Here is a 72,089-nt window from a genome sequence, read left to right on the forward strand (position 1 = left end):
TAAGTGGAAACATAGAAATGGAAGCAATATCAAAGTAAGAGCTATGGCAGATGGAGTAAGAGAGCAAGTGAGCGAGACATCATATGTGGGGACTCCAATAATTAGAATGTGAAACTAGCCTTCCCTTATTCGAATGTCATTGAAAGAATAAAGAATGAAGTGATGGTGATGGGTGCTCGCTACTTGGGGGAAGGGCAAGAAGCAAGCTTTTCGAGCGAGCATTTAAGCGAGCTTTTTTGGGAAACCTCCATTTCTTGTTCCACATATTCCACTTATTCATCCTATTCTCTTGTGCACATATCAAGCACCACTATTGCCCCTATTTCCACCACTATCTCCACCACCACCACCACCTCTACCCCTGCCTCCAACCACTGCCACTGTCACTACCACCTCCATCGCTTCCACCACTATCGTCCCCTCCCATGTTTCTCCCCCCATGTTAATTACCTCAAATACATGTCTCTCTCTCTCTCTATATATATATATCTCTCTCTATCCCCCATCTTCCACCAATCATTCTCTCTCTATTTTCTATCCTCCCTATCTCCCTAACACACACACACACACACACACACACACACACACACACACTCTCTCTCTCTCTCTCTCTCTCTCTCTCTCTCTCTCTCTCTCTCTCTCTCTCTCTCTCTCGATTGGAAACTTCTCGCTTCTCCCTCTCTTACACTCACCTTCTCTCTTGCTTTCTCTCTCTCCCCTTGTGTCGCTCACAAATACATATACATCCACACACACACACACACTCTCTCTCTCTCACTCTCTCTCCCTCTTTGTTATAAGATCTGAGATACATGCTTGACCTTCTTATATACTTAAAAGATATATGGTAAATATTATGCTGGTGCAGAGAGAGAATAGATGAGAGAAAAGAAAGATGTAGAGAGAAAGAGAGAGAGAGATAGAGAGATTGATAACAAACTAGGGATTGGAAGATGGGCCAGTCCCCCCCCCATGTGGAGCTATATTATTGACAAGGAGCAAGCTCCTCCAGTACACATAAACCAATTCTTAACTTGTAGATCTTGGAAACAAGATCACGATTCCTTGTACGGTATACAATTGGCTAACACTTGCAAACTTTGAAGTTGGCATCTTTTAATCCTTCTTGAGTCTCTCCTTCTCTCCTACACAATATGCGTAGGGCTCTCTTCTTGGTTCTTGATTTCAGCAAAGCTTCCGTAGCACTTGTACAACTCGAGGGTTGACAAGCTTGAACTTACACAGATCCTTGCACAGTATACAACCGGCGAGCACTTGCACAACTTAGAAGTTGGCTCCTTTGATATTCTTGATTTCTCTTCTTCTCTACTACACAATATGTGTAGAGCTCTCTTCTTGGTGCTTGATTTCAGCAGAGCTTCCACAACACTTTGTGAGACTCGAACTGCCTTCTCTCCTCCTCTTGCATGCATGTAAAGTGATGCTTCCTTCACATCCTCCACACCCAAGGAGAGCCTCCCTTTTATAGGCTCCAAGAGCTTCTCTTCTTGGAGAGAGACTTGAGTGCCAAGATTGGAAAGGTTGAACTTCATGCAAGATGTGGTTGTTCCAGGATCTACTCTGCAACACCAATTTTGGAATATCTCTCTGCGCGTTGCTCGAATGGAAAAATGTCCCACACAAAAGTTGTAGATCTCGACATTTTTAATAACCTTTTGTGGGCCGTTTTTGGAGATCGGCTTTCTATCATGCGATATTTTTAAAATGAAATTACCATGTCTATTTTAAGAAAAGTAGATTTTTAAACTCTATTCTTAACTTATGGTCCATGCAACCACCATGAGCCATAGATAAGGAGAGTTCATTAGATTGCCTTGGGCCTCAATCTTAAGATTGACTTCCATACAAAAGCTTGTGTCATCTTAGACCTTAGAAGAGAAAATCACTTCTCTCCTCACTTCTAGAGGATCATGTGTCACGTCTTTTTTAGTGAGAGAATTACCTCTCTCGTCTTTCTTTATGAAAGAATTACTTTTCTCCTTAATTCGTTAAGAGAGAAAATATCTTAAACCTTGACTTGTAAGGGAGAGGATGACCCCAAATGAATGCAATGCTCATTACACAAAAGTAAACATTCTCAGGCGTCCCTAGATGCACATATAAATACATATACACAATGCTAATGCACTTCCTCTTCTTAGAACTTAATCCATCTTCATTTATGTGTAACTCCTTGGTTCTTGTGTACACTCTTACACTTGGGAAACACTTCCTTCTCCCTTCATAACTTGTACTACTTGTACCAAATATCTCTGTCACAGTGCTCTGATCATCCCATTAAGTGATGCACTAGGAATATTGGTCTCTAAGTGGTCTCATGGCCATGCTTGATCATCATCAACACTTAAAGAAAAGTGAGTCATTAATTTAGTGACATAAATTTACTAAATAAAGAATGTGTAATAAGCAATCAATTTAGTAACACTCTTTCCTTTACTCCTCTCTCTCTCTCTCTCTCTCTCTCCCCCCTTCCCCCCTCTCTCTCTCTCTCAAATATAGCAAGTAAATAAAGCAAATAATGAATATTAGATTAGAGAGTATTAGACCAAATAAGCAACTGCTCTCTTTCTCCCCCCCCCCCCCCCCCCCACACACACACACACACACTCTCTCTCTCTCTCTCAATTAGCAACTTTTCACTTTCTCCTTCTCCTACACTCACCCTCTCTCTCACCCCCCTCTCTCTCTCTCTCTCTCCCTTGTGCGCTCACAAAGCATACACACACACACACACACACACACACTCTCTCTCTCTCTCTCTCTCTCTCTCTCTCTCTCTCTCTCTAAATTAGCAACTTCTCTCTCTCTCCCCCTCTTAATTTTGCAAGGGTCATCCATTCATTTTTCACAACCCTCTTATTATTACAAGGGTCAAGGGTTTGCATGAGATAAATTATCTTAGACACTTTTAATTGTTAATATCAAGATGAAAAGAATATCACATTGTTATCCCACATGCACATATATATTCATGTACCTCTCACTTTTATGTGCATGATTTGATATTATATCATTATATATCACTTCACACATAAGCAAAACTACATTGCACATGTTTTCGCTACTTTCAATCGAGCATTAATGTATGGACTTATTACAATAGGATAGGGTATCAAATAGTTTGTTACACTCACTGCAATAAAGTGTGATATCTATTGTTTTTCACTTTGTTCGAATAGTTAATATTGAGACAATAATATTACCTCATTGTTACTCAATCCATTGTGCACATATACATTCACATGCATGCATGTTTCTACACTCCACCCTTCCCTAGATATTCTGCATGTGCTTTGTTTACACATCTTGTAGTATTGCAGTTGAGTAAATGCCTATACACAATCTCCACTTGCACATTTCTCTCTCTTTCTCCTCTTCCCTCTCATCCTTGTTTTATTACGCTTGTAAATAAAAAGAATCTAATAATTATGAAATTACATATTCATCATGCACATCAAATATCAATCGAGTTCCATTGCTTGGAAGCATGCACTCTAGAAGGATAGTGCCCATGGGGTTTCCCTCAAATGGGGGTGGGCATATAAAGGCATTGGGTGGGTTCATCTGCATCTCCTCCATACTATGATCCACAAATAGTGTTGCTGTTGGGTTGAAGTATGGCCAATCAATGTCGTCAAAACATTTCATGAAAAGGGGCTTCGTGTAACTCCTTCCGACAAAAGTTGTTGTGGGAGTTGCTTTGCACTTGTCCATATTGGAATACAAAGGTTGGTACTTGATTTGACGACTTCACACATTCACTTCTAACCAATTGGAGTAGCTCACTTAAGTTGTCTTCCTTCATGGAGCTCCAGATGGCAATGCCAAACAATGTAGATGTTTCCTTCAAAAACCTGGCAAGCTTGCGCTGTAAAATCACCCAATACTTGCCCACTTCTAGGGGCTTCACTAGTAACGATCCCTTTTGCTTTGGCCATCTATGTAGAAGCATCCCATTCATATCGAACGCGATTAATTTTTGGATTGTGGGAGGTAGCTGTACATGCACACGTGGAAGGGTGAGCACCCATGTATTGGTATGACAAAAAAGAACACACCATTACAACCAGATATTGTACAAGTTTATGTAAACATGTTATCTTTGCTCTTAGATATCTTCCATCTTTGGCGAAGCAATACAGACATGCAATCTGTCTATTGGAATTTAGCACTACTGATGCAAAGTCACCACATCCCGCATTGCAATCTAAAATGGTGTCCCCTTCTTTTGTGTACGCTTGCAAGAATGAGCTCCAAAAAGCCCTGCCATGTTGCATGCCACCAACAGTACTTGGTAGTCATATAACAGATCAGGAATCTAATAAATAGTTATAAAACATCTCTACAGTAGTTTAACAACATTGGATCTCATATCGACCTCTCATTGGGGATCCTGATGTATCTCGCATCCACTCATTCGCAGTAATGTCGTCTTTTGTGAACTCTGGAGGGATGACTCCATTGTAAGCTATATCTAACTCCATTGTAAGCGATATCTAAATGCATGTATGCTAGAATATATTAGCACATGTACTTGCATTTAAAGCTTGAAATAAAATTTTAGTAATTGTACTCACTAAATGGAGCCAACAAGTGTGATACATAAACAATATCCAGCATGACCATATCATGACTTTAAAACTCTCACCTCTCTACCTCCAATGACATATACAGGCGTCTCGCAAAATGAACAACCTATGCCATGCATAAGGCCCAACACTTCTGCCCTAACTCTATCCATCGATGTCCATCCTCCATAACCTGCTTGACAAGCTCTACCATGGAGTGTGTTGTGGCAAGGAAAAGTAACATCCCTGCGTCCTTGAGAACACGATCAGCCAAATACATGGTATTGACTAACTTTGCTTCACTATGGGAGTTCCATGACAAAATTCCATCCCCCAATCCATGCATAACACTATCTTCAGGGAGACGAACCACCATGATATCGCATGCTGTGTTTGTGGTTTCTTCGGTGGTTTCTTCGTCAACCTCGACCATCTTGTTTTGGTTGACCTCCTCCAATGCCTCTAACAATTGAGAGAATGCCTCACTTGGTTGATCATTTTGCAATGCATGTCCGATCTCGAATGGGTCACACAAGATAGTATGCCACTCCACCTTCGCCATCATAGCGGCATGGGAGATAACAACTTGCAAGGGGTCCATGGGGCTTTCAATGTTGTGGACCTCTGCACAATGACTCCTCGATTAGTAACATATTCTTCTTACTGAATGTTAATGATAGATAATATTTTTCTTACATGTTTGTTAACTTGCACGTGTGGTTGAAACATCTTGCACCATTGTAGCTTCATGGGAGATGATGTCTTGCAAGGGGACTTCCATATGACTTTCAGTATGGCTCTCTGCACGATAAATTCATAATTAACAACATATTTTTTGTTCAAAATGTTATTGTAGTATTATTGAGACACGTTAGTTCACTAGTATCTGTTGTGGCTTGCACATCCTCCAGTATTATAGGTTGAAAATAAAAAATTGTATCCCCCTCTACAAAAATATAGACCATTCTTATTGACATTGTATTGTGGGAAAAAAAAACCGCGAGTCACGCTTGTTTACTGGTAGCTGCCACATCCCCTAGCACGATTAGTCCATGTTCTTGTATTCTTTCCTTCCCTACATAGGGACACACATCACTATTAACATCATATTTTAAAGCTATGACATAATCTAATCATGACATGTGTGGAATTCACGAGCATTGTTTCTTTACCTCTTTGCACACATGCCACATCCGATGTGACCTCAAATCCAAGACACTCAGTTCTTCCACCCTCTGCATGTTAAAAAATATTCTTGATATTACTTTATTGACGAACAAGAATTACATGCCTTCACATCATGAGTTTTGATAATCTTGGTGCTCTATAATACATGTATGTGTGTCAATTCGATGCGATGCCTCACTGCTTCTTGTCATTGTCGTGCATCTCTCTATAGCCGTGTGTAAGGTAACACTCTCCACGACAAGATCTAGAAGAACTTGTATCCTTCTATCCATATGCCGATGTCGCGGACCTCCTCGATGATGCCTTCCATTGCAATATGCTCTTCAATGGTATCAACGAAGGGGCCTACATAGTTTGGTGGTTACGATTCATATTTAAGGAAATATTTTCATTGGAGGGACACAAGAGATGTCTTGGCTATAGTACTTTAAAACATAAAAAATTTTAGGTGTGGAGAAACCAAATTAAGTGGTGATGAGGGCCTCTCTTCAATGATATTGGATGTGCGGTTTCTCTTCTGTTTTCTTTTAACAGTAACCACACTACTAGTATCAGTTTCATGTGAACCCATCATAGTCTCTTCATTAGGAGACAACAAAGTGAAATATACTCCTAAGAATGCAACTCATTTCACTTACCATGCCTCTGGATCCTTGTGTCTCTTGTGTTTGTTTTTTCCTTGAGTATTTTTGGTATAAACTTTTCTTATTGGAGGGGTATTCACCTTCTGGATAGTTGAGGAAAATAGGGCATCTTTGATATACCTCCTCGTCCCACTCTTGCTCTATCTAGTAATCTTCATACATGCATTGATCCTCCTACATGTTTGCCCAATCCTCACACTCTTCTCGCAGAGCTCCTCTCCATCTATCCATACATGAACCTGACTTGCAAAGTCACCATTACAATTCTGGAATGGATTGGCAAGATAGCACCGCAGACATGCTACTAAAGAAGGATATTGTGAAATACCTGTACAGAAGCCTCCATGCTACCAACTTCGTTGAATTTTGTGACTCTATATCTTTGTTTGGCTTGAAATCATGGAAGACAATGCGAAATATTTGCTCTCTATGTTTTCTCTTTATCTCCTGGTGGGTGTATTGGAAGAGCAAATCGTGTTCCACTCGAATGTTATAGTAGTCCTCCCAACTCAAAAGCAATCTCTTTCCATCGTCTTGTAACATAGCCCAAAAGGTTTCTTATCTTACCCAACTTTGAAACGGTGCATTTCCATTTACTCGAATCAAAGTTATGTCGTTTAATACCAAATCATCAAACTTATGATGCACATAATTTAGACGAACAAGAATAACCTACGTTCAGGCATGCCCATCAATGTTCAAATTTTCATGTTAGAACTCTCCATGGCCTTCGATACACCCCTCGTCTCAGAGCTCCACTCTAAGCATGAGATAGTTTTGCATTGATAAAAACATTACTACTTTGGACCAATGTAGTTTGAGTACATATAAATGGTAGGTACAAAGAGGTAGCAACTTATTGATATCACTTCTCTCTGAGGCTGGTGGTGCACAGATCGGACATTGTATACGTGCGTAGTGAGTACTGGAAGGTCCCCAAGAATAAAAAAACTCTACTTTTGCACAAAGAACAAGGAATAAATCTTGCACGACATGAAGCAAGAGACTAATTGGGTACAATTTTCCCCCATGCCTTGTGTGAGAGCTCCATAAAGCATGTATTTGATATATTATTCATCTCCAAGCTCAAAAAAATAGCCCAATTTACAATTAGCATTCTTTAGCTTTTGTATTTGCTTTTGTTCCACTAAAGAATTAAAGCTATTGGGCACCCAAGGAGTCCGGCGATACCCAAATACAATGTCCAATTCAAATATTTAAATTGTGCACCCATGCGCATACAAAAATAATAAATAAATGTCAAGCGCTTCAATAAATAAGCACGTCAAAATATTGGTGCCATACCTAAGATGCACGCCCATCAAAAATGATAATAATTTGAATACACGCTATCCTCCAGTGCTTCCCAACGCCAACGCTACCTGCTCTACACATCAACTGAAGCATTCACAATTGTTAGAAAATAATAAAATTAAACCAACAAAAGTGAATACCTAGCAGTCTTCAACTACAAAATAAATAAATTGGTTAGAACTCAATCCTAACCTTAATTTATTACGAGTGCACACTCTAAACTCATAAATTTCTATTAATTTAAATACGTATTTTGCGGAATCACCCACTTGCACATTAAATCAACAAGACACTCGAAAAGGATAGGCGTCCCCACATCAACTTTTCGCACAAGGAATCCACCTTGTGTATGAGCCCCGGAAATAAATAAAATTTTACAGAATCCACTGCAAAACCTCGGAATCCACCGTGGAATATGCCTCCTGGCATCATACCCCCGGGGTGGGATATCAATTGTCCTCAATTGCTATTAGCTCAATGTGGAGCCAGCAGTGTGGGGCAAGCACTTAGGTCTCGAGCGTGCATCCATTGGGCCTCTTCAACAGAATGATTTTTAAACTTAACTAAATATCTAGAATATCTATGGCCAGTTCTAGTGGTCATAAAGTTAGTATCTAGAATAGTTTCAGGCTTAAGGATTTAAGTTTCTTCTTCTAGCAAAGGAGGGTTTTCATATACAGGGTGTACAGGTAATTGTCCTCTAAAAGGTCGTAATAAACTGATATGAAAAGTGTTGTGGATTTTCCAGTGTTGTGGTAATTCTAGTTTAAATGCATTGTTATTGATTTTGTGAATGATCTTGAAAGGTCCATAAAATCTAGGCGCTAATTTTACAATAGGGTGTTTGTCAACACTTTGTAATCTTCGTTTTTCAATTCGTAACCAAACATAGTTATCAGCTTTGAAACTCATAGCTTTTCTTTTCTTGTTGGCTTGTTTTGTGTATGATTGTTGGGCTTTGGCAATCATATCTTTAGCTTCATAAAAAATAGTAGCATGCATGTTAGCAATATCATCAATAGCTTGAACTTTGTTTGACAATGATGTAACAGGTGTAGGCAATCTATATCCATAAATAATTTAAAATGGTGCTTTCTATGTAGCTGTATGTGGTGTATTATTATATGCAAACTGAAGTAAATGTAAATATGTATCCCATGTTTGTGGTTTTGAAATTGTGTATGCACGCAAAAGATCTAAAATGGTACTGTTAGTAGCTTCTATTTGGCCATTTGTTTCAATATGAAATGCAGATGAAAAATCAATCTTTGTTCCTAAATTAGCAAACAAAGTAATCCAAAAATTATTGCAGAATTTAGAATCACGATTAGAAATAATAACTTTTGGCAGACCATGACTAGTGAAAATAGTTTTCAAGAACAATTGAGCAGCTTGAGATACAGTTAATGTTTTCTTGCATGCAATGAAATATGCTTGTTTGCTGAACCTATCAACAATAGTCCAAATCATGTCATGATTAGCTTTAGTAATACGTAAACCAGTGATAAAATCCATTGAAATCTGTTTCCACGGTCGTTCTGGAATTGGTAAAGGCATTAATAAACCATATTGTTTACCATGGTGTCTTTTAACTCTTTGACAAATTAAGCATTCAGATACAAAGTTAGATACATCAGTTTCCATGTGTGGCCAATAAAAATCTGCAATCAGTGTACGCAAGGTAGATATAATTCCTCTATGACCTTGGTATGGGGGACAATGAATTTCATGCAAAACAAATGATCGAAATGGAATAGTCACACATAATATTTTTTCATAAAACATAAATCTATCAGTGTAAGACAATGAATCAATAGGAATCCAATTATTTGCAACTAGTTTATTCCAATCAACTTGAAACGTAGGGTCTTGGTCATAAGTGTCTTTCATAGGCAGAAGAGAGTCAAAAGATATCACAGAAATATTATGAATAGTCTATTTTCTACTTAAAGCATCGGCAACAACATCCTCTTTTCCGGGTTGGTATTGTATGAGTGGATGAAAACTTTGAATAAAGGAAGCCCATTTAATGTGTGGGTCAAATATTTGTGGTTGACTAAGGAGATGTCTAATGCTTTGTTGGTTAGTTTTGATCATGAATTCAGATCTCATTAAATAATGTTTCCATTGACGTAAAGCTTGTACTACAGCTAGCAATTCCTTATCATAGGTAGAATACTTAAGTTCAGAGGGTTTAAGTTTGTAGCTAGAGTAGGCTATGGGATGAGAATCTTACATAAGGACTGCTCCTATTCCGGATGCACTAGCATCAGTAACTACTAAGAAAAATGGTCTATTGAAGTCAAGTAATTGCAATACAGGAGCATGAGTTAAAGCATGTTTCAGTAAATCAAAGGACTTTTGTTGATTGTCAGACCAATGATACACAATGCCTTTCTTTAATAGTTTTGTCAAAGGTAATGCAAGCAATGAGAAATATCTCACAAGTTTTATGTAAAAGCTAGCAAGACCTAAGAAAGAACGTAATTTATGCACATTTTTGGGTATCGACCAATTCAAAATTGCTTCTATCTTTTTAGGGTCAACTTTAATATATTTACATGAAACAATATGTCCTAGATATTCAATTTCTGTTTGGAAAAATTCACTCTTTTTTGGATTGGCATATAATTGATTTTCTTTTAATAGTTTAAAAACCAAAGATAAATGTTCATAATGCTCGTTCTCATTCTTACTAAAAACCAATATGTCATAAAAGAAAACAATGACACAATGTTGATGCTTCAAAAATATGCGATTCATCATACGATTGAATGTGGTTGGTGCATTAGTTAAACCAAAAGGCATAACCAGGAATTCATAGTGTCCAAATTGTGTTTTAAATGCAATTTTGAATATATCAGATGTGTCTAATCTTACTTGGTGGTATCCAGATTTAAGATCTATCTTGCTAAATATGGCAGATCCTTGTAGCTTGTCCATAAGATCATCTACCCTAGGAATCGGATATCTATTCTTAAGAATAATTTTATTTAGGGCACGATAATCAATGCACATGTGATACGTATTGTTTTTCTTCTTCACTAATAAGATAGGTGCACCAAATGGAGAACTACTAGGTCGTTACCAGTTCTTCAATTTGGGCTTGAATTTCTTTCTATTCAATTTGGTTATGTCTATATGGTGCTTTATATGGTAGTTGTGATCCAGGAATTAGGTCTATCTTGTGATCTTCAGGACGTACAGGTGGTAATCCATGTGGTAAGTCAGCAGCAAAACAATCTTGAAATTGTGAAAGAAATTGTGCGTGCCTAGGATGCATCTGATTTTCTTTAGCTTTGATTTCATTCACCCATATTAAATAGGATTTGCTACTTTTTCGTAATGCACGTTTGGCTTGAGCATGACTAAGCAATGAAAACTTGTTGAAAGTGTGCATACCATGCAATGTGATTTGTTTCCTTTTAGAATGAATTTTCATTGAATAAGTAGAATAATCTATATCAAGATTATAATGATGTTGCCAAGGCATTCCTAAGATAATGTCACTAGACTGCAAAGGCACAACTAAGAAATTCTTTGTTCAGTATAATCACCAATTTTAATTTCTAAATCATGCACCTCTTGTGTTCCATTATATATAGTGCCTAAGAATGTATCCTTGATGCGATAATGTGTAGAAACAATATGTAAATTCAATTATTTGACAAATTTTGCAGAAATAAAGTTGTGTGTGCTCCCATCATCATGTAAAATAATCTTTTCTTTACCATGCATAAGACATTTCATCGTTAATAAAGAATGGGGATTTGGCATACCTGGTAAAGTATCTAAAGTAGTACCAATGTCGTCATCGTCTTCCGTGAAATCTGGCATCCCTTCATGTTCTTCATCTTCTGTCACTCCCAAATAATTGATATGAACAATTGGCTTTTTGGATTGACAATTGGTCGCTAAAATGTCCAGGTTGATGACATTTGTAGCAAACTATGGGTTTGGCATTAGATACATTATTGGTAATAGTAGGAAGTTTAGGAATGTTGAAATTTGGCTGGAGAGATGGTTTAGGGTTTGGATTTGTGTTTGATGGTAAAGCAGGTGGTCGTGTCCCAGATTTACAGAATGAAGATGGAAGGAAATGACTTTAATTGAATCTTCGAAAATTTGAATTGAATTGTTTTGAACCAAAGTTACCATTAGTTTGAAATTGTTGTGGTCACTTCTCTCGTCCTCGAATTTTGTCTTCAGTATCATGGGCCAAGAAAATTGCATATTCAAGAGTCATTGGCTTGAACATGTTGACCTCTGCATAAAAATGTCCAAGTAAGCCAGACATAAACTTGCGTTTATGGGTTGCCTCAGATACGTCTTCAAGCATTCGTAGTTGCAATAAAGCGTTCCAAAAACGCTCGGTATATTGTGAAATAGGCTCACGATTTCTTTGTTGGCAGAAGATCCCATTGTTTGATCGTGGAATTGGGGTGAAAGAAAATTCTGCAAAAATTTCTTTTGGAAAGTCTCCCAAGTAGTGGGACAATCAATGCTTTTGCGGACAATAGTTCACCATAGGGATGCTCGGTCAACTAGATGGTTAGTGACACACTTAATTTTGTCTTTCTCAGCATACTGTTCTTCATGGAAATAATCATCAAATTGACTGATAAAAGCAAGTACAGTCTTTCCATCGTGTGACCCATTGAAAGTACGAAATTTGAAGTTTCTTTTACTTATCTTTGTTTCTTTTCAAATAGATTGCGCTTTAAGTGTTGCATCGATTGTACATCGTATAAGATCTTCAAGTTGTGGTCCATCTTGGTTGATGGTAGATCGTTGCAAATTGGCCAATTGAGCTTGCAAGGTTTGACGTGCTCTTCGTTCCTCTTGAAGCTACATCATAATCAAATCTAGTTTTTGCTCTATTGTTGGTTCAGGTAGGTCACCTTTAGCCATAAAATCTTCCATGGTTTGATCGGACATCCTACAAAGTTCCAAAAGACCTCACACACTCAAAATCTCATTAGCGGGATGAGCGTAGCTCAAAGTCGGGTTTACAAGGCTTATTTCTTTTTTTGTAATTGGCTTTTTTGTAGTATTTCTCCTTTACGGATGCGGAATTTGATATTACGGTCGTCTTCCCAAAAATAATATTGCGTGTATATTGTGTGTTGCAAATTGTTCGCTGGAATCTGGTTCTTTCAGTCCACAGGTGTGAACAGGGGCTTCTAGAGAGTTATAAAACCAGTTCGGGTGTACTTCTGTGTAAACACAGGCTATGGGAGAGATTAAGGATTGAATTTTAAGCCTTAATAAGACTTATGAAAGACTTAAGCTTTAATTAATAAAGCTTTAGCTAATCGTTTTGTCAACGACCAGGACAACGTCAACTTTTCATGGACGACGGCAACTTCGAGTACATCCTCACGCAGCAAGTCGTCAAATTTCCAATAGCTTAAGCTTTGTTAAGCTTAAAGCTATTACTAATGAAGATTTTACTTACTGTATCTCTGAAAAAAAAACGTCTTGTTGGAGAAGCTTCCCGCATGGTCCTCCACCTGTAAAAGCCAGTCCTTCACGATCTGAGTGTGTGGCAGGGGGTTCTTGACTGCCAGGAATACACTGGTATCGACCGTTTGCCATGAGATGGTAAGCGATTGGAAGCTCTCGATCTCAGCTTTGCTCTGATACCATTGGTGCATAGATCGGAGCTGTATGTGTGCGTAGTGAGCCAATAACAAAAGAACTCTACTTTTGCACAAAGAACAATGAAGAAATCTTGCACGACATGAAGCAAGAGACTAATTGGGTACAATTTCCCCCCATGACTTGTGTGAGCGCTCCACAAAGCATGTATCTGATATATTATTCATCTCCAAGCTCAAAAAAATAGCCCACTTAGCAAATATTGAGTTTTCTTGATGAGCTTTTCATTGATACTATAGTATGCCTCACCTACCCCACTTGGTTTTAAACTTAGAGTCGGAGAGTTGTGTCTGTTTAGGGACTTGCACTGCCATATCATACTCATCTTGCACTTGGTAATTAGGGACAACATCATTGCATTAGGAAAAACATTGTTAAGATAGCTTGAAGAAGTACCTACCTCCCACATAACATGGGCAAGTGCAATCAATGGTTCCTTGTACCATGCCAAAATGGGCATTGGCTTTCTGTGCACTTGGACCCATGCCTTTACCTCATCAGTTAGCTTGTCAAAAATAGCTGCGTGGTTAGCTTGCCCTAGCATCCTTGCTTCACAAACAAGGTCTGGATACGAGGTATGGACGACGCCCTTTTGTGCCAGCATGTGTACATTCTATATTAGGATCTCATGAATATGGTCCATTGCATACTTATTTGTACGAGAAATAGTTGACAAAATCTCCCCCTTTGCCACACTTGTCACTTTCACAAGGCGACAATCAACGCGCACATGTTGGTTCATGTTATCTGGAAAGGGTGTTGCAAATAGTCAATTATGTTAACGATGATGACATATGCAATAAACAAATTACAGAATGTTAAGGTCCTATGGTTTAGGGCCACTCACATGTGCGTATCTCATTCATCCATGTTGTGAGCCGATGGTTACCATCCTAAACATAAAACATGCAATTTGACAAAAAGACCAAACCAAACGACATAATGGGATGGGTGGCAAAGGTGTGGATGCCCGCATCTGAATGAGACAATGAAGTAATATCAAATCAATGTAAATAAATAAAAACCATAATCTAAATCATGCTGCCATCTCTTACAAGCACTCACTGTCAACGTTTCCAACTGGTCTTCTATGCATGCTTGCACAATACATTTATTGCAAGTGACCGTGAGAGCGATCGCGTTAGTTGTTTCAGTGGTATCTATCATGTGCTTCTTTTCGATTTTTTGCATTCGATTCTTCTTAGTTTGTGTATGGCCATGCCCTTGCTGTGCACTATAAAGGACTTGATGCTTTGATGGTCATTGCTTTCCTTGTCAGTATCACTCTCCGATAGTACGAGCTTTCTCTTGCCCTTCTCATCGAAGCATGCCCACCTTCTCCTAATGTCACTCCTTCCCCACATGCAATTGCAATGGTTGCCTGTAGCTCAAGAAGTCAATGATCGCATTTGTGTTGTTCTTCCTCTCACTCTTGGAGGGAAACTTCCCCCTTGTGATTGCATGTTTCCGGTGACAATAACCTATCGTCTTGCCCTTCTCATCAAAGCATGCCCACCTTCTCCTAATGTCACTCCTTCCCCACATGCAATTGCAATGGTTGCCTGTAGCTCAAGTAGTCAATGATCGCATTTGTGTTGCTCTTCCTCTCACTCTTGGAGGGAAACTCCCCCCTTGTGATTGCATGTTGCCGGTGACAATAACCTATCGTCTTGCTGTAGATCATGGAGGCAAGTCAAACTCCTTGGGAGATTTGTCCTGTTGTCACTCTCTTTCTTGCAAACAATGATCCAAAATAGGGTAAGAGGGGGAGATAGAGTAGTCGTAATAAAAATCAAGAGAGGAGCTGCTTACCATATGTTCAATTGGCCATTGCACAATTGCCTTTTCCTCAATGTTAATCTCAGTATTGCCTTTGCCACGGGCCTTTACACCCCTCTGATACATGATGGTGATAAGAACTCCCACTCGTCCAAGGAGCAAGCTCGTTAAGGGGAATGCTTGTTAGATTAAACCTTTTGCAATTCTTTCATCGCCCTTGTAAAGGGTGACATGATCTTGTCTTTTGAAATTAGATTTGGCCATGATAGAGGGGATTAGGGTTACTTCTTACAGATATATTGCTTCCTCAATTTCCTACCAATAAAAAACAGAGAGAGAGAGAGAGAGAGAGAGAGAGAGAGAGAGAGAGAGAGAGAGAGAGAGAGAGAGAGAGAGAGAGAGAGAGAGAGAGAGAGAGAGAGAGAGAGAGAGAGAGAGAGAGAGAGAGAGAGAGGTACATAGACTGAAGGTAGTGGTGGCAATCGTGGAGGTTATGGGAATAATGGTAGTGGTGGTGGAGGTGGCGACAATGGTGGCGGTAGACAGAGATGGTGGTGGTGGTGGTGGTGGTGGCAGTAGCAACAACGGCAGTCGTGGTGGTGGTGGAGGAAGCTATTGTGATGGTGATGGTCGAGGTCAAAAAAATCAAGGGGCGGAATTAGTGGACTATGTGGAACAAGGAATGGAGGTTGCCTAGAAAGGTTTGCTCAAAAAGCTCGCTTCTCGCATGCACTCAGCTACTTGCAATGTACAAGTGTATGGGTATTGTTAGTGTAATGAATACATGAGTGGTTAGGCACATGCACGTTTACCCCCAACAACCTCCTACTTAAGGGAATGTGCCCCTAGTGAGGAGAGAACGAGAAAAAGTAACAAAGGATAACTATACATAAAGTACAATAGGATGAGGAAAGATAACATCTCATCTAACATCCACAAGCTTTCTAAAGAAGGAAAAACACTCCGTTGAGAGACTTTTAGTAAGCATATTTATAGGATTTTGGTCTATTGAGATCTTGGCAATCTCAATAGACTTATATTCAACGATGTCTCATATAAAGTGGTAATGCACCTCAATATGCTTTGTCTTTGCATGGAAGACTTGCCTAGCTGAATAGCACTCATAGAATCCAAATATAGTGTAGACACCACATCGATAATACCAAGTTCTGATGGCTTATCTAGAGAGCCTTCTTACAAGCTTCAGTGGTTGCAACATGCTCTGCCTTTATAGTAGATAAAGCTGTGTGTTTTTGCACCTTAGACATCTAAGAAACATCACCTCCAGTAAAGGTGAAGACATAGCCAAAGGTGGGACTTAATGTACCCTATGACTCCTATATCCTAGCTACTATAGCAAATGCACATATCTACAGTGCCCTTAATGTATCTCATGATACCCTTCACGACATCCCAATGCCATTTGCCATGTGTAGACATATAGCATGCCACAACTTTCACTATAAATGCTATATCAAGATGAGTGGCTATCATAGCATACATCAAAGTGTCCATTGTAAATGTATAAGGGATCTTGGCTATCTTGGCCATCTTGGCCTTTTGCTTATTAGATTGCAGACAATTCGCTTGATTAACCTTCACATGAGAAGGTAAAGGACATTCAATAGGCTTAAGATTCTACATATGAAATTTCTCAAGGACCTTTTGGATGTACTCCCTATGTAATAAGTAAAGAAGCCCCTTAGAGCATTCATACATGATGCACATCCCGAGAATATGCAAGGCCTATCCCATATCCTTCCTCTCAAAGCAAGACAATTGATACTCGATACCCCTCTCGTTAGAAAACTGCTTAAAGGATTTATATACATACTCTCCCCTATTATTAGATTCTAGACATTTTAGCCTATACACAGATTGGTTCTCAACAAAAGTAAGGCAATGTTGAAATGTAGCCAAGAATTTTAATTTTTTCTTTATGGGGTATGCTTAGATCTTATGTGAGTAATCATCAATGAAAGTAGAAAAATAACTCGGCAACCCAAATACTTGCAAGGCATAGATCCACAAACATTAGAATGAACAAGAGCCATAGGCTCACCCATGTGCATAATGCTATACTTCTTATGCTACAAACTATGGGTTTGCTAGCCATAAAGACAATGATCACAAGAATCAAGACACTTATAGTCAAGGGGTGTTAGATACTAGAAATGGATAAGCATTTTCATTCCCTTTAAGGATATGTGCCCAAGGTGATGATGCCATAATGATGCATGTGAGATTGCACCCAGTACTACAATATGGTTGATGGACCTAGATACAAGTAACGAATAAAGAGTGCTAGGCTTGGCACCTCATGCCAATACAATATTCCCACATGTAAGCTTCCATGAGGAATCACTAAAAGAGACAACATAATCTCCATTATCCAATTGTCAATCTAAAAGTAGGAAACATGGTGCACATTATGGAAAGTAAATATACTGCTTGAAGGAAACTGTAGTTGGACATCTTCAATACCAATAATATCAAATGCCAAGTAATTATCCAATTTGACAAATCCTATCATGCTACAATAGGAGTATAACTACTCTTGATTAATGGTGACATGAAATGAAGCCCTTCAATAAATTAGCCAATATTGAGTATGGGTGGATGAGGCATCAGTCAACTATGAAACATCAAGAGAAGAAGCTACAAGTATGTAGTCATCATTAGAATCAATTGCGTGACATTAATCTCTTCAATCTTGACATTGGACTTGCTAGAGGCAGTGCTCGATCATCATTCTTTTCCTGCACTTTATCCTTTTCCTTTTCCTTGCGTATTATATGGCAAAAAATGCTTAAAAAAGACACTTATAAGAAAATGATTAAGTTGCTAATAGTTGAGTTTTTGAAAAAATAGATTTGCCAAATTAGGTTGCTCAGATGTGATTAATGAGAGAATGTTTAATTCATTGAAGGGGTCAGCCCCCATTAATTGCCCTCATATTCTAATTTATGTCAGGGTCACCTTTTCGACCATTTTTGTCTTGAAACTTTGGGAGATTTGTATTTTCGAGATATGTCCACCAAAATTGCATTTGTATGCTCCCACGTCTTCTTTTCACACACCGACTACGCTTTCACAATTCTCTTTTGCCATTCTCTTCTTTGTGCTCAATTTCTTATCACTGTGAGATTCATTTGTGGTTGATCTACTAAAATGTTTAACAATACCTCTTTAAGTAATATTGATGAGAGCACATGTAAGTACAAACTTACCATTCAATTAGATTCAATTGATACATCTTGGAGATGAGATGGAGGCTAATAGAGTGAACACAAGGAAAGAAACATATAGATTTGTGGGTGGATGGAAATATTTATCCCAAGGATCCTTCCATAGGTTAACCTCTTAATTTTTTAAATATTCATGACTACATAAGATATGTCAGGGAAGGGTATAACGGGATGCTTGGCTATTGTACAAGGTTATGCTTTGTATCTTGCACATGTATGGCTCAAATGCAAGAAATGAGAAAAGTATTATTAATTGTACAAACAAGCATTTTTAAGCTTACAAATAAGATTTACATTTTGGAAAATGCTAATAAGTCATTACAAGACAAGCTAGCATACTTGAAAGAGACTCCAATAGGATTTAGAGAGAGGAAGAGACCATTAAAAAATATAACTAGCGTATGTGAAAGAGTAAAGAAAAAAAGACTAAATCTTACAAAGAAATATGTTTGTAATATATTGGGCATTAACATTCGAGAGAGTGAGGAGAGAATTAGTCTTTTAAAAGAGAACATGAATAAGAAAGATATTTTGAGGAATCTTAAGTCATTTCAAAATATAGATTTGAGAGGCCCAACTCTCAAAGAATTGGTAAGGACTTAAAGAACACAGTAAAACTAAACGAAACTATAGAGACATATGATAGTATGGATATTAGTTGAAAATATTATCGTGCTATCTCTAGATTATGGTTTAAAAATCTTAAATGTAATAGAATAAGTGCATTTGGGATTGCCTCAAGCCCTTGTAATATTGGTTGCAAAGGACTGCTATGGATCATAAGATTCCACATGTTTTTGGGAAATACATTCATATTGAAGCGTCTATGCCATATGAAAAGACAAAAAGGAAATCTAAATTTTGAATACAATGCGTTTAACAATATATGGGTTTGATCTAAGAAGAGTACAGATTGTAATGGTTCACATGTATAGACTCACAGTAGAGGAATGTTGTAGTTTTTTGACGTTTGCATTGAAGTTAGATGAAGCACTGATTCAAAAAGGACAAAAGATAAAAAAAAGTCATCATTTGCATCATGAACATGATATTGGACTATAGTAGCAGTGGGGGTCAAGCACTAGTGCATAAGTTCTAGTTTGAGATGGAAATTTGGTGGGTTGGTGCAGCTGAAGTACCGATTGAGAATTATCAAACATTGAAATGGTTGTTCAATTATATAGGTATTCCAAACATTATTAAATCTCAAAGTAAAGGAGAAATGTTGGTGGTTGATGGAGTTGGTAATTTTACCTTGGAATGGCATATGAGCATTGACTTAAAAACTATCAAATGTATGCTTGGAATATGTAACATGACAAATGTAAAATATTTTTGTATTTATTGCATGGAAAGTGTTGGGTCTAAAGATTGGAGCAACTTGCACCTTGCAAGAAGAGCCCCGACTAGAGACTCTATACATTTGAGTAAATTTAAAAACAAAGAAGACATATGGGATCCCATTCTTTCAATTCCTCATAGAAATGTTTATATATGTACTTTGCAGAGATTAGAATAATTAACAAACTTCTCATGTTGCATCTTGACTATGCATACTCGATTAAGTCCTTGTCTTTAATAGATGAGTGTATCGATAAATGTAAGGCATTATTGTCCAAATGGAGTTTTCATGGAGGTCAAGTTCACTTAAGAAAAGATCTAACACTTTTAGGGAAAACAAGAGATGTCTTGATTGATTTCTTAATAGGAGACTCAAAAGCTAAATGCTTTTTAGGAGACCATACAAAAAAACATGTAAGCATTACTTGGGAGTATTGGAGAGAGCTGTGTGGAATAATGACAAACGTAGCAAGCACATCACGACTTGCATTTCTAAGAATGTCTTTTTAAAGATCCTTAAGCAATAAAAGATACCATACACATATTTAGAAGAGTTCAGATGTTCAATTACAAATCTTGTTCAAGCAATAAAGGAGGCATGGGGAGAAAAATGTATCAAATTTTATTTGGTAAGAGAGAATACTTAATCCAAGTTTTCTTTGATAAATTTTCCAATGGTGTGATTGTTATTCTCTTGTATTTACAGCATATCCTTCATATCCATGGGCCTTACTTTGTGGAGGAGTAAGGTCCCCTAACAACTTATAGCGGCCAAGGTATAGAAAAATATCATTATCAAGCATATATAAGTTTTTTTCGAAGCATAAGACATGGAGGAGTAGTTACAAAAAACAATGCTATGGAGGAGCCATTCGATTGGTTTTTTCAATGACAACTTCAAGGAATGAATACTAAAGATGACAATGAAACTTGAGAATTTATAGTATTTTTAAAGATAGAAAAGTACAAAGCTAGCTCTCAAGAGCCTTTATATCTTCCTCCCTCTTAGGGATCATTCCTCTATAACATAGAAATTTTTTTCTCTTGTTGCCAACTATGGATTTTATATTAGTTTGATTTGCTGCCAAAGCATAAGATGAGAGGGCTAAACAGTATATTGCTCTAGAAGTAGAGAAACTAGGACCATAACCAAAAATCCTAATTACTATAGTCTTCTCCAAAAACATCGCCTTGTGCACATTATACTGTAACCCAACGAAACCATGTAGCCTTGTAAGTGTCATAATTCATAGTATAGGCCATGTTGCTTCCTCGGACAAGATGTTATGTAATACTAAGAAAACATGGGAATAAATCCTTGTCAAGTAATGGCCAAGTGCAACATCTTTGAATGAACTAGCACCGACTCTTGACCCTTTCCCTTGTCCCAAGAAGTCATCAAAATCTTCAATCTCCAAGTGCAAAAAAGATGAATGTCAAATGAAAGTTGAAATCCAACATATTAATGTATCTTACCAAATTGGAGATAATAGTACCAATTGATTTTCATCATTCTCTAGCTTAGTCGGATTCCATATAATAATTGATGATGATGCCTCATTGGTATCTTGCAATTCTTTAACACACTCCGATTGCTCTCTTCCCAAATTGGAAATTCTAAGTTGATCTTGAAGGCATGTGAACTCCTCATTGATAATCTCCAAAACTTTCTTAGCATCCTTTGCCTTGTTGAAACAAAGAGAAAGGCATCCACTACAACAATAAGCTTGTCATCTGTAATTTCAATGTATAGTTTAAGTAACCTCATTTTCAACATCAACTATGCCCTTTGCAGCATTAGAAGCCTCTGCAATGATTGCTAAACGATAATCCTCCCTGAGATTGAGTCTTTGGATATCTGATAGTAGCATGTATTCCTTGTCCTTAATAGGGAAAGTTGGATTTTGATTGGTCTTCCTGTCATTTTCTATCATGTGATGGCAAGGACAAAGCAGACATCAAGGAAAGTTTATATAGAGAGTAGGGATAGTTAGGAAGAGGTAAGGCCATCAAAGGTTCCACAAGATTTTCCTCCTAAGATCCCTCCTACTCATGCTTTTCTTCAGTGTCCTACCATGCAATCAAAGCAATCAAGTGCAGAGAAGACTTGTGTTTTCTCCTTCTACCCAAGACAACAAGCTCCATGTGGTTAATGACCAACCATGTGATCTTGCTAGACAACCCTCTGCAATTGCCAAGTTTTCAACCTTCCTTAGAGCATCTGATCATAAAAAAGAGAAGATCTAGGTTTTACTACATTCAGAAGTGTTTTAGTGAGATAAAGAAGGCCCAGAGAGCTACACAACATGTCATTCCAAAGTCAGCATGTATCAGAGTTGTTAAGGATATTTCTGATAGATTATAAAGAGTGCCTAAAACAAGCATGCAAAAGAAATGACACCTTACAGTGATTCTTTGTCTTTAGGAGGCAGCAATTGAAGACTTTGTTATTGACTTTATGAATGATGCTTACATTGATGTCGCTCATGCTCAAAGGGTCACCTTGTGATTAATAAAAATTTTAGTATGATCAACGTAGAATCTAAGGTCCTTGCCCACTATTGATTAAAAAAACCTTTGAGATCCTTACCGTTCTCCTAAAATTATTCAGGAAAGCAAAAGGGCCAAAGATTGAGGATGTGACACATCTATACCCATCGAAGATTGCATCTCATATGCAACAAGAAAAGCCAGAATAGGTCATACAAACTAAAGATGAAATTTACAAGAGAAAAATTGATGTGCTCGGCCTTGTTAATTATAAGAGAATGGGTGAGGTGTATGGACAAATGGTTGTCAAATTTTCTTACACTTCTAAGATAGAGGACTATCTTAGAATATCTTCTGAGAACAAGTCCATGCTAGTTAAAAAATATATTCAATTGTCAGATTATGTAGTCTATTGTTGCATAAGGTAAGGCATTTTGACTCTCAAAATTTTTAGTATATGGAATGATGGTGCCGCTCATTGCAAATAACACCCCTTTGTTTTTGCTATTGGCTTTAGGGCGCTGATTGCTTCTCTCAATCAAGAAATCTCTAAAAGTGTATTTATTGTTGATCCATTATTATCAGTGGAATTGTATTGGAGATCTGGTTCAAACATAGCAATATTTTTCAAAGTGTTTGATTCCATTACAAACTACTATTTTTTTTACTTACGTAGAAAAGTATGTAATTTTCCAAAAGGGTCAATATGTACTTCTTTGTTGTATTTATTACTTACTAAATTTCACTTTTGTAGAGGACATTGGAGTCTTATATATATTGATGTACTCACTAGAGAAATTATCATCATGAGCTCTCTGAGTGGTATCCATGACCAAGCAAAAATGTGCGTTGAATGAAATACTACTTGATTTTTGATTAATGGTTGATTTTATTTGATTGTCTATTTTAGTTACATATTTCTATTTGTAGTGCTGGTAGGCTTGTGAATAACTTCTTGGACACCACGTATGAGGATGTTGCTGATCCTGAAATACCATATAACTTTCTGCAACAAGAAGTACCATTGCAAAGTGATACACATACTTGTGGACGGAGAGTGATTTTAAATGTTTATGAGACAATAGATTCAAAGATGCTCAAGATAGATGGAGTGAATGTGAGTCTCTTTCATATTGTTTGTTTTTTGAGGAACCCTTTTTTGAGTTTACAAACTTGTTACATTTTTTCTCGCAATACCAAGATTACCTCGATTCATAGATGTAGTGGACAAAGGAGCAATGTATTGAGTCGATTTCGGATAGGGCAATCACACCAGTCGATCCTGACTTCCCTCCACAAAAATCTTTATTTAAGAGTCAGGGCAAGGGAAATGGTAAGTTATTTGGAAAGGCTAATAAGGTGAACTCCATAAAGAGAGAAATGCCAATACTTTTTTCCTATGAAGTCTCATCCATCTCCTCTTCAGCCTAAAGAGAAGAGAGTCCCTGTCAAAGTCAAAGTCTTCCAGCAACCAAAGAAAAAATTCATTATAAGGAGACTAGAGATCTTTGCAGAAAGTGACCAAGAAGTTACAATGCCAAAGAATGCGAAGGTACCATAGACAAAAGATAAATAGATGCAAATAGAAACTTGGAGGAATCTCCTTTGTTATTTTGCATCCTTGTATATTTTTACTTTAATTTTATAACTTTTGATTTAATAAAAGTATTTTTATTCTATGTAAATGTAATAAATGTTTTCATATTTATGTCTCAAAACGTATAATTATGGGAGGCAAACAACTCATACAAGAGAAAGAGCATTTAGCTCTTTTCCCAATTGTTTTATCATTGACTTTGAAATTATATCTAGGGGATGTATTGTCTAGCAACTCTAACATATCCCTTACATCATTTAGACTCCAATTGGAAGTGACATTTACCTCCTTTTCTTTTTCATGTGCTATAACTCACACCTTGAGGTTGAAAGGCATGCAATCCATATTAGAATCCAAGGGAATCCAAATACCTAGTTTAAGTTTGTATCTCCTATAATCAAAGCCCAAAGCAAGAGTTTGTTGTGCAATGTTATAACACAAAGATAAGGATTGGGGCATACAATACACCTCATGGTATCACCCTTATGATCATACTCTCTAGATTTCCAAAGCTTTCCTATAATGTTGTCTAGTTCCTCTAATGCAAAATTTCTACTTAGCCAAGATACCTTTGTCTCCTTTGTAAATATGCTATTTTGAAGCACGCCACAAAGATATGCAAGGGTATAAACCATGACAGGTGTATTTTTCTTGAGATCCTTATATGCCATCATGGACTTTTGAATATCTTAACATATTTTGAGTTTAAAATTGTGCATTGTTGCCTTATCAAGAACTAATTTAGAGATGAAATACTTAAAAATGGCAAATCCATGATATGTCCATATGTACATTCTCTAGAGGGAACCCCATAATGTGCATAATATATAAAAACCCTTCTCTCACTAAAAGAACCCATGGTCTAAAAAACATAGATAATGTTTGCACACGCCTTATGAATCGCATGGAAGGTTCCACTTAAGCTTTCCACAGGTTGCCATTTAGTACTTGTTGACATAAATATATCTACAACCAAGAATTTGTTACTAGTACTTGCTTAAATGAAAAAAATATTACATATGTTATCAACTCAAGACTTACAATATGTTTGCTAGGAAACACGTTCACTTCGAGGCAAGTGCATATCCTTGGCCATGTAAACATGTTGCACTTTGATAAACCACCATTCATGCACAATTTTGAAAGCAATGATATGCCTCTTCCAGTGATGCTTTATATCCTCTCATTTTCTTCTTTTCACCTTGTGAGAGCCCTTGCAAGAGGGTAGCATGGTAACCTGATTGTTTATGGAAAATGTTTTTGCCAAGGGCTCACTCATGCGTGTCCTACCATACTTCTTATGTGTATTCCTAGTCTGTCTGCCATGAAGATGATGCTCATATGAATTAAAATATGCGTAGTCAAGGGGCAGTAAGTATTGCAAACCAGAAAGCATTTTCATTCCCTTCAAGGACATATGACCCAAACAGGCATGTTAAAGAGATACATGTGGGATGGAACCCATTGACAAAACATGGTCAATAGAGGACCCATCAACTACAAGAGGATAGAGGCTGCTAGCTTTGGTACCTCTAGCAAGCACAAGTCTACCATGGGTGATCTTCTAGGCAGAATCCCCAAATGAAACATGAAACCCAGCATCATCAAGCTGCCCTGCAGACATAAGACTATGTGTAAGTGCAGGTACATGATGTACATCCTATAATAGAAAGGTACTATCAGTAGAGAACTACAGTCGTACATCTCCAATGCCAACAATAGCAAGTGACCTATCATCACCCAAGCGAACTGAACCAGAGACAGTGCGGTAGGAGTGGAATCACTCACGGCATGGTGTAACATGAAATGAAGCACCAAAATCCAAAAGCCAGCACTGTGCATACATAAAGTGAACATCGCAACAATGTAGCATCACAAGAACTAGCTACAAGTATGTACTCCTCATCGGAGTCATCAGTCTGGATGACATTTATTTCCTTGATTTTCACACTGGATTTCGTAGGCATAATGCTGCGATCAGAGGACTTTTCCTGTACTTTGTCTTTCCCCTTCTCTTTGCACTTCTCATTGTGCAACTCATGACATTGTGGGCGTATGACCCTTTTTGCTGCAATGATGACATGCCACATTAGCATTTCTCCCATGAGATTTGCTGCCCGACTTACCACACGACTTAGAACTAGACTTCTACCAGTCTCTGCCATGGCCATTCCCACGGTCATTCTTGCCATTATTATCTCTACCTGTAATAGTCAAAGCATGTGACACACGAGAGGCATCCAAGTTCTTATAGTTAATCTCTTCCTGTAGAAGAGCACTCTCTATATCAGGCAAGTTCAAAATAGTAGCAGGAGCCCATAAGGTAGTGTGGAATACATCCCATGACTCACTTAGAGTCCTAAGCAAAAACAATGGAGTAACCTCATCATTAAAGGTAATACCCTGTGAAGTCAAGTTTTTGAGAATAGCATGGAATTGGCTCAAATGCGCAGACATTGTCATATTCTCCTTCATGCACAGGTCCATAAGTTGGTTCAGCCCCACCAATACATTTGGCTTGTTGGACTTTTCTTGTCATAGAGGTTCTTAATTTTATCCCAAAGCTGCCAAGCACTCTATGCTTTCTCAACCACATTGTAATGCACCTGTTCAGTGAGAGACAAGATGAGGGTGGACTTGCATAACTCATCAAGCTCATCCCATTCGTCATCAATCATAGTTTCAAGCTACTTGCCATGCATCCTTAGTGGCTTTATCTATGATTTTTGCACCAATACCTATCAAAATTGGCTCTTCCAATAGGCATAATTCATACCATCAAGCTTAGTGATGTTGAAGATAGCACAATCAGTGGAAGAAGAACCCATAATGCAGTCCAAAACAGTGTAGACAATTCAAAATTGCTTGCTGTTTTCTACTTTAAACAGCCAAAAATACCACCAAAACCAAGGCAAAATGACTAGAATTGATAGCTAATGATGCTGCCCACCAAGTACCATCAAAAGTACATAAAATCAGGATGATTCAACATGAAAATTCCACATCAATCCTTACATAACTGCTTGCTGTAATAAATTACAACCAGGTACAATGAGAGCAAACTTTAGGCAAAATCAATGCACCCAGTCAACCATTGACTGCCTAAGCATAGCCAACATCAAGCGGGCATAAATCAGCATATGATAGTCATACGGACATCAAGCAAACACCCAAGCATGTCAAACGCATCTGTTAGTAACTTGGTACACCCCCTGTGTAATAGGGCAAAGTGTACACAACACTGGCAAGACCTGACACAAAGAGGTGTATGCTCAGGGAGTGCAAAGCCCAAATCAGCCTAAGTACATGTATGCAGACCATGGCATATCAACCATGCAACATCCAAGTGAAGAAGATCCCAGTCTCAGAAGACTCAAAGCTCAATAGCATATACCACCTGCTCAATGTCTGTCAAACATCCAACGATGTTCCCACTAGCACAAAAGCAGTATGGATCAAGCCAAGAAGCTCAAGAAGGGAGCCTCTAACCACTACCATTGAGGCTACATGGATTCACAAGAGCAAAAGAAAGGATCAGCCAATTTGTGCCATTTTTTTGGCTGTTCTGGACAGCACATTACAACAACTCACCTACTTCTCATTGATGGCTATGTCATGCTTCTTCGGGCTTGGCAATGGTCTCTAACTTCAATTGAAGACTCCTGATCATTGGCATCAAATTTGGGTATGATCTGTACATTCCCAGGACTGTTTACAACAGTCCCATAGTCATGTTATGCAGAAGTAACATTGGCATCTAATGCTATGCTTGTTTGCGCACTTCTACTTAACCGATTTGATGCCCGATTGTTTGGAGGATGAAGAGCACATGTTATGCCATCATTTTGGAATGATTTTCTTGTTGAAAATACTCAATTTTGAATAGTAAATCACTGTTGTACCACAGTGGGCTGAAGCCTATTGGTTCATGTTTGGTTATGCCTATTGGTTTCGGGCTATGTCTTTAGGATATGCAATGAAGTATTGGCCTTTGGGGTACGACATCGAGCTTGTCTTTGGTTCCGGATCTTCATTTGCTCTAATTGGAGGCTACAGAGCCTATATGCTCATGATGTCTTATTGATGTCTGTTCTTGGATCTTTCATCACTGATTCAATCAATTTGTGACCTTTGATACCTAAACAAAGACATTATCTTTTTCCATAACCTAAACTTTTTATTTGATGTCTTGTGCATGTTCCAAATCCATGCACATTGCAAAGAGGCATAGAAATAATAATTGACACATCATTGATTGAAAGATTTTTGCTCCTATTTTGCCAATATTTCATGCTTCTGACCACATCTTTCAAGCCCACTACTACTAGAGCCATCTAATATCTTATGATATGATATGTCTTTTCTTGCTCAAAAGTCAACTCTATCAATGCAGAACACATTTATTTGAGAGAGAGAAAATATTAGAACCCAAGTATATTGCAAAATTATGATAATAATATTAGCATGGTATTTGGGTAAGATGCCTACTCTTGCTTTTTTAAAGACTTCTTTATGTTCGGAAAGATGGCACACATTAGGAGCCTTAGAGGCGGTAATGCCTATAGCTTCTTGGTCTTTTTTATAGGATTTCTTAGTGCTTATGCTTTCATAGATTTGTATTGTTTGGAAGTTCTTGACACTCTCTATGGGCATACTTTGATATAGCATAATATGTGGGATCTACTACTAGTTGCAAGTGTCTAGAGTCTCAAGAACTCAAGCTTAGCACAACTTCCTCTTCCTTTGGCTTTATTGGAGTTTTTGGGCATATAAAAGCAAGTGCATCCAACCACCTCAAAATATTTTACATTGAAATGATATCACAACAAATAAAAACACTACATATCCCAAACAAAGTATACTTAATCAAACTCCCGGTAATAACATAATGATGAACCCATTATGATTTGTTTTCAAACTTAATCAATTATTAGACCCTATTGTGTTGAACATGATGAGATAAACAATAACTTGTAAATGCCAATGAATATATGATCCAAGACACTCAAACTTTTTGACTTGATAATTGAGAAAGCTCAAAGGATTGAAGATAATATAATATACAAGAATCTATTCAAAAAGTTATCGTCCAAACAAGAAAATCAACATGTACTCCAAATTTGTAACATAGAAAAAAACAATAAATCTCATTCCAAGGTAGATGAAAGTGGTTTATCTCCAATATACCTATATATGTCCCAATATCGATGTGCTAGTTATTTATACATGGTCCAAGGTGAGGTTTCCAGCCCTGTAGCTCTCTCTCTCTCTCTCTCTCTCTCTCTCTCTCTCTCTCTCTCTCTCTCTCTCTCTCTCTCTCTCTCTCTCTCTCTCTCTCTCTCTCTCTCTCTCTCTCTCAAGCTCTCTTCTGAGTTGAATGAGCTCTCCCCTGCCCTCTTGGCTTCTTAAACCCTTTTTCTCTTGCCTTGTTACTTCCCCCTTCTCTCTCTTCACTGTCCTAATGCCTTGAAGCTCTCTTTTTCCTGTTTTTTCCCTGTTTTGGGCCTACTATTACAGCAAATACCCTACTGTGTATTTATCTATTTTTCTTGATTTTTCCTTACCTAGATACATTCAAATCACAAGCAATCACTTACACTATTCCAACCTACTTACCTAAAAACAAAAAACCAAAAAAACTTACTTGCAAAGGAGATTGAATACCTCTTCAACTCCCTAGCTTTCTACCTATCTTAAGCACCGGTTTGGGGCAAACCCTACTTCAATACTCGATTCGGAGTGCATAAGCACTCAAAGCTTCAATCCATTAGTCCCAGCAATGAAACCAAAATGCAGGAGCTTCTTGCTTGATCTCCAAGACCCACAAACCGCTTATTATTTCAAGCATTTTAAGCCAAGTGCAGTGGCTACCTCTCACATAGCCATACACGCTCTCACACCTACGATTGTAATGAGCTTACCTCCATGCTCGATCAAGTTGCCTCCTCCCTCAAGAACTCGAATAACTCCACAATCCAAGGTGCAAGCTCAATCCTCTAGCTCCAAGCTCCATGCTTCATTCACTACAAGGGAATGGGGCAATAGCGACGGCCATTTCTTCAAGCGACTGCAAAGAAGAATGAGGGAATCTGTGAAGGAGAAGAAGAAGAAGGAGAGAAGCGCGAAAGGATTATTCTTCAAGCTTTGAGATAAATGTATTATATCTTCTCTCTTTGTTTTTCTCTTTTATTTACTTCTCTTTTTTTTTTTGTTGATGAAGCGATGTATAGAGAGAAGAAGGGAGACAGATCAACACAAGGGAGATTGAGAGAGAGGGAGAGAGAGAGAGAGAATCTGCCATTGCCACTACCATTTCCGCCACATCCACTAAAAGAGAGGGGACAACTACAAAGGAGAAGCCAACCTCTGTCTCTTCTCCATCTTGCCCTCCTCGAGCTTGCATGGCAGGCACCAAGCAAGCATGTCCCCGTTTCTCGGCCATGGAGAGGCCTCATGCCAAAGCCCGCCACCTGGAGTACAAGGTGGAGCCTCCTCTAGTATAGCAACATGTACTTCCCATAGAGCACAACGACCACCAGAGAAGAAGAGGAGATGGAAACCAGGCACGAGTGCGAGATAGCCCACCAGTAGGAAGGTAGACTACTGCAGCTATGACAATAGAAAGAAGAGCCTACATGATGTACTACATGTACCTTCTATTACCAAGAATCTATTGTCGATTGGACAGATGGCAAAATGAAATTTGCAAGAATCTAGTGTCAGTTGGATAGATGATTTCAACTGATACACATGGCTGTACATTCGAAAGTACAAGGATGAGGTACTCGATGTCTTTAAGCAAATGGGTTTATAAAGAGAAATGCAAGTCAGATGGTTCGTTGGAAAGGTATAAAGCCCGGCTCGTTACAAAGGGATATGCACATCAATATAGCCTAGATTATGAGGAGACTTTTAGCTCGGTTGCCAAGATGGAAATGGTGAGAATAGTCATTGCATTAGTGGCTTCTAAGGGCTGAAAATTATGAAAAGTGGATGTCAAAAATGCATTCATGAATGGTGACTTGCTTGAAGAGGTATATATGGAGTAGCATGAGGGTTATGTATACAACCTGAGGTGTATATGGATACTAGCAACCCCGTCTATCATGCTAGATCCAAACACATAGAGATTCATTACGATTTCATCAGAGAAATGGTACTTGTAGGACAGATTGATCAACTTCATGTGAAGACACAAGACCACGTAGCCGATATCTTTACCAAATCACTTGGTAAAGAGAAATTTGTTTCTTTCATGGATCTACTTGGAGTACAGTAACTAATCTGAGCTCAAGAAATGGAGTCTGAGAAGGGGGAGGATGAGCTTGATTCTTTTGATCTTAAAATACCTCCATCCATTGAGATTGAGGGTGAAGACAAGAAAGAAGAGATAGAAGATGACTTAGACGTAGGTAAAAACAAAAAGGAAGAAGTAGAGCTTAGAGACACTACCACTCTCTATATAAGGGTTTCTGGCTCCAACACCATGGTATAACTCTTACAGATGTCCAAATGCTCCCCCAAAAATACTTGAACAATGTTGGAATAAGCTGGAGTGAGTAGAAGATCAATGGGACTTATTCATACCTCAGGGTTTTGACTATAATGAAAGCTTGAAGTGAAGCTCTTCTTCTTGGGTCTAACAAGTGATAAAAAAGCTCCTTGAGTAATACTTTTTTGAATTGATTATATCTAGCTTTTGTAATCACAATCTCTTTTTCTTCTCGAGCCTAAGCAAGTGATGAAAAAGCTCATTGCAAAATACCTTTTCGAATTAATTATATCTTGCTTTTGCAATCAAAGGATTTAGTTTTTTTTAAAATAATCTGATACACAATTTTTAGACATTAGATTTAGCTGACATTGACAAATGAATTATGCAAGAATATTTAGTGCATATAGCTAGAAGGGTGGCAGGGCTGTATGCCCTGCCACCTATTTTTTTCCCCCTCTGTAACCATCGCTATTTGCGTCGCAAATTTACTCTACAACCGTCGCTATTAGCGTCACTATTTGCGTCGCTAACCCAATTAGCGACACAAATAGCGACGCTAATAGTGACGCATATAGCGACGCAAATAGCGACGAATCGATCACGTCGCTAATAACGACGCGAATAGCGATGACGGGGGTAATTTTTCCCATGAATAATTCCGCCGCTTTAAACGTTGCTATTGGATCTATATGTTGTAGTGATTGCTACGAGTGAGACAAGAGAATAGAAGAGAAGAAGAGAGGAGAAGATGGAGAGCTTCTCCACCACGGTCTCTCATCCTCACCACACACTTACTCTCTCACTCCCTCCCCCAAGCACAAGCTCAAGCAAGCAAGAACAAGAAGAAGAAGAGAAGAGGAGAGCTAGTTTTGGCCAAACAAAAGAATGTGCTTCTTCATTCACTTTTTGTCTTTTATACAAAACCCTAACCCTAATCCCCTATGAGCACCCATCCCTTTTTTACATGACCGGCCATTTTAGCCTAGGTCATCTTTTCCAATTCCCTTCCTATTTGCATTGTGCCTTCACCCATGCCCATCTACATTTAGAAATTGTACAAGAGGGAGCCGGGAACTCTTTTACAAGGATTTAGAGTGCGCTTTTATATTAAAATGTGCATTTTCTCTTTTGCGCTTGCCTTGAAATTTCAAGGTTGTCCTTGTGCTTTTGGCCTTTTTTCTTCCTATTTCTTTAGTCAAGCCACATTTTTCCACTTTTCCCTATGCCTTTTTAATTTTCTTTTTGCTTTCTTTGCACTGGGGTTAATAGAGTGCATACCTTGGTTTTGGACATCTATTTTCACATGATGTATTCATGTAAGTCTTAGCTCTTCACTTGGCTAGTCCTTCACCTTGGTTCACCTAGAAGGATGGTATCAATACAACCAAGATTCATTTATTATTTCGCAAAGCCTACTCTTTAGTAAGGTTACTAGTTGGGATAATCCTAGTGCAATTAAGCTCCATTGCTCATTCAATGTGTGAACTATCCCAACTTGATAATTCAATAATACTCTTGTCCAAAGCTATGGATAATGACATGTCCCTTTGAGGGTGTTCAAAACTATGACTTGTCTTGAAAAAAAGCATTTATAGCTAGATATTACAAAATATCCAAAAAAATACGAGTTTCAATGCCCAATCCAAACAACAATAACATTAGGAGCCATATCATTAAACATGTGGTCTAGGAAGGTAGACTTCTTGCACTTCCTAGCTTCCTCCATCGCAAAAAGAAAACCAATCATATAACTTACACTATTGGATACAATATAGATTACAAAAATGCATCTACTAATGTAGTGGTAGAAAAGGTGATTTGATAATCCAATTTGTTTAAAATATCGCTTCTCTTTGATAATGTAAAACTTCATTACACAAGGGTGTGTTATGCTCCTCATGTTGAGATCATGTTTTCCTCTTCTAACATGGTATGAGATGTCTCTTTCATCTATCTTTTGTCTTTCATTATCCCATGCATGCATATTTTCCTGTTAGAACATGGTATCTGATATCAGTACGGTTAGTTGAACGAAGATGTGCTCATGCTTGCGTCGTCTATTCGGATTTGGATAGATCAGGTGTGCCAATTCTATTGGGTGGATCTAGTGTTGTGTTGTTGATCTATCGACCTACATGCTATGCATGGTCTTATAGGCGCTGTCATGCCCTACTTGCTATTTGAAGCTGCTACCCTTGACCTGTGGTAAGATCGTGATGGCGTGTGCTGACATTGAATATGAATAGTTGGCATATTACCGAAGGTAGTTGTTGCGTTGATCGGCTGGCGGCGGTGCTCCGTCAACCTATATTGTGCGTATAGTGCAGCTACTGATCTGTGATAAGCGACTTATAACGAGGTCTATGGCGCGTTGGCTGGTTGCTGGCTTCGACTGCGGTGAAGAGGCTGTGCTACTGCCGATGGGTTGACCTACCATCGCCGCCGTGCTTCGACTCCACGCTTGTGTTGATGCCAATTGGATTGCTTGCATTTTGACGTGCTAGCCCACGTTTCAAACAATCGGCTGCTTTGACGTGATACGCAACCTGCATGTTTGCATGCGACTCCTCCTTGCATAAATGATTTCCTACACTCGACATCGCACACTTGTCATGCCTATTAGAATTCTACTCACAACTCACAGCTGTGGCGCATATGCTAAGGTCCCAGGTTTATATTTAGTCCTCTAGATTATATGCTTAACAGTTGTTCCTTTGTGTACTCCTGTATTTTGATATCTTTGTAGAGTTTGTATATTTGTCATCAGTTATTTCACATCTTTTGGAGGCTACTTACACTCCCATGGCTGCTCTCTCCCCAGCTAGCTGAGGTAACGTGCGAGTATTCTTCTTTCTCATTTTACTTCATTATGATCATGCATGTTTCCTTGTGATTGCGAGATTCCCTATCCTAATATATCTCATGAAGCTGCTATATTGGTTGGGTGTCATGATACTCATATTGCTTTTCAACGAGGGTATTGGATTGCTCTAACATGTGGAGGACTCTCGGAATGGTGTGGTGTAGTGTCACATTTGAAGAACATGAAGATATGAAAGACATGTTGCTACTTTGTGTGGTGCATATCATGGTCATGCTTGGCAGAGCATGAGACCAAGTACATGCGTATATCATCCTAGTTCACTTAGTGCCTCTGCTGATGGATCAAGTGGATGGTTCTTCTCAACTTTAGTGATATTGATACCCTCACATGCTCCTAGCCAGAAGGGTCAAGTGGATGGTTCTTCTCGGCTTTAGTGATATTGATGACCTCACATGCTCCTACCCAAAAGGGTCAACTATGTAGGTGCAGAGAGAGCATGTTGATGCTCTTTTATTATTAATATATTCAATGTGTGTCATCAAGATCACATATTTGGTGATCCAAACCTTGGACTGGTGTGTCCAGTGCTAAGTGACACAATGTGCTTGTATGGTCTTGCATGAGGGGACTCGAAAGGCATGCATATGCTCTCATGGAGTGCTCTTGTGTCATGGCAAGCTATCCATGGAGCTCATGTGTCAAAGTGGCTAGCTCAACTACCTTGCTTTCAAAGAGGAACTATAGCATTTGGACTTCTTCAAGGTGTTTCCTTATCGAATCACATCCAATGGAATGCATGTTGCTAGAGTATCAATGGTGCATCTTGGGTGTTCTTTTCATCATTTGTTCACTTGTGCTCTTAGGGAGGGTGTTAGAACTGGTCATATCATAGGTTCACGGACTCCCATGGCCTAATTTATGGATACTCTCTTTATTTTTTATTTGGTAATTGTCCAACCTATTTTGTGGTACAACAACTACTTTATTTTTATCTATAAAAGGAGCTATATGGCCACATTCCATAATTCCATTTAAGTACTCTCATAGATTTTTGGTGTGGAGAGAGAAAGTGCATCTCTTTCATCAATCGTGTATCTTTCATTATTCCCCTTTGTGTTTTGCTCTTCTAACACTTAAGAAGGGCCATAGGATCAAGTTCTAGTCTTATTTCCAAAGACAAATCTCTTAGATATAATTTATCCAAAATTAACAAAAATATTTTCCATGTATTCTATAATACCTAGTCAAAAGATGCAAATTGGCCTATATTACTTATAAAAACCTTTAGTAGGATTCTTGGCTACTTTATCATCCACTTTAAAACCCATAATATCATCCTCATAGAAAAAATAATTGCCACATGGATTTTTGGATATGGTCTTGGATATTACTTCTTGGAGCTAGATACTTTTTCACATACTCATATTATGCCTTAATAGTAGGATAGTTTGATGTGAAAGTTGTTACTAGCTACTACACTACTACAAGAGGAAAATATTTCCACGATGTAGAGGAAGCCTTCCTAATGACAAAAAAGATATAGGTAATTTGGAAGGGTATAAATTTTCTATACAAATATTGTGAATACAATGGCTAAGTAGATTCTTTATCTATCTACCTCGTCATACTTTTCCATATGTAAAGTTGTCTTCTAAAAAGCCAATAGAGTAATTCTATAAGAGCATTGTCTTTTAAAATTCCTCCAATGTGCCTTATACTTCGGAAGAATATTATACATGATTGATAGTGTGATTTTTCCATGGCTTGGCTAATGTATGTTGCTAGGGTCCCTTACTCCACAAAATAAGGCTCATGATTATGCTACATTAAAAAAATTAAATTTTAGAGTGCATTCACACACCGCTCCCTTACACACACATACCACACACACACACACACTCTCTCTCTCTCTCTACATAGAAGCAAGATGGAAAAAGAGGGCTCTTCAAGATTACATACCTCAAGCATGGGCTTTTCCATTCATTTTTTGCCTTTCATACGTGGGCTTAGGTTGGATATCCTATCCTTCTTTTTGGTCCAAAACTAGACCTCCTTTGAGTTATGCATGTATTCTTGCCTTTTTTGATATCTATGAATCAAAGCTCCATAGCAGCAACATCTCTCATGCCTAGCATGGTAAGTTGCCCTAATTTTTAAAATATTTTATAGTTTTCATGGAAGCAATCCTGATTGTCTTTTACAACATAGTGTCCTTGAGAGCTGTTTCTTATGCTTCCAATGCTCGCACCTTTGTACTCCTAACTTCTTGGAACTTTTCATTTTTGTCCATCTTTTAAAAAAAAAGGTTTTTAGAGCATTCATCTTATATATTCTTTATCTTCTTCTCCATCATATGTAGAACCAAGTAGTGGATGAACATGTCATTGAGTGGTCGTTATTCTTCTTTATCTCAATTTTTTGCTCATGATCCTCAACTAGCTTTTAGATGGATTGGAATGGTTTGTTGGCTAGTTCATTCCCAAGGAGATTAGTCATAAATATATGTATGTATCATGTGGGTTCAATATAAGGGATTTTTAAAATACCATTTTTACACATTTTTTACATATAGAAGGATCCAATATAAAGGGGTTACTTACAAATTGAATAGAAAAGGGTTATGTTTTATTAAGAGAAAATTCACAAATAAGGATATTTATAAATAGGCCTTGAGCACATGTGATATAGAGGGTATACATATAGTGAACTACCCGAGAGCTCATTGGGCACAAAGGGCAGTGTGAAAGGATGGGTTGTTGGCACTGTTTACAGCATGAAGAGAAGAGAACAAGGATATACCCACATCATGATCATGTTTTGGAGAGGGGAGGGAGCCTTTGTTCTCTATTATTAGAATAGAAATTGATTATAGGTTGATATAGAAGACATAATAAATTATTGACTCATATTTAGTTAAGTGGCACTTTGTTGTTGATACACTAAAGCTCTTTAGCAAGCAACTTTCTTATAAGTTGCCGTTATGTGACATCCATGCCTAAGGAAAAGCATGGCATTGCTCGCAACATAAATTATGTCGACTCAGCACAGCAACAACTTTGTGTCACATTGAAATAATCCAATGTGTTTTCATTTTCTCGTTGGGTACTGAAAGATGCTTGTATTTGCACTACACAATTTCCCAATTTGTATAAAGAGATCTTAGCACTTGCTCTAAGGCCTCTACTCTAAGAGAAGGATTATATCTACTTCATTCTTCTTCTTCCTCCTCTTTCAACATGGCCTCTATTGTAGCCACAAAGAGAAACATTGTCTTCTTTATCTCAAACTATGGTAAGACATGGAGTATTCCAAAATGAGAAACCTTGTTTTCTTTCTCTCAAATTGTGTTGAGCCATAGAATGCCACTATAGACACCAGAGCTAGACAACTACTGCTCTTTACCTTTTTCCTCTACTTCTTCTTCTTTATGCTTAAAATCCTCCAATTTAGAATATTTCTTTTGATGATAATGAGGATAAGAAGGTAGGACTAGCCATGTTCTTCTACTCCTCTCACTTCTTTGTCTTACTTATTCTATTTCTATATTTTCATTTCTTCTTCTCCCCATGGATTTTTTTTTTTGCAAGGTTGTCACTCACTTAATAGGGTAGGAGTTACTTTGGCTATTGCCCTCACACAAATTGATGTAAGCTACATCTCATGAGTACATATGCAATACATTCTTTGCTTCTCCCCTATATCTCTTCTTTGATCTTCTTTCCTTCACTTTTTAGCTCTTCTTCTACTTTTCTTCCTCCTTCACAAGCCATTAGCCGAGGTAACTGTATTGGTTGTTGCCAATGATAGAGGTGGCTCTGCTCCTCTTATTTCTATCTTGCTTTTGATAAAATACATTTGTTTGCACTCCATCTCCTATTGCTTCTCCACACAGTGTATCATTTTTACTACTACTATTACATCTTCTTCTTCCACTAACATTTCAAATTTGATTCACAAGCATGAAGTTTTAAAACTACAAAGTCATGTTGAACCTTCTAAACAAAACCTTTTGAAATTCATAATGCCATAGATGGTTTGAATTGGATGGTTTGAACCCACAATAGTGAAAACTTTTGAATACCACAACTTGCATTCTTGAACATACTAAATTATCTTGTCTTTCCATTAAACCATTGCAACATTGTACTCATTTGATTGCACCAATCTTCAAATTATAGCATCAAAATTGAACACACAACAAAAACATCAAAACTAAATATGAAACTTGAATGTTCAACCTTATGAACATGGTTGAAAACTTCAATTAAACAAATTTGAATCACGTATTACACTGGGCCTTTTGACATTCACCAAAGCTTCCATTGGATCTGCATGGCAAGATTGCCAAGTGTTATTTGGTCTTGTTCGTGTGTTTCTTGGTCCTTCTCACAAGAACATGTAAAAGAGAATGAGAAATATAAAGACACACGTGACACACCCAAGAATAAGGCAAATAGGAAAAAAGCCATATCTTGGTTGTCTTAAAAAAGAACACTATCATAATGATGTCATATTTGTACAAGACAAAAATAGAATTGAAAAGGGCTCCTTCTCTCTCCTCAAAGTCCATTCCCAAGAAATATACAATTCTAACTTCCTCCAAGATGCATACATAGGATGAAACATAGAATAGACAAGAACTCCTTCTCTCTCCTTAACATCCATTCCTAAGAAATGCACAACTCTAACTTCCTCCAAGATGCATGCAATAATGTGTGTCTATAAACCTTAGGCTAATGTGAAGATAATTCCAAGCCCTCTAGGGGTATGTGCATATGCAAAACATTCTATAAAGAAAAATAGTGTATTCTAGGTGCTAATAGGGCCCTAAGACTATGTGTTAGGGAAAGTTCTAGGGGATTGGAAATGGAGCCTAGTGAGAACACGGCCATAGGACCCACCCAACTTGAAAGTCCCTAGGTGATGCAATCGTAGGTGCATCTATTCTACATTATTTTTATTTTAGTTTATTTCATTTCTTCTTATTTTTAAATATTTTATTTTATTTTATTTTTCTCTCATCTTCTTTTTTTTAGAGGAAGTGGCATCAAATACTTTTGCATGCAAGCCTTGCTCATCATGTAAATTTTTTGGGGCTAGCTTTACCACTAGTGGTGTTGTCAAGAGGAAGGGATGACTATAACTATTGCCATGGAATATCTATCGATTCCTATGTTTATGTCAAAGAAGAGCATATACATGCCCTCTCCTCTTCTTTCATTCAACAATGTCAGGAACATCCTCAAATAGTTACATGTTTTTATAAAAGCTAGATCAGAGCAATTTAAAAAATCTAACATGAACCATTTGAAGGAGGCACTGAGACTCTCTCTCTCTCTCTCTCTCTCTCTCTCTCTCTCTCTCTCTCTCTCTCTCTCTCTCTCTCTCTCTCTCTCTCTCTCTCTCTCTCTCTCTCTCTCTCTCTCTCTCTCTCTCTCTCTCTCTCTCTCTCTCTCTCTCTCTCTCTCAAGTTGAGGTTTTCTTTTTTATGGTATTGATGTTCAAGATAAGGGGAATGTACTTGTACCCCCATGTTTTTCAAGATTGTAGTCAATCTTGTGTCTTAATGGTAGACAGGGCATGCAAGTGGATCTCCTCTCTCAAGGGATAGCACACTACAAAAAGCAACCCAATCCTCCATGCTAATATTGACTAGGTTTCTTCTCCATTTGGTCTAGATTCATAGCCTCATATTGTTTTGGGCACCTCAAACACTGTTTCATGCCAATAATCTACTAGATCTTGCTACCACAATCTAGGCTCTTGGGCATTATGTATCAACCACTTTTTTCCTAGCCATACCCCCACTCTAAAGATTTCTTACATAGTCCCAATAGGAAGTAACCTATTGGTCCTCTTTGGAAAATAGAAAGTAAATGCATAGGAAGTAACTTATTGGTCCTCTTTGGAAAATAGAAAGTAAATGCATAGGCAAATCTTGAGACTCCTATTGTTTGAGCATGGAAACTTCACTATCCCAATTGAAAGGATCGGATTCCCACCTCTATGGGAAATGCATATCTAGAACTTGCTGAGGTGATATAGTGAACTTCACCCTTATTCTTTCCACTCTTTCCTTTCTTCTTTGATTGGCTTATATCATCATCACTTCCAAGGAGGTGGATTCTTCCATCCATTTAGACTCTTGTGGAGTTGACTCTATAGGCTCTGTTAGGTCTCATTCTTCTATGTCAAGTAGTGGAGGGAGGGCAGCTACTCTTTTATAGGTAGAAGCAGCTCCATCGGCTCTAGTAGTGTTGGGGGTAAAGGCACCTCTGCCTAGCCGTCCGTGTATTACTACACTAACAGTACCCGCCACTGCACACTATAGGTGGCGAGTGCCCATCACCGTCACTTTATTCTTTATTCTTCTAGTGACATTTTGAATAAAGGAAGGCCCGGTCACACATTGTGATTGTTGGAGTTCCCATTTGTGTCTCTCTCTCTTCTTGCTCTTGCTCTCCGCCATAGCTCACTTCCAAGCAAGCTTCAATCCTTCTCACCTTTCAACTAGTATCCGAGCGAGGCATCCCGACTTCCTAAGCTTGGTTCGTGGCATTCTTAGCTTCCATTCAAATACCTACAACATTGGGTCTCCTTCCCGGCAGCCATAGCCAACCTTCCCGAGCTCCCATCACTCCTTGACTTCCCGAGCACCTTCACGGCCTATTGAGGCACCCTTAGGGCATTGCTATAGAGGTATTGAAGTGTTCTTTTAGTGCTTTTATTCAATTCTTAGGTTGCAATCAATCAGGGCAGCCATAGCTCAAACCCTTGGAGTTTGGATCTTGCTCCCTCTTGCATTTTGGCACTTAAGGCTTGTTGTGGGCCTCCCTGGTCACAAGCAATATCAATGTTGATCTCATCTGAGATTCTTGGAATTATTGTAAAGGAACATGGATCTCATATCATAATGAAACAATATATATTCTCTCTTGTGAGAAACCTTGCGAATTCATCAAAATTTTCTCGTTGCATGATTTTGTAACTTTGGATGGCATTGTCCCTACCAAAGTTTAAATCCATGGTGTTAACATTCACACAAATTTTGGATTCTCAACTCATTCTTTGTTAAAAAAATTTAGATATGTAGTAGTATTTTAATGTGACATAAGTCCATTATATTATATTTACAATGCTAGGGAGATGTGGTCAACTTAATAAGCAACTTCTTAATGACTATAATACAACTATTATTTCTATCAGTAGTGCCAAGTAAAGCCATGAACACATTATCTCAAACATAATTGGAGCACCTAATTCTACAAAAAACAATGGAGTTCAAACACAACCCTAAGACTTTACACATAATGGCCCAAGGTTGACCAAAGCCTATAAGATTCTTCATTAAGTCTTCTTCTGTCAAAAAAAGATCTATTTTCAATTGACATTTGATTGTATTGCATCTCTTTAATATATTCCATGACTTACAACTATCCTTCTAATCCCAAAAGAGATACCTTATTGTTTTCTCATCCCCCTTGTAGAAAGGGCATGTAAGTGACATACCTATCTTCTTCAGTTTCTCCTTAGAGGGGGGTATATTAGATAAATATCTACACATCCAAATATTGTTCTTAAAGGATAGTCCAATTCTCTATTCCCTTTAAGGGCCTTTTTAATGTTCTTAATGTGCTTTTGGGTTCTAATTTTCCCCATGCCCTCTCAATGTGAACCATTCAAATGTTGTCAATGCTCTGCATTCGTTTTCTCTTTTTCAAAGTAGTGTTTTTCACCATCACATTGGATCATCTTTCCTAGAAAAAATGCAATAGGCCATGAAGCTTTCTTTTGTGATACAACAATTTGAACCCATTTAGATTCTTTGCCAAAGATCCATAGTATGCTTGTAAATTATCTATAGGGTATAACTCTAGATTATTGGATGTAGCTCGCACTTCTAATGCACTTACTTTTAGAGGTAGAAATAGTGAAAATAGTATCTCTGGTTTAAAACACTAGCAAAAATGATAATGTCTGATGGTAAAATTTTGAATTTTTTTAATGAGGCAATAATATATTTTCTAAAGCACGATGATGCAATTCTACCATTGCTGCTTTATATCTCTAATTTTACAACATATCTAACAAAAATACCTTTGTTTAATGCCAAAAATATGAAATTTTTGTCAATACCTAAAGCAATGACAATTTCCTAAAGCAGTGACATATTATTAGAAAGCAAGATGATGCCATTCATAGGGTTAATTTTACCTTTTTGCTTGTATGATAAACACTTATTTTGTTATTTTGTCTAGAAGAAAGTTTGAAGAATTGAAGAAACAATATATTCTTCATGAAACTTATGAGAGTAGCATGATGAGCGTGAAGGCAAGAAGATCAAATCTTTCTCAAATTTGAAGTGCATTGGTAGATTGCTTAGTGCACTGGAAACACTCAAACAAAAAAATTATGATGTTTTGGATTGAGATTTAGATTCTAAAAATTCAAGTGACGATGATGATGTCTAACAAAGTAGCTTGCCAATGGGAGAGTTGATCATCGCACAGTTTCCATCAATAATCTCAAGGTATTTTCTATATTTTGGTAATTTGCAAATTGCCATAATCAATCTCCAATCAGCTTTAATCAAGAAGAATATAAGCAAGAAGTTATCAACAATGAAGATGATCAGATTGGTGATTAAGAAGATCAATTATGTATTCAAGAAGATGATGCTATTATGGATTATAAGTTTGCGAATTATGGTTTTTGCAATGAGGATATCATTGTGAATGATTTTCCTGGTTGTCTTATTGATATAAAGGAGGATAATGCAACGACTAAGTTGGATTTTAGTAAAGGAACTTTGCAAGAACTTGAAGTGCAATTAGCCATACGAAAAATGCACTATGTTTGGATGTATTTATCAAGATACCCGTGTTTCTAGCATGCAAGATAATATTTCAAATCATTGCATCGCTCATTCTAAAGAGCAAGTCAATGTTCTGCAATAGGAATTGTGAGATGGCAAGATTAACACTATAATTCATTTGCAAGAAGAGTAGGATTGCAAGATTGGCACTATATTTTTGTAGGAGTTAGTTAAATATCAAGAATTGTAGAATGTAGTTAGTTTGTATTATTTTTTTTAAGTTTTGCATGAGATACACTCTAAGGTTCAATCTCCAATTGAGATGATTCATGGGTTTTCTATTGAGCTTGAAAAGGAGAGAAATGCACTAAAAATTATAGCAATTGAAGCTTCAATCAGCTTTAAGAAGAGAAAGCATTACTATAGCAAGAGGTTTCTCAAGTGAAGAACGCAATGGTTTTCTAATTTTCTCATTGTTTTGAAGTCATAAATGCTCTTGAGGAAGTTATTTTAAAGAAGGATGATGAAATTGCTTATTTGCATACTCAATTGACATTTTCTTATGCTTCAATTCAATATATTATTATTGAGGATCTTTATGCATTGAATGATCAGGTTGTTGATGTTTCAATTCAGGCTGATATTTTTAAAGTCTTTTATGGCTCTAATGAGTTTATCAATGAAGTTGAAGACAATGGAATTATGAAAATACCTATGGTGGATCTTTATATTGTTCATGTTATAACATGAATGGTTGATGTTATTCATGTTGATTAGTTTTTGAGCATGAAAGTAATGATCCTATATGAGGTGGATGCTTATAGCAAGAGTATGTTATAGTTTTTTGTATCAAGGAAGATTTAGAATGGCCTGCAAGAATCTAAAGTTCAACCATTCTAGTAGCACGATCCTAAATTCCTATGATTATACCTTGAATTCCTACAACATCAATTTATATTGTTGCAATTTCTATAGCATTAACTTATATTTCTATAGTGGCAAGCTAGATTTCTACAGTATGCTACAACAACAAGTTGAATTTCTATAGTTCCTACAACAACAAAAAGTACCACAACAAGCTGAAAAATAGCAAGAAGTACTACAAAAATCTCAAAAACAACAAATACAACAACACCATGAAGATCATTGGTTCCAATAATTTGAAAATTAGCATTAGATATGAGTTCTTGTGGATTATCTTACATATTTTTGTGAGGATACAATGTCTTATTCAAGATCCAAATTGTGTGGTATATTACCATACATTTATTATGATGAAAATGCTAGACCATCATTGGCATACTTTCAAGTCAATGCAATGATTCTTTACCATTGGAGGAGCAATCTACTTATTTTGTTATGGTTCTATACATGTATTTTTTATGATATATTATATATGTCATTGTATATGTTGGGTTCTCAGCCCTAGAATATTGCCTTGAAATGCTTGTACTATAGAACTATGGCTCATTAACTATTAGCAATTCAAGGTACTTTCATTCTAGCTATAATGGAAGGAGACATTCTAAAACCTAGAATTTATGGATTTAGGATCTAAATAATAATTCAACTTAATTATGATGACCCACAAAAGGATTCACAAGTTAAATAAGTAGTGGGAATCAATTTTATGCAAGTCACTATTGTAGTGCTTGAAGCAACAGTGCGGAATTCTATGGATATTATGGTCATTTGCTAGTTTTATGGGAGAAATAGTTTTCAAACTTTGACAACATTTCATTGCACTTATGTTAGTGACATTTTAGTATAAAAAATAGCAGTTATTTGTATTGAATGGGTAAAATAGATGTCATTACCATTTCACGAAACAAGTTTATCGCTATAGGCAAAAGGTTCACTGTTGGCTGTATGCAACAGGTTCAGCATTGCAGGAAAATAGTGACATGATACAAGAAAGTGGTGAATTGATTGATACATGAAAGTCATGACCTGATGCAAGAAAGTGGCAATTTGGAGCAAGTAACCATTAATACCATGCAACAAGGTTAAGATATTAGTGAAGAGATTCGAATGTTACAAGATTTGAATGTAGATCTTGATAGATTAATGTTTATACAAACTAATGTTACCATGATGAAGAATGCTTTGATAAAGAGTATGTATGATTGATGGATTTCCATTGTAGGAAGAATGCCTCAAGTGATATCTTGGCCATATGGAGTTTTGCATCAAACTTTTCTTTCAGAAAATTTGGAGGCCTTGAAACATGAGGACACTCTTAAAGAGAAGCTTGATGGATTGCAAAGTAAATATGATAAATTGTTGGTTATGTTCTCTAAGTTGTAAGGTATGACACAACAAGATAAAGCTAAAATTCAATAATCATAATATGATGCTTTGAAGGCTACTATTAATAAAGTGCTACAAGATATCAGTAAGCACACCAAGATAAGGAAACTCACCTAATAAGATTCATGACATTGAAGTTATACCATTTGTATCACATGAGTAGCATGCATAGGAACAATCCATCATTGATTCTCATGATGCTCATGAAGCTTTTTGGTATCATTATCAGACTTTGTATTTTCCATCATGCTTATGATACATATGTCTAGGTTTTGTGATAATGTTCTTATGCAACCACATTAGAGAGCTATAAATGTCCTACTAGAGAGGCTCTACTCATTATTTCTCTATATGGACTTACTTTATTGAGCATGGCTTTGAGCAAGGCATAATTTATCTCATTAGGTATGTCTACTTTTGATAAGGCATTTGACATCGTGACATGCAAGGGTCCAAGTCATGGCTATTCCAACCATCCACCAAACTATGTTATGTGTTACCCATGGCTTGATGTGTGATCTTTATTCTCAGCATGATTCATTACCTTAACTTAGTATTTTCATATGTGAGTAGTCTTTAAATGCCTCATGAAGTGTAGTTATGTAGGTAGTTTTCATGCATGACCTAAAGAGGTATTATGGGTGTCTCTCACATTTTTTGCTCTTTCTTGATGTTCATGACCTGATATATGATGGAGATTTTTTATTATCTATAAGATTTGATAGTTGGTGCCATGTTTTCTATGTGTTTTTTAATCTATTTTCAGCATATTCCCTACTTTATGTCTTTGATTTACTATTATAAGTATTGTAAGATGTATTCTCATGCTTCTATGTTGAAAGCAACCCTCCCACTAACAAAAACAACCACAAAACCAAGGTAGAAGCATGCAAAATCTATGCACATGGCTGAGCCATTAATCTCAAAACAAGAAAGAATCACAAATCTTGCACTTAACAATGAACAAAAGCATCATCTTCATCTTCATCCTCCATAACTTCAGTTGTACAAGACAAAAGAGGAAAGAGAAAAGAGAAAGAGAGAACTTTTGCACAAAGTAGAGAGGAGAGAGAAATTTTGGCACCACCCAAAGGAGAATGTGTTTTTTGGATGAAGGTAGAGAAAGAGGCGCATAATCAGCCGTGCACTCCACCCCACCTTTTTCCCAAAAGACACACAACCCTTCTTCTTTTTTTATAAATACATTTGTATTTGTAAGGCTTTAGCTTTCACATTTCAATTCTTTTTAACTCTTTTGCAAATGCATACACATACACTTTTGTGTATACCATTTATTTATGATGGATGTGGATGTGGATGTGGCCCCCTCATATAAGGTGTATTTTAGTGATTTTGAAATAAAATGAATATTATTCTCTTTACAAAAGATGAAAGTGTGATATATGCATGGATATTTTTGTGCACTATTTTTGTGTCATCATATGTAATTATTTTTGGGTTTTCCTATTAGTTGCTTGATATAGCATGGTGTATTTTCCGTGTGCCTATAGTAGTGTGGTATGCTCCTATATGAGGCAATATAGTCTCATTATGCATTCTGCATAGATTAGGGGTTGCAATAGAAGATTTGCATTGGCATTGTTTACCTTCACGGGCCAGTGAGCATGAAAGTGGCTTGATTGGTTGCATCTGAAATAATAATGTTGGGATCCTTGATTGGCATTGACAAGATTAGGGTTGTTATTTTTTGGATTGGCACTTTAGGTTATTGTTTACAAGATCAAATGACCCCAAATATGATCTCTTGTTTGGAGGTTGACTCTAGCCCTCTTTGGGTTGTGAAATTCTTTGTTTGGAAGGTGTGGGGTTGCTCAAAAATTGCATCTAGAAAGTGATGTCAAGAATTGCGTGATGGGGGAATTTGCTTAAGCTGCTGCGCCAAACACACAATGTATACACAAGAGGAAGCTCACTCAAGAACACAAGAAGAGAGATGGAGGCCAAAACGTTTTCTTGCTATTTTTTCTTCTTCTTCTACACACTATACAATGTACACAAAGTATAGATAAGATACAACATAAAGGAAAGTGGCCTTCTAAGTCAAACAGTGCATAACCGACTACACTAATCGACTTGGCGTTATATCTTTGCCAGCTGTAGGAATGTGTAACAAACTAAATATAATAAGTGATAAGTCAGTGGCCACGTAAGTATCATAATGACCACCAATGTCCATCATCAATGTCCGCACGTGTTGAGCTTTCCATCTCAACACTCCCCCTAAAGCTCAATTCTATCTCTACAACTCCAAGTAAGCTTCGAAACTTTCGAAGCTTCTCTACACCCAATTCCTTTGTGAAAATGTCAACTATCTGATCCTGTGTGCTGACATATACCAAGTCAATCTCTCCTGCAAGTACCTTCTCTCTCACAAAGTGGTAGTGCACCTCAATGTGTTTTGTCCTAGCATGGAACACTAGATTCCTAGCTAGATTCCTAGCTAGTTGTATGCTGCTCATATTGTCACAATGAATGACAATTGGACCATCTCCCTGCACATCCAAATCACCTAATAACTTTTGCAGCCATACCACCTCACATGCTACCATAGCAGCACCTCTATACTCAGCCTCTATACTCGGTTGATAAAGCAACTACAGGTTGCTTTTTGCTACTCCATGTAACTGCTGCACTACTAAGGGAAAACATGAATCCACTTGTAGATCTTCTGTCTAACATACTATCAGCCCAATCTACATCTGTGTATCCAAAGACCTGTCCATCCTTACCTGCCTCATAAAAAATTCCATAATGTAAAGTGGACTTCACATACCTCAATATACGTCTAGCTGCATCCAAATGAGGCTTTCTAGGCATCTACATAAACTGACTGACAAGGCCAACATCATAGCTCAAGTCTGGCCTTGTGATAGTCATGTAAATCAAACTCCCTACTATCCTCTTGAACAAAGTAGGGTCTTCTATCTCATCCCCAACATCAGCACTCAACTTCACATTTTGCTCCAATGGTACTGAAAGAGGCTTACATGCTATCATACCATACTTGGATAACATATCCAAGCCATACTGCCTTTGGGATAGCCATATACTATCATCACATCTGATCACCTCAATACCAAGAAAGTATCTCAACTCACCCAAATCTTTCATCTCAAACTTCTTCCTCAAGAAGTCCTTAACTTCAGCAATCCCATTGTCACTGTCACCTGTAATAATCAAGTCATCCTAGATTACTATGATGACCAAACCTGCATCTCCCTTCCTCACATAAAGTGAGTGATCAGCATCAGAAATACAAAATCCAATATTGACAAGATACTCTCCAATCTTGTCAGACCATGCTCTAGGTGCTTGCTTTAGCCCATAGAGCACCTTCTTTAACCTACACACATATGTGGGATGCTCTAAATCCTCATAGCCTACTGGTTGCTCCATATACACTTCTTCTTGCAATTCACCATGCAAGAAGGTATTCTTATCATCCATTTGTTGCAAACTCTAACCTTTGGCTGCTGCCAAGGCAATCACACATCTAACAGTTGCCATCCTAGCAACTGGACTGAATGTCTCTTCATAATCTATGCCATATGTTTGAGCATAGCCTTTTGCAACTAGCCTCATCTTATACCTGCTAACTAAACCATCTGCATTATGCTTGACTTTGTAAACCCACTTACAGCCAATAGCTTTCTTACCCTTAGGTAAGGGTACCAAATCCCAAGTCTTATTGGCTTCCTATGCATCCATCTCCTCATCCATTGCTACATCCCAATGAGCATGACCAATAGCATCCTCAAAACAAGTGGGCTCAACATCCTCAACTAGTTTTACCATATAAGCATAATGATGAGCTGCATAACCTTCAAAACCAAATCTTTTAACATGGTATCTAAATCTGCTAGATCTTCATACCATCTAATCACTCAATGGAGCCTTTACATTACTATGAGCTCTCTGTACACCTGGTGTCCTAACTGAAGGAATACCAAGCTCATCATCCAAACTCTCTAAACCACTGGAATCTCTGTCAAATCCCAAATGACTGGTAGATGCATCATTACCATCTAGCACTTTCTTCTTTCCTTTGTCCTTCCCTGCAACACTTATAGATCCACCTGAAGATGTGGGGCTACTCCTTAGTCTCCCAGACCAAGGGCTCATTGTAGGTATAGTACCAGATGATGTTTCTAGTCCACTAAGACTCTATGATTCTTGTTTTTTTTAATGCACATAACTTTCATGATCATTATCATCATCTAATACATCACCAACAGGTGCATACCAGTTGCTCATCTCATTGAAGATAGCATCCTTTCTCACTCTGAACTCACATGTGACAAGGTTATAACATCGATACCCTTTCTGCTCTAAAGACTACCCAATAAAAATACATTTTTTTGCCTTTGGATCAAGCTTCTTCCGTAGCTCATCTAGCACATGAACATATGCAACACATCCAAATACCTTCAAGTGTGATACATCGAGCTTCTTGCTAGTAAAGCACTATTCAGGAGTCATCCCATGAACTGCAGCTATGGGAGTTCTGTTCATAATGTACACAACAGTATGGACAGCCTCAAACCAAAAATGTTTGGGCATATTCTTTTCAGCCATTAATGCTCGTGCAAATTCTGCAATATGTCTATTTTTTCTTTCTGCAACCCCATTTTGCTGTGGGATATACCTACAAGTAAATTATCTCTTTATCCCATGAGTCCTCAAGAAGCCAGTAAAATCATTAGAGAGGTACTCTCCCCCTCCATCTAATCTCAAGCACTTCACTTTTAAGCTTGTTTCTCTTTCAACAGCTGCCTTAAAATATTTGAAGTGCTCAAACACATCACTATTTTCCTTCATGAAGTATACCCATAACTTTCTTGAACAGTCATCAATAAATGTGACAAAGTATTTGCTGCCACTAACAGTTACATTCTGTGTAGGCCCCCCAACATTTGCATGCATTACATCAAGTATTTTTCTACTCACATCTCTGCCATGCGAGAAGGGTTGTCTTTCCTGCTTACCAAACTGGCATGCTTCACAAACTTTATGCAATTTTGCAACTTTAAAAGAAGGCAACTATGTAACCAATCCTCTGGGGGGACTACATTAATTTCAGCCTTTGCACATTTTCATGTCCAATAAGTTTATGCCATTTTTCAATATCTGCAACTACTCCTTTTCCTTTAGCATACATAGCAGCATCCATTGCAGGAATTCCAGCATCTAAAGTGGACATTCGGCCAACTCTACTTCCTTTTGCAACCAACCTGCACTTATCATTAAAGTCTTCTACAAAACAAACTTTTGCATTAAATTAGACCTACAACCCCTGCTCTACCAGTTGGCCAACAGACACTAGATTCTTTGTAATTGATGGCACATGTAATACATCTAACAGACTCTTTTTCTGGCCATCATACAACGACAAGGGAACCTTTCCAATGTATGAAATTTGGTGGCATGAATCATCACCCATCTGCACATAATCTAGATTTTGTAAGTCCTGCATCTCTCCAAACCATTCAACATGACTGGTCATATGATTAGATGCACCTGAATCGACATACCATACATCATCGTGTGTCCCCTTTCCTGTAACTGCATTCATCATATGCTACATAACAAACAGACGCTCATTTTTGTCTTCATTCTTCATAGTTTCCTTGCTGCAATTTACCACTGTGAATATCATCCTTCTTTGCATAGCAATGGGCTACAATATGGCATGTTTTGACACAATAATGGCAAACAATAGCAAAATTTCCAGAACCTCTATTATGCCTTCCACCTCTTCCTCTAGAGCTCCCCTTGTCTCTAAAGATTCATTGGCCTTCTGAAACCTGCATTTCACCAAATTGCTTATTGAACCTGCTTTGCTAGTTATTACTAGTACGTCCCATACCAGGGCCTCTCGAAGAGGATCTACCATGTCCCCTTCCTGAACTTGAGTAAAATGCTTGAACTTGTTCACCATTTTTTTCTGATGAGTCACCCAGCATATTGATCTCTTTGATAATCATGAGAGAGATCAACTCATCAAAATCTGGAAATGGCTTCTGTATATATACTGAAGTAACAAATGACTTCCATGCCTTCTCATTGTTAAGGCCACTCAAAGTGGATGAAACCAAATCATCATCATTAGGCATTGCATCAATCGTTGCTAAAGCATCTGCAATGCTCCTCACCTTCAACACATACTCATTGACATACATTTTCCCTTTCTTCAAGGCATTCAAGTCTTGCTTGAGTTGAATCTTTTGTGCCTTTGTATTTACCGAAAACATGTTCTCAAAAATTGTCCAAGCTGCATGTGAAGTTTCTGCTGCATTCCTGATATGTCCCAACATCATATTATCAATTACTGCAGATAACCAGTACATCACATTTTTGTCTTTCGCATTCCATTCTTTCCATGCTTTTAATTCATCTATAGTCGAGGGAATACCTAGCTCTGGCTCCTTTTCTTCACCTGAAACAAACTCATAAAGGCCCTTTCCAATGAGGAAGTTCGTCACACAAAACTTCCATGAAGGATAGTTGTTCTTGTCAAGCTTCTTAATAATGGGATTTCCACTGTTCTCTGTCATTATCACAAACAAGGATACAACACAGCAAGCTAGTCTTCTGCAATCTTTCACAACACGTGCACAACACTACACCAAGCAACCTTTTTCACTGATTGCTCAATAGTACATGTAATCTACAATCTATTTACAGATAAACCTTATGTCTGCTTCCTACAAATACCTCAAAAATTACAGATTCGCAATCTGTAACCTATGCACCCACTTTCGGTCAATACATCCGAAATCACAGTGTACCCTGAAACTGTTGTCTGCAACCTCGCGGCTCTAAACCGGGGCCTGAAACAGTAATCTGCTCTGCTCGCACACCAAATCTCATAGCAATATGAGATTTTTTCTCGACTCTGCTTCCGGTGCCTCCATGGCACTATCCAAGAGAGAGAGTGGAAGAATGGGAGAGCTTCTTACACGTTGCTTGCTTGCTCAAACCTTGCTTCTTCTCCTTCACTTCAGCCTTCAAAATCAGTCTCTCTCAGTGGTGCGGCTCTGATACCATATCAAGAATCGCGTGATGGGAGAATTTGCTTGAGCTGCTGCACCAAACACACACTGTATACACAAGAGAAAGCTCACTCAAGAACACAAGAAGAGAGATGGAGGCCAAAACGTTTTCTTGCTGATTTTTCTTCTTCTTCCACACACTATACAATGTACACAAAATATAGATAAGATACAACACAAAGGAAAGTGACCTTCTAAGTTAAGCAGTGCATAACCGACTACACTAATCGACTAGCATTATATCTTTGCTAGCTATAGGTAGGTTTAACAAACTAAATATAATAAGTGATAAGTCAGTGGCTATGTGAGTATCATAATGACCACCAACGTGCTAAGTGTAGACATGCAGACTCATCTAGCCAAGCAGTCCATCATCAATGTTCGGACGTGTTGAGCTTGCCATCTCAACAAGTGAGTCCAGTAAGGACTAAGCTCACAATGGAGTATCCTCAAGGTTGTTTAAGCATCCTCAAGGTCAGAAGGTTTCATGGCGAGTAAGTATTCTTCTACTATCAAACATTGTTGTCTCAAACTAAAGAACTTGTCCATCTCTCAAATTTGGTAAGATAGGGATAAGTATCTTCCTTAGACTATGGCTTCAATCTGCTCCCAAGTTTGGGGGGTTTGCGTGATGGCTTTATCCTAGCACCATTGCTTCCACTAGAGATGGGCTTCTCTAGTGAGACGAAGGTGGATGATCATAGCTTGGTTAGAAATGCTCCTCTTAGTAGCAATGAAGTAATCTTCCATTTGCTCAATCTAGGTTTAAGCATTGGTTTTAATTTTGGGTCCTTCACTAGCATTGAATTCAGGAGGCTTACTTGCTTCAGCAAAAACTTCTTTTCTTCTTGGTCAAAGAAAGTGATTGGAGATAGGGATACCTAAAAATTTCGATCAAATTTAGACATGATTATTCATACCATAAAAAGATCAAGTTTTACTACATAAAATACGTACATTGCTCAAGCTTTGAAAAGAGCTTTTTAACACACAAGATAGGATTCAATCATGGAACTTGGTGACATATATTTATTTATATACAAGGGGCTTTTCACGAACTTTGATAAGGTGATATTGATTTGGCTATTTTGGAATATCCTTAGTGACATAATTGTTTCTTGTTAGCTTGTCTAGAGGTGTTATTCTATTAGGAGGGATCATATCAGTTACTCAATCATAAATATACAAATATAGGTAAATATTTTGATCATTTATATTTATAATGATATTAACTCTAGGTTCCTCAAATAAAAATATCTTGATGAGCTTTAGCTCTCCCATCCATCAAATCCTTTTTTTATTTGTCTCAAGATATACTAGCCTGTCGGCATCAATGAGGTAGTAGACACCATACTAAGGCCATCAAATCCTTTTTTGATTTGTCTCGAGATATACTAGCCTATTGGCATCAATGAGGTAGTAGACACCATACTAAGGCCTTTCCATGAGGGATGATATCAGTTACTTGATCATGAATATACCAATCTTGGTAGATATTTTGATCATTTGCATTTATAATGACATTGACTCTAGGTTCCTCAAATAGAAATATCATGATGAGCTTTAGCTCTTCCATCCACCATCAAATCCTTTTTAGATTTGTCTCAAGATATACTAGCCTTTCGGCATCAATGAGGTAGTAGATGCCATACTGAGGGCATCACTTGTCCATGTAATATCCTAGGAGATAATAGAGACCTTCCAAGTTCTTCAATAAAGTTTTCTTGCTAAGAGTAATCCCATGAACTCAAGGCGGATTGGTACATAGTGCAAAAGGCTAGAAAGTCATGTCACGGCTCATTTTGAATCTATATGAGAACAAGGTAAGTTAATTTAACTACAATGATTTTCAAGAGAAGGTTGCTCATAGAAAAAGTAAGGAAAATTAAATTGCATTATTTCATTATTTATATACAAGGTATTTATACTAAAGCCATGTGTCATACAAGATCAACCATGGAATTTCTCTAAGAAAATAATGTAATATATAGGCAACTCACGCACTATATCAAGGGCTAAGTACTTTGCAGGGGAGATTAGGGAATCCCTACACATGATATCCAAAAGCTTGGGATCGATGAGCAAATGCAATGTGGTTTGATTGAATGACCCATATAAATTTCGTATAAACCCACTAGGCTTGAGTCATGACCTCACCCTCATGATACTCGATAGGATCAGGGGGACCAAGATAAAATGTAAAGATTTGGAGGCTTTTAACCCAATGAATCCTCCACAACTCATACTCCATGTTGCCAACACGATCAACATGCATACAATAGTTGGGAGGCATCATGTGCCATCCCATATACTATGACTATTGGTAGGTGTTGAAGAAGTAGTAAGGTAGAATACAGATTCGATCCATCATTTGGAAAAGTTACTCTTACACAAGTAGGTTGCAATGCAATCCTACCTAGTAAACCAAGGTGAATATCGTATGAAATTTCTCTTGCATAAAATTTCAAAAGATGTAATAGAGTGTTCTTTCCCTATTACAAGTTTCGTATGCTATATTGATTTCTTTTCATTTAAAATTTTCTTTAATGTTTTGCAAGGTTATAGGTCTATACTCTGAGCCTCATATTTTATTTCAAACATAGGAATTCTATTAGTTTACAAGGAATTGGCTGGCCTAAATTTATATTCAAGTAAAATACTAACAATGGCTTTACTAGGCTTAACAATATATTTACACTGACAAATTATTTTTACATCGATGAATTGTGAGGGGATATTCAAGGCAACTTGATATCTTTAGATTGGGTACAAAGTGTTAAGAATCGCATGGTAGGGGGACTTGCTTGAGTTGCTGTGCCAAACACACACCATGCACTCAAGAGGAAGCCCACTCAAGAACACAAGAAGAGAGATGAAGGAAAAAACATTTTCTTGCTAGTTTTTTCTTCTTCTTCATCACACAATACAATGTAAACAAAGTATAGATAAGATGCAACATAAAGGAAAGTGGCCTACTAAGTCAAATAGTGCATAACTGACTTTACTAATCGACTAGCACTATAACTACACTAACTGTAGGTAGGTGCAACAAACTAAATATAATAAGTGATAAGTCAATGGCCATGTGAAGATCATAATGACCATCAACATGCTAAGTGTAGACATGCAGACCTATCTAACCAAGCGGTCCATCGTCAATGTATGCATATGTTGAGCTTGCCATCTTAGCACTCCTCAAGCTCAATTGTATCTTTGCCACTCCAATTAAGCTTCAAAACTTTTGAAGCTTCTCTGCATCCACCAATGCCTTTGTGTGTGTTGATATATACCAAGTCAATCTCTCCTATAAGTACCTTCTCTCTCACAAATTGCTAATGTACCTCAATGTGTTTTGTCCTAGCATGGAACACTGGGTTTCTAGCTAACTATATGCTGCTCATAAAGGAAGTGGTCAACATCATAAGTATAAAAGCCATTGTTGATGAGATACTCTTCAATCTTTTCAAACCATGCTCTAGGTGCTTGTTTCAGCCCATAGAGCAGTTTTTGTAACTTGCATACATGTGTGGGATCCTCTAAATTCTCATAGCCTACCAGTTGCTCCATATACACCTCTTCTTGAAGTTCACCATGCAAGAAAGCATTCTTGATATCCATTTGTTTGAAAATTCCAACCTTTTGCTACTGCCAAAAGCAATCACAATTGCCATCGTAGCAAATGGATTGAATGTCTCTTCATAATCTATGCTATATATTTGAGCATAGCCTTTTGCAACTAGCCTAGACTTACACCTACTAACAAAACCATTTGCATTATGCTTGATTTTGTAGACCCACTTACAACCAATAGATTTCTTGTGCTTAGGAAATGGTACCAAATGTCAAGTCTTATTGGCTTCTAATGCAGCCATCTCCTCATCCATTGTTACATCCCAATGAGCATGACTAACAATATCCTCAAAACAAGTGGACTCAACATCCTAAGTCATCTCTACATTATAAGCATAATGGTGAGCTATATAACCTTCAAAATGAAATCTTTTAAAAGGGTATTTGACCCTACTAGACCTACATACCACTGGATTAGTTAATGGAGCCTTTACATTACCATGTGCTCTTTGTATACCTAGTGCCTTGATTAAAGGAATACAAAGCTTATCATCTAAACTATGTGAGCCACTAGAATCTCCATCAAATCCCAAATGACTAGTAGACTTTTCTTTACTTGCAACACTTGTAGATGCACGTGAAGATGTGAGGCTATTCCTTAGTCTCCCACAGACCAAGGGCTAACTATAAATGTAGGATTAGATGATGTTTTTGATCCACTAAGGCTTAATAATTCTCACTTTTTTTTTCTACACATAACTATCATGATCATCATCATCATCCAATGCATGAGCACTAGAATAAACTGCTCATCTCAATAGCATCCCTACTCACCCTGAACTCACCTGTGAGACATGGTTATAAGAATGATACCCTTTTTACTTTAAAGAGTATCCAATAAAAATACAATTTGTATCTTGTGGATTAAGCTTCTTTCATAGCGCATTTGGCACATGAATATACATCCAAACACTTTCAAACTGTGACACATTGGGCTTCTTACCTGTAAAGCATTCTTTGGGGGTCATCCCATGAATTGCAGTTGAGTTCTATTCATATCAATGCACATGTAACTTCTGCAATATGTCTATTTTTTATTTTTACAACTCCATTTTGCTATGGGGTATGCCTACAAGTAAATTGTCTCTTTATCCCATGAGACCTCAAAAAGTTACTAAACTCATTAGAAATGTACTCTCCCCCTCCATTTGATCTCAAGCACTTAAGTTTCAAGCTTTTTTTTGTTTCAATAGCAACCTTGAAAGGTTTGAAGTGTTCAAATACATCACTCTTTTCCTTCATGAAGTATACCATAGCTTTCTTGAATAATCATCAATAAATGTGACAAAGTATTTACTACCACCAAGAGATATATTCTATGTAGATCCTCAAACATCTGTATGCACAACATCAAGTATATTTCTGCTCACATCTCTGTCATGCAAAAAGGATTGTCATATTTGCTTACCAAACTGGCATGCTTTACACACTTTATGAAATTCTAAGACTCTAAAAGTAGGCAACCCTATAACCAATCCTTTGGATTGCATTATTTTCAGCATTTGCACATTTGCATGTTCAATATGTTTATGCCATATTTCAATGTCTACAAACCACTCATTTTCCTTTAGCATGCATAGCAGCATTCATAGTAGGAATTTCGATATCTAAAGTGAACATGTGACCAACTCTACTTCCTTTTGTGACCGACCTATACCTATTATTAAAGTCTTGTTCAAAATAATATTTTACATTAAATCGAACATGCAATCCTTGCTCTACCATTTGACCAACTGACACTAAATTCTTTGTGATTGATGTCACATGCAATACATCTAACAATAGACTCTTTGTCTGGCCATCATGCAAGGACAAGAGAACCTTTTCAATGTGTGAAATTGGGTGGCATGAACATTTGCACATAACTTGGATTTTATAAATCTTGCACCTCTCCAAACTATTCAGCATGACTAGCTATGATTAGATGCACCTAAATTGTCATAGCATACATAATCATGTGTCCCATTTCCTAAAAAGCATTCATCATATGCTGCATAACAAACAAATGCTCATTTATATCTTCATTCTATCATAAAGACGATGCGTAGTTTCCTTACTGCAATTTACTACTATACATATCATCCTTCTTAGCATGACAATAGGCTGCAATATGACCTATTTTACGACAATAATAGTGAACAATACCAAAATTATAAGAACCTATGTTCTTTCATCCACCTCTTCCTCTAGACCTCCCCTTACCTCTAAAAATTCCACAGTCTCATGAAACTTGCATTTCACTAGAATATTGGTTTAATATGTTTTGTTGGTTGTCATTAGCACATCCCATACCATGGCCTCTTGAAGAGGATTTGCCATGTCTCCTTCCTAAACTTGAGTAAATGCTTGGATCTATTCACCACTTCTTTCAGATGATTCACCCTGCATATTGATCTCTTTGGTGATCATAAGAGAGACCAACTCATCAAAATCTAAAAATGGCTTCCATACATATATAGAAGTGACAAATGATTTCTAAGCCTTCTCACTATTAAGGCCACCCAAAGTAGATGAAACCAAATCAGTATCATCAGGCATTGCATCAATCACTGCCAAAGTATCAACAATGCTCCTCACCTTCAAAACATACTCATTATGATGAAGACATTTTCCCTTTCTTCAAAGTATTCAACTCTTGCTTGAGTTGAATCTTATGTGCCTTTGTATTTACTGAAAACATGTTCTCAAACCTTGTCCAAGCTGCATATGAAGTTTTTACATTTTTTATATGTCCCCTATAGTATTATCAATGACTTCAGTAATAATGAGAGTGACCAACTCATCAAAAAGTGAAAATGACTTTTATACATACACAAAAGAGACAAATTATTTTCGAGTGTTATTATTATTAAGGTCACTTTAGATAAATGAAACCAAATCATCATCATCAAGCATTGCATCAATAGTTGCTAAGGTATCTATAATGCTTCTCACCTTCAAAACATACTCATTTACAGACATCTTTTCTTTCTTCAAGGTATTCAACTCTTGCTTGAGTTAAATCTTTCATACCTTTATCTTTACTAAAAACATTTCCTAAAAGATGGTTAAAGCTGTATGTGAAGTTTTTCCATTTCTGATATGCCCCAACATAGTGTTTTGTTAATGACTGCACATGGCCAATACATCACCTTTGTGTTTTTTGCATTCCATTCTTTCCACGTCTTTAATTCATCTATAGTCACATGGTTACTTAGCTCCGGCTCCTTTTTTTCACTTGAAATGAACTCATAAAAGCCTTTTCCAACAAGGAAGCTCGACACACCAAACTTCTATGATGGATAATTGTTCTTGTCCAAGCTTCTCAATGATGTGATTTCCACTGTTCTCTACCATTATCACAAAAATGATACAAAATAGTAAGCAAGTCTTCTACAATCTTTCAAAACAAGTGCACAAAAATACACTAATCTTTTTCAGTGATTGCTCAACAATACATATAATCTACAATCTATTTGTAAATAAAACTTATGTTTGCTTCTAGCAAATGCCTTAGAACTTATAGATTTAAAATATATAGCCTATACATTCACTTTTAGTTGTTTGACAAAGGTGAAATTGCAATATGCCTTAAAATTGCTATCCACAATCTAATGTGTTTAAAAAAATGGGGCCCGAAACAGCCTCAAATGGCCAAATAAGGAGCAGCAAGTCCTGAAGAGCTAATCTACAAAATATAGTACAACAAATCTCACAAAAATCAGTGATTTTTTCTCTGCCATGCTTCTGGTGCCTCCACAAGCACTATCCAAGAGAAAGAGTGGAAGAATGAGAGAACTTCTTTCCATAGGTCGCTTCGTTAGTTCAAGAAGATACATAGCTTGTGTATTGAACTCTATCATCGTGCCCCACTTGATGACCTCGATGAACATCCTTCTTGATATTTTGGAGGAGTGAAACACAATATTATGAATATGAAAATCATCATGAATTAATTTTTTTATTGTAATGCATTCATCAAGTTCACAAAGACAACCACCATGGAAAGGGCATTCTCTTAGATTCATATGTACTAGTCATCGTTCTTGAGTAAGGTAAGAAAGTGTTTGCAAGATAGGATATTTAGATATCTCTTGGAACTAGCTATATCTATCCAATGTTGGAGATTTGAGACATTCTAATGATGAAATACAAGTGGCATGTCCCCTTACGACTATGCATAGTAAGTCCTAAACAAAAAATGATATCCATATGGAAAATTTTGATACATATCCTCTCTAGCATAGCTTGTGCTTGCACTAGGAGAGCTCCATTCACATTCTTGAAGTATTTTTCTACACATAGACACACATACATATAGCTTCCAAAAATATGTTATCCACTACTCTCAATATACTCTTAGGATCCACAATTTATAGAGTTGTAAATATGCATATTGATTTTGATTGGCCAATTCACCTTTTATAAATAAGATATTGAGGGTCTTTGGTTTTGAAGAATTGAAGGTAACCAAGGCCACATTATGTCAAAATCAAAAATTGCTTGATCCACAAGCCAATGTGTACATTGCTTGAAACACCTCATGGCTCAAGAGCTGGTTTTAAAAATCCTTTTAAAAATTCCAACTTTAATCACTTGTTCACAAGACCTCATTTTTTAAGTTAGTGTGTTTATTTTTATTATAAAAATTAATATCTATCGATTAAATATTGTTTTTATGAATGGAGCATACTAATATTTAGGCTCTGATACCATGTGAAATATATATGACCCTAAATCATATGGAAGGTAGTTTAGTAGTCATCTAGGGATCCAATCCTCGCCATCACCATCTATAACTAATGAGCTTGTGAAATTAGGCAATTAGGCCTTTCCAAGTCTATAGATACAACTACGATCTATAGCAACAATATAGCATTAAGCTAAGATGGTCACTATTGCATGAGCTATCAGAGAATCGAGACAAGCAATCACCACACTTGGTTCAATGAGTGAGAAATGTGGGAGAGATAAGTATCAATTGAAAAGGTGGGAGAGAGAGACAAGGTTCTTGAGCTATTGCAAGATACACAACACATATAGAATGCACACAAGATAGGAAGCTGAAAACCCTAGTCTTTCTTCTTCTTCTTCTCCATTGTAACAGTCTACCAAGAATAAAGAGAGAGTACAACATATATAATATACAAGTGGTTCACAGTGTGGACATGTTAACTAGAAATATGACTAGATATATACCACATAACTCAAGTAGGTGGCCTCTAACCGATGTCCAACTATGAAGTATCACTGGAATGATATGTTGATGTAGGTACCAATCACATCAACGATATTCAAATGCATGAATGTTAGCTTGTGTTGAGCTTGATATCTTAACACTCCCCCTTAAATCCAACTCCATGACCTGTACTCCAAGTAAGATTTGAAATCATCGAAGCTTTTTCCTAGAGTCTTGGTGAAAATGTTTGCAACTTACTTCTCTATACTCACATGTGTGAGATCGATGTCATTTCCAAGCTCCACTCTGTTATGAAATGGTAATGAGAGCCTCAATGTATTTTGTGTGTGTATGAAACACTAGGTTCATCACCAATTGTATGCTACTCATGTTGTCACATTAAATGACAACTCTTCTATCTATCTATATCCCCAAATCATCAAGTAGCTTTTACATCAAAGCTACCTCACATTCTACCAAAGTAGTATCCATGCACTCTACCTCTGTACTTGATAATGCAATGGTGGGTTGTTTCTTACTACCCCAAGTCATAGCCCCACTCCCAAAGGAAAATACATAGCCACTAATGAACTTCCTATCACACACTCTACCTGACCAATCTACATTGGTATAATGAAATAACTATACCATTGAATTAGCCTCATAAAAGATCATATAATTTAATGTGGCTTTAAGGTATTGCAAGGTATGTCTCATAGTATTCAAATGACTCTTACGAGTCACTTGCTTAAACTGACTCTCCAAGCCAATTATATAGTTTGAATTTGGCCTACTAATAGTAGAGGAGATCAAACTTCCTAGCATCTTCCTCTACATACTCTACATCATGGAATTCTCTAATATCTCACCCACAATAGTACTTAGCTTAATATTTTGATCCAATGGCCTTGATATTGGCTTATAATCAGCCACCAACATATCCAAGATGTACTAACTTTGTGAGAGCCATATCCCCTTATATGTTCTTATCACCTTAATTTCAAGAAAGTAATTCAACTCTCCCAAATCTTTTATGTCAAGTTTTTGCTTAAGCAAACTCTTCACATGCTCCACTTCTTGTACATTCTCATCTCTAACTATCAAATCGTCCACATACAAGGTAATCACAACAATGCTTCTATCACTTTGATGCCCATAAAGTTAACAATTTTCATTTCCAACATGAGAACCAATATAGACCATACACTATGCTATCTTGTCATTCCATGTTCTTTGTGCTTGTTTCAACCCATATAAGGCTTTGCATAGCCTACACACATAGTTGGGGTGAACTATGCTTCCATAACCTTGTGGCTGCTCCATATATACTTCTTCTTGCAATATTCTTTATAAGAATGCATTCAATCAAAGTTCATGTTAATGTTGCACTAATGGAAAGTCAATACATAGCAGACAATCTTGTATATGCAAGATTGTTCGCATCTTGTATATGCCCAATCATGTTGTCTGAAACAGTGATGAAATGCAAATACATAACTTTTTGAGTACCCTAGTTCCATTTCTTAATTGCCTTGGATTGCTCAAGCATGGAATTTTCCTTCGATAACTCTGGAGCCTCAACATTATCTTCTTCAATGTAGTCCCAATAACCTTTACCCATAAGGTCCAATCTAAACTTCCAAGCATGGAAGTTATGCTTGTCAAGCTTGTCAGGACAATCTGATTAAATCCCTTAGACATTGTGCACTCAAACCCAAAATTTTTCTTTTATCAATAACTTGCTAGTTCAGGAAACTTGACACCCATACTAAACTCAATACATAAGCATACCCTGAGCAACACCTGTAATGCTTGATAGTCTAGAAATACTATTTGCCACACCCAACACATGTAACCTATTTGCAAAACGATAAGGTTTGTAGAGTTCATAAACCTTACTAGATTTGCATACGAAAAACATCTAACTCTCAAATTGAGACCGAAATGTATCCAAAATGCATATTCAGCCACACGTGTTGTAGGCAAAGGTCTCTAACACTTCCTTAAGCACTCCAAGCTCACAAAGATGACTTGTTAATTAGAGATTGTATAAGAGAAATCTCCATAGGCGTTCCTCACAATAGGGCTTCCTTATAGACTCTTGTATTTTTGGCTCAAATCTCCTCACTTGAATGCCAATCTGATACCATGAAAGATGGGGGAGAGAGGAAGGGAGCTTGAGGTCTTGCAAGGCACACACAAACAAAGAATGCACATAAGATAGGAAGCTAAAAACCCTAGTCTTTCTTCTTCTTCTTCTTCTTCTTCTTCTTCTTCTTCTTCTTCTTCTTCTTCTTCATCTTCTTCTTCAATTGTGTTCACCTTTTGAAATTATAATGCTTGGCTCTATCCATACTATAGTCGGAGCCACATCATGGCACAAAGATGTTGGTGAATGTTTGTGCCTTTGGAGCTAGCCTTGTGAGTGAGATCCTTCCATATTTGTTTGCCTTTAAGCTTTCATCTTTTGCTCTTTAAGGAGGTGTGCTCTCTTAATTTTAAGAGTCGTATTCTTCCCAATTATCCTCGGATTGAAGCAAATGCTTATCAAATTTCTCATTAAGCACATCTAGCTTTCATGTATGATCTATAGAGTTGTTTGTTGTTTGAGGCCCTTTTAGCAGCATCCTTCTATCCATTAGACTTGAGATCATCATTCTAACTTATAGTAAAGCTTTGAGAATCTTCCATCTATTTGTTAGACTTGAGATCCTCATCTTTGTTAGCCCTTATCCTTCTCATGTTTTCGCAACTTCTTAGATAGTCCTATCCAAAATGATCCAATTCATGACAAAAATAATGAGCATCAAGAACACAAATCAATTTAGCTTTTCATAAAATACCAAATCCAAATTTTTCATGTATCTTCAAAAGTTTTAGAGGCTCCACACATTAGTCCTCACAATACAAGAATGCCTCTACCCCTTTGGATAGAAGTTAATGGGGGATATAAAACACTTTTCTAAGAGTTGAAGAAATACACTTGACCTTTTCTTCAAAGAGAATATGAAGATTAGTAGATGAAACCCGTATAGGAAATTTTGATACTTTAGACATCCTCCAAAGTGAAGCATATAGTCCAAGACATGATATGTACCAAATTCCCACTATACCCCATAAAGCATAAAAGAATCCAATTTCTCTTAGCTTGAGACCGCACTGTCACTTTTTAAAAACATTCCTGATAAACTTGTAATAATCAATCTATAATGAGCTTGAAATAATTGTTGAACGACTTGGAAAAATCATTCTCTATAGGCAATGCTTCCATGAAATAGAAAAGAAACCCAATTGTAGAAAATACATAATATCTTGCACACTAAGATTCAATGACCAACTCTAAATAAACCTTATGTACTCTTTTAGGTGTTGAAAACAAAGCTTGCCTCCTCAAATTATTAATCTTAAGCATGCTAGTATGCTATAGCCTACACATTTGTAGGTTTAGCTTTCAAATGAAAAATGTAATAATCAAAATCCATTGTACCATCCTATGGACTTAAGAACCTTGTGCTTCACACCACTTTCCTATCTCCACTTAGCTGTAGACCTCTTTCCTTATGTGCAAGCTAGGATACTACATATGTGTCTACTGCCCACTTTTGGATGTATTTAGTATAGAGGACTCTCCAATCAAGAAAAACATCTAGTTTTTGCTCAAATTGTGCTAATATCCTTGGTTCTTATTGAGTGGAAAATCCTTTTCAACCTTGAAATTTTCTCATTTGAGCATCTAAATTGAATGCACAACATATTTTCCTTCTATAATATGGAAATGTCAATAATAATAGTGTTCAAATTATCTAAATAGTTTCCACCAAGTTTGATACTCTTTAGATGCCCAATGTTTACTTCTAGCTTCAATTCAAAGCTTCAAAACTAGAAGAAAAACTTACAAGGGGGCGAACCTAGAACCATGGAAGGAATGACTCTCCCAGGAACACAATCAGAGTAAAACCTATGCTGAGATTTGATCTCTCACCCATGAAGCAAAGAAAATATGTCTCATCTCCCTCTTCTTCCTCACCCTCATCCATAGAAGCCACACAAGAAAAGAGAACACACACACACACACACACACACAGTTTTTTAACACACCAAATGCTCTTCAAGTGCATGCCAGAGAGAGATAGAGGTATATTGAAGAATCACACCCCAATCTTCCCCCACATGCATCCCTTTAGCATCGATGATGAAGTCGAGCCATAGGAGACCATCCAGGGACCACTACCAAGGATGCCATCCCCTGATTTGTCATGAGCTTGCACACTCCAAAATCTCAAACGAACACCATCTCCTAGAAACACTCTTTACCAATAGGACCCTTTTAAAGATATATATAATCATCAGAAATATAAATATGTATATCATTAAACAAAATGATCATTTGAGACAAATGAACGATGGAAAATTCTAGAGGATCAAAATCCCACCACGCCTACTCATGGAAGAATGATGATGAGAAGGAAATTGATTGTTGTGCTTGTTGCCAAAATCGCATTGAGGATAGCTAATGCAATTGCGATGATGAACAAAGATTTGCTACGATGATGCTTAGGTGTAGATCCCAGTGAAGATCCTAACAAGGAATGGAAGCTTTTCTTTTTCTCTCTCTTTTTTGTTTCATGAATGGCCTACTATTGAAAATGATCGAATAGTACCCTACCACTGGACGCCAACAACTTCACCATGAGCGACTGGTTTCTCAGCTAGTGCACCAAAAATGGAGCCATGAAAGGAATGACTCTCCCGAGAACACAATCAGAGCAAAATCTATGCTGAGATTCGATTTCTCATCCATGAAACAAAGAAAATCCATCTCATCTCCCTCTTCTTCCTCACCCTCATCCATAGAAACCACACAACGAAAAAGAGAACACAAAGAGAGAGAGAGAGAGAGTTTTTTAACGCACCAAGTGCTCTTCAAGTGCATGCGAGAGAGAGAGAGAGAGAGAGAGAGAGAGAGAGAGAGAGAGAGAGAGAGAGAGAGAGAGAGAGAGAGAGAGAGAGAGAGAGAGAGAGAGAGAGAGAGAGAGAGAGAGAGAGAGAGAGAGAGAGAGAGAGAGAGAGAGAGAGAGAGAGAGAGAGAGAGAGAGGTATATTGAAGAGTCACACCCCAATCTTCCCCCACAAGCATCCCTTCGTGCAAATTTTATTAATGAATAATATTTTTCTTTACATTGGCCTTAGCCATTATTTCTTTAGGGATTTCAACACTTACGAGCTTCCTTTATGAATACACCATTTTTAAAACTGTAATAAGACTATACTGGTATATGATATTGTTAATGTAGTTGGGCAAGATAGGGTGCTAGATTTTGAGCATCTTTAGGCTTCATCGAAACCACTTTCTTATTACTATAAAATAATTAGTATTATTGCAATCATATACTTTTTGTTCACAAGAAAGTTTAAGTGTATCAAAAGTTAAGAACAATGATGAAGATGTTGGGGTAAAGACCCACATGGCTAGCTACCCATCTTACTTTCACTAACCTTGACTATGTATGTATAAATTCATTCTTTATTCTTTGAGCAATAAGGTAATGAGATGTTGCTTAAAAACAAAGCAATTAGAGACACCATAAACTCTCTCTCTCTCTCTCTATATATATATATATATGCAATCTCCATTCTCCTTGTAGCTCCATCAACTGGTATCATAGCAGGTGGGAGTCTCCAACTAGTGTTGTTGTCAAAAATCTTCACGAACTCCATTTTGTACAAGATCAATCTATAAATGTATTTCTAAACAACGAGATGTTATGATACTACTATATTTGTGAGGAAGTATTGATGTAGTAATATAATGTTTTGATTATACACAGTGATTTTCACAACATTTGGACAATTATATATGCTGTATAATTAAATAGTGGTTCACTTTGTATCTTCTCTCAGTTTTGTTTATATTTAGAGCAAGTGTTGTAGAAATTCTATACGTTTTGTGGTATAGCTTGTTGATTTTGGTTATTGTTGCTTAATAATTAGTTGTTATTTTTCATAAATGGCTTCATCATCTGCCATGGATAGAAAACTACACAATAGTAAGAAGTTTAATGATACTAACTTTAGTTTGTGAAAGGATAGGCCCCAAATGTCCTTGTTCAAAAGAAGCAATTGAGGCCCATTAGAGGCATAGATGCTAAATCAATAGATATGTCTAAAGAGGATTGGTTGGAGATTAATGCATTGGAAAATCAACTATTAAGCTACACGTGTTGCAAAATCTATTTGTTTTACAACTATGAATGAGACCACTACATATAACTTACGAAAGAAATTATGTCTCATGTGACACTTATTAGAAGAAAACTACCTCTAATAAGATGTATCTCATGGAAAATTTGTTTGAGTTCTAGATGAAGGATGGCACTATTATCCCCTCTCGCCTCAATCAATTCAATATCATAATCAATCAAATGCCTCAAAAGTTGAAGTTTCACAATGAGGTTAAGGTAATCTTTCTATTATGCACCTTGCTTGCATCACATGACACATTTAAGATAGCCATTTCAACTCCCAATTGTGAGCTAACGTTGATGTTGTTTGTAGATAGTTTATTGGCTAAAGAGATATGTAGGAAATCCATGGACAAATGCAAAAATGGTTAGGCATTGGCAACTCATGGAAGAAAGAGACAAAAAGAAGTATAAAGGCAATAATGAAGATTGTGGGTGGTCACATAGCAAATCTAGGCATAAGAAAGGTATTGAATGATTTCATTGTGGTAAAATAGGTTGTATTAAAGAGGGATTATTACAAATGAAAGCAAGAGAAAAATATAAGAAAAAGAAGGATAAGGATACTGATAGGAAATAAGGTAAAGGAAAGGTGAAGCTTAAAGAAAAGTGTAGTGACTACGCATAATGATTATGATAAAGTACTCTTTACTCCTACTCTTCTTGCACATATGCTAGTTGTAGCTAATCAATTACAACTAGCTCAAGATTGGATACTTGATTCTATCCATAAGAAAAACTTAAACAAAAAAGAAGTAAACAACTTAACTTAGTGCACAATGATATATGTGGGGCTATGCCTAGGGGGCATCCTATTTTGTCACTTTCATTGATCATGTGACGCAACAAGTGTGAGCTTTCACTATGGATAGAAAAGATGAGGCTTTATCTTATTTTCAAAATTTTCAAGTAAAGAATCAATTTAGTAAGAGACTTAAGTGTCTCAAAATTGATAATGATAGAGAATATATCTCACATGAATTCATAAATGTTTGTGCCGCATGTGGGATAAAAAGGAAACTCATTACACCTAGTAATCTTATCCAAAATGCTATTGCAAAGTGTATATGATGATAGATAAAAAGATATTGTGTTTGCTACCTAATGCTAATTTTACTTAAGGATTTTGGGTTGAAGCTATGGAAACTACTTTAGATTTGATAAACATGATGCTTAATATTTTTTTGGATGGTGGCATTTCTAAAGAGGCATGGCTGAGTAAGAATCCCTCTCATGATCACTTAAGAGTATTTGGTTGTGAAGCCTATGTGTATGTACTAAAGGAAAGGTATAACAAGTTAGAGCCAAAATCCATTGAATGCATTCTTTGGGATATGAATAGAGTGGTGAGATGGGTTTGTTGGGGATAAAGGCACCTCTACCTAGCCGCCTATGTATTACTACGCTGACAATACCACCACCACACACTGTAGGTGGCGGGCACCTATCACTGTCACTTTATTCTTTATCCTTTTAGTGACAGTTTGAATAAAGGAAGGCCCGGTCACACATTGTGACTGTTGGAGTTCCCATTTGGTCCCTCTCTCTTCCTTGATCTTGCTCTCCTACCGTAGCTCTTTCAAGCAAGATTCGATCCTTCTCACCTTTCAACTAGTATTAGAGCATGGTTGCTTGAGCATTCTAACTTGGTTCGTGACTCCTTCACCTTCCTATCGATTACCTATACTCATTGGGTCTCCTTCCCGGCAGCCATAGCCGACTCTCCGAAGCTCCCGTCAATTATTGGCTTCCCGAGCACCTACCCGGTCCATTTGGACACCCTCACGGCATTCCTTTAGAGGTATTGGAGCTCTCTTTTGTTATTTTACTTCAGTCCACAAGTTTTGTGAAGTAGGACAGCCATGTCCTCTTACTTCTTGTGATGCCTACTCTCTACCAGTGACTTTGCCCTTCAAGAGGGAGCTCCTGGGGGTCGTTGACTACTCCCCCAACCTTGCCTTGACCTTTCCTAGCCCTTCCATAGGCCCTAGATCAATTTGGGCCAGCTTGAAGACCTACAAAATTTCGTACTTGGGAACTCATTGGCACTCATTGGCAGCTTGAAAACACTTCATTTGGCACTTGGGAACACCCCCTTGATGCTCGACATTAGTGGTTATCATTGGCATTGATTTGTGGACTGATTTACCTCAGTCTAGGACTATTTTCCATAGTCCACATGAAGCATTGATTTGTGGACTGATTTACCTCAGTCCAATACTATTTTCCATAGTCCACAGGCTGCCACAAATAGTGTTACATCAGCACTTTATGTCTATGCTTGGTTGGCACTAACATTCGTTGCTCAGTTGGTCCCGAATGCGCCCCGAATGCTAGGGGGAACGTATGCCTATGATGTGAGATGCTTTTGGGGCTGAATTTACTCAGTCATTGATTGTTTTACATAGTCCACAAGCAGCCCAAAACAAGGCATCCCTCTGTCATTACACTTTATGCTCATGCTACAAAGTCATTTGATGACCGATTATGCTTGGTTGGTGCCTATACATATGGAAAAGTATGCCTATGGTTTGTCTATGGTTTTGAGCTTGGATTGAGCCACTGTTTGCTCAATTTTGGATGTTTATTTGCTGTTAGAATATTCAAGGCTAAAGCTCTTTTTCTTATGATTGGATATGCTTGTTGGATTTGGGCTATGTCTTGTTGGATGTATACATTGATGTAGTGACTCTCGAGGATCAACATAGAGCTTGGATTTGCTCTTGAATCATTGGTTGAGCTTGAGCTCACTTCACATAGCATTGGGATCTTCATCTCTGATGTACTTATGGCATGTCCTTTGCTTATGTCTAACCGATCTTGACATGCTTAGCCTATACCACTACTACATGGCCGTTACATTATTTGGAGTTAGATGCTACTGAGCCTTGCTTTGGCTTCACATTTGATTTCCCGGAGCTTACTTTGGCTATTTCTTGGCTTGTCAAAGTTATAGTTTGGATGTACTTGATGTCTATGGATGTTGTGTACGGATGCTACACAGCCTATATGCTCATGAGGTCTTATCGGTGCTTGATCTTGGACCTTCAAGCACTAGTGCTATCATATGCCCTTGTTGAGCTTCTTTGCTTGATATTTATGGATTTTGTGACAATGGGAGTGTCTTGATATGCTTGACAGACATTGAGCAAGGGGTTTTTGCTACTTAAGCATTCAGATACTTGAGACTAGGATCTTCACTTGGATTTTGCATGGTTGATATACCGTGGTCCTCACAGATGTATTTGGGCTGATTTGGGCTTTGCACTTCCTGAGCATATACCTATTTTTGTCAGGTCTTTCCAGTGTTGTGTACACTTTTCCCTATTACACAAGGGGTGTGCCAGCTTACTGATGGATTCATTTGACATGCTTGGGTATATGATTGTCACACGTTGATTTATGCCTGGTTGATGCTCGTTATGCTTTGACAGTCAATGGTTGACTTGGTGCATTCATTTTGCCTACAGTTTACTCTCATTGAACCTGGTTGTAATTTATTATAGCAAGAAATTATGCAAGGATTGGTGTGGAATTTTCATGTTGAATCATCCTGATTTTATGTACTTTTGATGGTACTTGATGGGTAGCATCATTAGCTATCAATTCATGGTCATTTTGCCTTGGTTTTGGTGGTATTTTGGCTATTTACAGTAGAAAACAGCAAGCAGTTTTAAACTGTATGCACCATTTTGGACTGCAGTATGGCATCTTCTTGCACTAACAATGCTATCTTCAACATCACTAAGCTTGATGGTACGAATTATGCCTATTGGAAGAGCCAAGTTTGGTAGGTATTGGTGCAAGAATCTCATATCAAGTCACTAAGGATGCATGGCAAGTAGCCTGAGAAGGTGGTAGAGATACACAAGGTTATATTCCAAGAGGAGCCTGTAACAGCAGTTGGTACACATGGCTAGGGTGTTGGACAGGATGCTAGATATGCAGTAGAGCCTGCACTGAGATAGTCTACTAGAGCTAGATATCCACCTAATTGATTTGAGCCCTCCATGCATTATGTCTTGGCTATAGATGTAGAAGAGTCTCTCACCTATGATGACGCTATGTGCAGGGTGAAAATCACTCTGGAAGAGGGCTATGTAGTCTGAGATGGACTCCTTGCATAAGAATATGACTTGGGATTCAGTTTTCTTGCTTGCTAGCAAGAAGGTTCTACCATGTAAGTGGGTGTACAAGCTGAAAAGTACCCCTGGACACCCCAAGCCAGCTTATAAGGCAAAACTTGTTGCTAAGGGTTTTAAGCAGAAGCATGGAGTTGACTTTGATGAAGTCTTTTCTCCTATGGTCAAGATGACCACCCTACACTTAGTTTTGGCCTTAGTCGCACAGCTTGACTTGGACATGTATTGGATGGATGTTAAGATTGCATTCTTGCATGGGGATTTGCATGATGAGATATACATGGAATGGGAAGGCATTGAGACACACACAGTTTTTCCTATCCTAGCCCTAGGAGACGTAACGTGGAAGGGAATCGTAGATACTGGTGTAGGAGTGAGTGTGTTGAGGCACACTGTGCTCTAGGCTTGGGGAAACCCGCCTGTTGAAACCACTAGGTTCACTCTCACTCTAGCCAACGGAAAGAAGGTAAGGCCACTTGGAGTCTTGAAGAATTGGCCAGTGAAGATCACGGGTGTCCAGTTCTCTATGAACTTCATCATCATGAAGGG

The sequence above is a fragment of the Lygodium microphyllum genome, chromosome 3, assembly GCF_053477565.2.
Source record: "Lygodium microphyllum isolate KBCC chromosome 3, Lygodium_microphyllum_v1.1.10, whole genome shotgun sequence".
Classification (NCBI taxonomy): domain Eukaryota; kingdom Viridiplantae; phylum Streptophyta; class Polypodiopsida; order Schizaeales; family Lygodiaceae; genus Lygodium; species Lygodium microphyllum.